Raw genomic sequence first — 59,216 nt, forward strand, 5'->3', positions numbered from 1 at the left:
AAGAGTTGTTGCAAGGGTCCATAACGTGCAGAGAGCGTGGTGCTCTCTCTTCAATGGGTCATGGAATTTAATGTCCTTGTTCTGACCGGAGGTAAACATTCGCTAATCTAAATCTTTGAATACCAAAGGAAACGCTTTTATTGCAAGAAGTTAACATACAAAGATATACCAATATAACCTACATGATAAATTAGCGTAAACAATCATTCCTCGAGGACTCTACAATGTAATTCACATGTTATACTGATTCATCATGGGAAAAGTGAAAATCGTTATTATCGTTAATGATCTTCACGGAACTGATAACATAGAAATAATTTGATCATATCAATAGATCTGTACACGCTAAAATCATCAGCAAAGGTAGAATGGAAAATACTAATGCCTTGATTACTGAATACATAGTATATTACTTTCATCCTGCAATAAACAGTCGACTCCTGAAACATCAGTTATTAAAATCAAAACCATTGTGTCTAATTTTTTCCGAGAAATCGATAAGTTTTTAAACCGTTAATAGAACTCTAAAATGAACTGTTACGTTAAAATATAATATATTATTAATATATAATATTACCGCTTGTTCACCATGGAAGCATGGAAATAAGATGCTTTATTTGTGTAGCTGTTACTTGTACAATAATTGCCTGATTGAAGGATAAAAAGAAAGTGATCGAAGTCACCTTTTTAATAACCCTCAGACGCACAATGTTCAGAAATGACCGACAAATCAACTTATTAAACTGAGTTTTACTCCATGCGTATTGCTGTGTTTGAGTTTATTCTAAATTGGCTAGATGTTTGGGGCAGGGTTGAGATCTCACAAAACATGTTTAACCCGCATGTTTTGCGCCTGTTCAAAGTCAGGAACCTCTTGCCTTAAATGTTTGTTTGTTTTATATGTTTTAAATTTTAGTTCATTATCAGGTTTCTAAGTATGAGACGTCCTTTTTCACAGAACTTATACATTTGTTTAAGCGCCAGTCGAAGCCCGCCTTCGGGTGAGGAATTTTGTCGCTGTGTTAAGAACAATTGGTGGCCTTTTGCTGTGTACTGTTTTTGGTCCGGCAGTTGACTGTTTGATGCACTCTTCATTTTCATTCTTATTGACACTTTTAAGCACTGCTTATGTGATATTTAGTGGCGGCCAGTTTTTAATTGGCGGAAGACGCCGGAGTGTCTGGAGGTTCATTGGCGGATTCAGGGGGGGGGGGTCCTGGGGTTGGAACCCCTTTTTTGGGCCAATCAATGCATTTGGATGGGAGCATATAGTTGGAACCCCCTTTTACTCTTGGTTGGGACCCCCCTTTATAAAATGGCTGGATCCGCCCCTGAGGTCATCGATAGGAAAACTGACTTACCTAGTCAACTAAGATTGAAGTCGAGTGCATCGGCACGAGCGGGGTACGAACTCACAACCTCAGTGTTGACTGTCTAGTGATAACAGCAGTAAATACAGAATAAACTACTTAGATCACTCGACCACCGAGGCCCTACTGTCATATATCAATGCTATAAATAAATGTCAATTTATATACTGGATTTTTGAGGAAAATGATCATGACATATGGCATCCGTAACATTATAAAATATAAAACGTACAATTATAAACTGCTCTTTATTACCTTTTCATAACTTTTTTTTTATTTTGATTAGTCCTTTAAATATTAATAACTGTATTCCATTGGTATTGTCTTTACGTATTTCATCGTGACTGATTTATAAAAGTGGCTCGATTGGTAAAAATGATAACACGAAAGGTATGTATGTTAATATGAATTAATAAGTTTGATTGGTTAACATCAATCGCGAGGCATGCTATAGTAATATTTCATTGGTCAATAAAAAGTAGCAAGCTTTAATTTCATGAAAAAAATCACAAGAATGCGTTGGAAAACGAACAGTTAAGCTAGATATATACATCAATATTTCATACATGACGTAGTTTTAGCATATCAATTGAATTATAAGAATTAAGTAAAAACTTAATTAAGGATTGTTTATATTTGTTGTTAATTTTTTTTTCTATAATCGAGATGTTTTTAATATGTAACTAGACCCTATGTATTGAAACGCAAAATCCTTTAAGTTAGTACTTCGTCACAATCGATTCGACCTACTTCACAGGCCCTGCCTATTGGTTTTATTGTGAATATTTTCCGCTTCTGAATATATATGAAATATTTCCCAAATGGACATTAAGCAGACTACAACTAATCGAAAATCCAAAGTGTTGGTGTATATAAAAAATAATAATAACAAACTAAGTGTCCAAAAATTCCTCAATAACAAAATTCAATATTCTTTTAGTGCGCTACTACTAGTGTTAGGTATTTAGGTTAACGAATAAAACAGTGCAGCACAAACTTTAATTCTAAACATAAAACACCTTTTCTAAGAACTGCTCTGATGGTATCATCAAACAAACATCTTCCCAACTTATCTTAAATAAATTATGGAAATAGATGTACTTTTAAAATTAAGAAAACAATGATTTGAGAAGATAATCACTTTGTGCGTGCAGTTTACGTGCTTTAAATGTTTTATATGATTAAGAACGTTGGCATTGAAAGAATAATGACTTATAAATGCTCACTGGTATTATCCTACCAATATATTGTATCCATGAAAAGTGTAATAGACAAATATCGCCTTCATTAATGCATCACATATGTCCCAGATATCCTAGTGGGTTAGTCAGTTATATAATTATAGGTCTTTGACATCATTCTAATATAGATCAGACGAGAAAGAAACCCCCAGATGTGAGCATTGACCTCAAATTCAATTATAGTTTGACCAAATATCGCAACCATCTGCTAACAAGAATATTGTAAATGTCACTCTGTACTAAACAATTATATTATGAGACAGAATTCTCATAACGTGCAAATGTATGTAAGTGGTTTAACAATGGCAAGTAAACTGATACAGAAATTGTACAGAAATTTTAGCAGTGCTATATCATCATCTTCGAGTAAATAAGCTATCAAAACAAATTTAAAAGCTCGATCATTAATTGAAAGTGTTTTAAACTGAAATAAAAAAAAATCACTTTACTCATGTGTAGTTTATCTGAGTAGTTTTATCTAATGACATATTTTTTTAAAATGCACTAGTATTTTCTAGGTAAACAAAGAGGATGCTGAACTATTACGTAGTTGCAGCAACGGATGATACAGTTTTTGACGTTTTGAATTAAGTTTCACGTAATTTTATCTTGTTTTGTTAATAATACAGTTGTAAAAACACAATCAAATAACACGGCTTATAATGAGAAAGGAAAAATAAGGACGATGCAGTTTGAGATGTGCTGAATAAAAGTGTCCTGTTTTCCCCTGCTTTGTTAATGAGACAGTTGTAAAAACGAAATCAAATAACACGGCTAATAAGTAGGGGGGAAAACGAATATTACCCTTAATCATTTACGTCTGCGCACACGATAGTAACTCTTGCGTACAATTTGTAATTTATTGTGCATAGCACTGCAGGAGTTTCGTACAATTAAGACATTTTTTTTAATTGTTGAAGATGGAAATCCTGTCATGAGATAATTTTAGCTTACAAATTGTGAATTTTCAATTTATATGTAGCGACATTCCAGCAAGACCTGCGTATAGCATATATATCTTCCAGTTGATACGACATTCCAGGTCTTGTATTTCTTATCATGGTTTCCTTGGTGGACAGTTGCTGTTCACATGCAAATTACTAAGCCAAGAGTTATGTAGTTGAAATCAAACGTACTTTTGTAAATTTTGCGGACGTCATCATGAGTTGGTTGACCTCATGGAATTTTTGTTTCCAAATGACAACGTATATGTTCAACACCATCTTTCATAGTAGCTGACTTGTGTGCATTAATGGGGTGACTCGTATGCCAATCACTAGCTCGTAGTAACGTTATTAGCAAGGTGATAGGAAAAATGACAGATAGTTTACGTAAGTTAAGTGTAAAGCAAAAACAGGAACAAAACAAGACGTTTAGATAATCCCGGTAAAAATCGTGAGTTCTCGTATGAAATATGTGAGGCTTTGTATTACAGTTTCGATAAACAAATTGACAAGAGAGGAAAAATAAGAAGTACACATAAAAGAAAGCAATCGAAAAATCAAAACATGGGGGGGGATGTCAAAACCACTTGAACTACAAATATACCGAGATGTATTTTTTTGTTTTTCTGTCAGACTAAATTATAAAGCAATACACCTGTAAAAGAATCAGTATAACGACAGCATAGGCAGCCAGGGGAAAACATGGTTAAGTATAATGCCTTAATAATGCATATTATATATATATGCCAACTACAATGTATTTCAAAGGAAACAAAGGAGTTAATGAATTACATGTACTAGTGGAATAAAACATGTGTTTTCACGGTCTTATAAAGATTTAAATATGGCATTGACAACCCGTAACAGTTATTCTAACACTCTGACAATGCCCTTAGTAGATATGAATTGTTTAAGGTTAACAAATCTGCATATCTCCCCCGTGAAACAGAAAACGAATGTTTTATGATGTACACCGATTTGTATTCAATAAATCCTAAGAAAGTCATTATGTGTTTCTTATTTTTTTGAATACGCTTCTGGTATTGTACTTGATCGTGCAGTTTCATATATATATATACAAGTTATTTCTTGTACACAAACAATTGTACAGGTAATTACCTGTACAATTTTTGTGGAGAAAAAGATAATTACTTGTACAACTCACTATCTTTTAGTTATATTGTTTCTTCTTATTTAAAACTCTTATCTTTGAGTTTGCTAGTCTGGATTTTTGTTCTCAATTGTTTATTAGTACATATTTTGATTTTGAAATGTTTGAGGTTTACAGACGAACGACGGACGCAAAGAAATAACATAAGCTAACATAGCTAAAAAGCTTCATGCAACCTAAATACGGACTTCTGGGGAAAGTGACAACGCCGTTAAATCAAAAATAAATTGTGACCCTTCTACAAATTATTTTCAAACATAAATCATTACAACCATGTTGTCTGTTCTATGGTCCGATTGTTGTCTCTTTGACACATTCCCCATTTCCATTCTCAATTTTATACATGGTCAGAATAATGTATGTGACCAACGGAAGGCCTTTTTTCAGAAGAAAATTAGAACAACACTGGAGTAACATCACATGGTATAAACCTTTCCATTTTCTAGAATTCTTAATAAACTCTTAATCTAAATAATTCTCTGTTTAAATATCTTATTTCTTTGCACACGACAAGGAAGCAAGATATCTGGCATTATACAGCAAGTTCAATCTTTTGTCTTTACATTTGCCTGTCTTAAAGCCACCAGACAGCTGCAGTAAACTTTGCCCTGGCCAGCACTTTACGAAAGCAATTGTACATCTTTCCTGACTTTAACCCCAGTATTTACTCTTTCGACGGACCACTGACTTTGAGGGTAACATGGTCTACCATGCACCAATTTGAGCTCTGGCAAAAGAAGTTTAAGTTCTGTAATACATTAGACGTACATTCACGTCAATTATCACTTTGCAGAATATGTGGAGCCCACAAAGGTAAACAAACAAAAATGTCAGTGAGTTGGTAATTCACTTCAGCTGCTCTTTTTGTCTTTAAAGTGTGCAGTACCCTGAAATTGGTGATCCTGGTAGTGCATGCTCAACTTGGTTTCAGCGCGACTTTTTTCAAAACACATTGTTCACACATCTGAATGAAAGTCTGATAATTTCTCTGCTGATATTGGATTTTTTTAACACTTTATATGTTTTGTGGATGCCTCGCTCCATGCTCAACTCCAGAATGTGCAGGTCTAATCAAAGGAAAAAAATCACCTACTGTACAATGATTAACTATTTCGTCTCCTTTGCGAGTCAGTTGACCAAGAAGTATCTTTGAAGTGCAGTCTTTTTGAAAATCAATTTTGCTTCTTTTACATTACTAAAAGTTTCTCTGATGGTTTAACGTGTAAATATTGAATTATTAGAAGATTTATTATCATCACACAATTTAAGTACTTCATCAGGAAATTTCTTTTTTTATATACTGTTTTCCATCTTTACACTTTAGTTTTGACTACTAAACTGAACAGTTTTGCTCATATACAGTGTACTCACACATTGAATGTTTGTACCTTTTGGCTAAGTAATTAGTTGTTTGTTAAAAGAGAAACGATTTGTTGTGAACTTCAAATAGACCGAGGTAAAATAATGATTTGTAAAAGTTATTATCTTTTTCTCAGTAAAAATTGTACCAGTAATTACTTGTACAATTGTATTTGTACAAGTAATAACCTGTATGAAGGCTTCATACAAGTAATTACTTGTATTAAATGTTTGTACAGGTAATAACCTGTACAAAATAATAACATTACACGACATATATATATACATGGTCAGTGGTAGTTAATGAAACTGGACTGATTCAATGAACCCGATGAACTTATCAAAAGGCTAATGCTTAAAATGCCATAATTCCCCAGTCAAAAAAAGATAGTTATGGCCAATATATCTGTGTCTTTATATGTGATTTAATTCCGATTTGTGTCTCAATAAATTTCATTTGAAATTGAAAGAGACGCTGAATTGCGACATAAAATCAATATATCTTCTGAATACATAGTCCGTTCTTCATCAATATATAGAATGACTTAATCTTTCCTGGCAAGTTGTATATTTCATTGTTTCCTCTGAGGAATTAAAAAGAAAGATAAGAAAAACACCACACACCAAAACAATACAACCCCCCCCCCCCCCCCCCCCTTAAAAAAATTAAAATAACCAGAAACACTGTAATTGAATTCTTATCAAGACTCCACGAATTTAACTTACCGAATGAGACGTACTATTACCGAGTTTGTACTAACATGAGCAACACGACGAGACTTTCAAAATGAAGACTCTACACATTATGAAGACAATTGCATCTTGTTGAAAAGGATACTTCAATCTTTAGCTGTATGCGCTGTACGTTAATGTACCTTGTGGTGGTGGCTCCTCGTTGTTCACTAAACACCTTGCACTCACAGATGTTAATAAATAATAAAATTGAGAATGGAAAAGGGAAATGTGTCAAAGAGACAACAACCCGATCATAGAGCAGAACACAGCCTCATTTATCAACACTACTGCCATCCATGATATTTCCTCTGACAATTTTTATATTTATTGGCAGTCGATGCATTTCTTCCGAACTATGTCATCATCCTAGCCATCATTACATCAACAAATATATAGATGTTTTTATTTTCTACTTTTTATCTTGATCTGATTCTAGTCATTACATTTTCCTTGGATAAAAGTAGTTTTTAATGATATTGACCTTATCTATATTATATTATATTGTTATATTCATGAAAATCTTTCGATTTTATGTATTGTCCCGTTGAATGGTAGATCTATATTTTATTCTCAGTAAGAATAATCAATAAATGTATTTCTTAACTTAATGACTCATAAAACGACTTGTTTCAACTAATTGGTAGATACAAATGAACATGTATAAATATATATTTACCAGTCAATCTATTCCGCGGACCACAAGTACGTACTGTCATACAAATATTAAGAAGTTTGGTAACAGAAGTCTCGGCATGCAAATATTTAGTGAACTAAAACCTCTCCCAAAGACACATCTGCAGTCTTCACTTGACTTATTTGGTTGTATCTGTAAATTACCGGGACACCATCCATCAATTCGTGAAGCATCGGTTTAATTGGATTTGAATTGATACAATTTATAAGGTTTGCCGGATATGATATATCATTATGATTTAGTGCAGGAAATCTGCAAAATTGACGTCGTCGATATCTCCGCTTTGTAATGTTTCCGATGCAGCACTTTGACTCTGACTTTATACAAACATTGTTGCTCTTAAAGTAAAATGGACATAATTCTAAACTTTATATAGAAAATGTGTTTTTATAATTCGTTTCAATGGATTGCTGCATTAACTTTTAAACGTTGTCGTTTTTATGTAGATTAGCATTTTATTGTTGTAAATGGTCGACTGTAGCATGATGATAATGATGCATGACATTTCGCATTTGTTTGGTGAATCTCATTTGCCAAATACTTTATGCAAACTTGTAATGATACGTGATAGATTATGACACTAGTTCAGTCGGTCTAGGCCTCTTTTTTCCGTCATGGTGTCGCTTATTTGCAGCTGCCTTATTTTTTTGAATGCTATGGTATTTTATCCAATTGATCTTGGGTGTACATGTATAAAGAAGTTGAAAAATTATAAAGGGAACACTGGTATACAGTTCCAATATAATTGTGAATTATATGGGTTTGTTGTCAAACTCAGTACAAAAGTATACTAACACATCCAAGATTGATTAGGCTTATATTTAGGTTATATTTATAATGAATTCAACAGTAGATTTTGAAATTGAAGATCATTAAATGCATCAAATTTACAATAAATGATATTCTACTCAATATAACGGATGCCACAAGTAGAGCAGGATATACTGTACTTAGCCGTCCGGAGCAGGATATACTTACCCGTCCGAAGCAGGATATACTGTACTTAGCCGTCCGGAGCAGGATATACTGTACTTACTCGTCCGGAGCAGGATATACTGTACTTACCCGTTCGGAGCAGGATATACTGTACTTAGCCGTCCGGAGCAGGATATACTGTACTTACTCGTCCGGAGCAGGATATACTGTACTTAGCCGTCCGGAGCAGGATATACTGTACTTACCCGTCCGGAGCAGGATATACTGTACTTAGCCGTTGGGAGCAGGATATACTTACCCGTCCGGAGCAGGATATACTGTACTTAGCCGTCCTGAGCAGGATATACTTACCCGTCCGGAGCAGGATATACTTACCCGTCCGAATGAGCTGATGTCAAACCGGTTTTGTGTTGCTCAGTCTTTGTTTTTCTATGGTGTGTTTTGTATACTACATTAGTTTTGATATATTTCGCCTGGAATAGTCAACTTGTTTTCGACTTGTGGGTTTGAAAATCACTTTGGTATATTTTATCTTTCTTGAAGAAGTCCAGAAAAGTATAATACGTTATCATGAACTAAGACCTAAATGTCATTCTATTAAACAATTTCCTGTCTGTTTGTATCTTAATTTTAAAAAAGGGAAATGGAAAAGGACACTTATATAATATTGATTGTTGACCTCAATAGAAATGTTCGCCGATACAGATAAGACTTTTGGTCAAAGGATGCTGGACTTTTATTTAGGTGTCATACCACCAATTACTCCCTCAAATTTAAAGTAGGCCTACTCGGACAAAAAATAGTGCATTTGATGTCATTTTTTACTTAAACTAACCGACAAATTGGCAAAAATAAAACTTTTGGTGAAAGAGAAATATATTAAGACCATTTTGAGCTAAAATTTACTTGTTTATGAGTTTGCATTCAAAATTGAGGATTAATGCACTCCATAGAATACTAATTTAAGATTTCCAGAAAACCAGGGGTTATTTTTAGTGGTACCTCTATTCGGAACACCTTTTCTTTTTTATATGATTTTAAACACCTGTTGAAAATTGGCATGTAGAAAGCTGATACATGTATGATTCAGGATATACCTGGTTTGTATGAAGTTAAACTTAAGATAAAATATTTAGAAAGCTGTGAAAATTGTAAAATTTGGTTGAACAGATAAGGACTTTTAATTGGTGGTATGACACCTTTACATGTACGAATTGATGCATAGATAACTATCCCGATAGTGATATTAAATAATGCGATATCATAAACAATTATTTACAGTTACTATGACTGTATACCTGGGGGGGGGGGGGGGGGGGAGAAAGATGGTTGATGTTGACAAAACATTAAAAATTACTAAGAGGCGATTCGAGATAAATAGCATATAATAGCCTTCATGAGACACTTCATCTAATGAACGAAAAATAGCCAAAAACCGTTTCGTGAAAATAATCATGCGATTTTTCGTAGGTGCGAATAGATTACATGTATATAATTTTGCCTTTCAAACAAAAATGTGATCGCGTAATGAAAGCACACGTTTTATGTTTTTGAGCAGTTAAACTATTTCCGTTTTTGGATTCTTTGATTAAAATTCAAAAGAAAGTTGCCAACATTTAACATCACAGTATTGATTTATCTGTTTCGGATGACAATTTGATGATCATCATATCAATCAAATAAAACAGTATTATTGATTTACAGCAGGTTTCAGTCAGTATGTACATTGTAGCTAATGGTAATATCTTTGGTTAGCTTGCTTGTTAGCTGAATCGTGAAGTCATTGTTAGGTTAGGTAAACTATCATCCTTTAATAGTAGACTATCCCAACTGATAACCAATATATCTCTCTGTAGGACTAAGCTACTTTAAAATGAGGGTAGTATACCTTACCTAACAATTACTTCACGGTTCAGCTAACAAGCAAAGTAACCAAAGATATTACCATTAGCTACATACTGACTGAAATTTGCTGTAATAATGAAACACAAGTTAAACGTTCAAGTCAGATACAACGAATTATCATATATTTTAAGAATATATATTTTTTTGTAATTAAACGTATTAATCTATCATATTACAATGTCCTTCTTGTCATTGATATAATACTTCTTTTTTATACTTTCCTTGTAAAATGACACATTATTTTCTTGTTTATTCAAAAATATAAATATTGGTTATGTGTGGTGTTGGTTATACCAGAACATTTTTTGTTTTATTCTAATGATAAAAGTCCTTTAATTGCTTGATTAAGCTTTACTTTTTGTCTCTCATAATTCTTTTCAGAATGGCATTAATATCTATTTGTGTTTTTATGATATTTGTAAATAATGTATTGTGTATATTATTTGTGAGACGTTAATAAACTATCTATCTACATGTATATATCTTCTTTTTTTTTTTTTTTTTTTTTTTTAAAGAAATGAGTTTATTGTCCTACATGTACTTTACCACTCCAACCAGACGCTATTATAAAGGCGCCTTCATGGTTTACATGTACATTACTTTTTTTGTCACTTCTAGAAGTATACCAATGATTGACAATTTGTCACAGTATAGAACTATTTCATCTTAAACCAACAGAAGATATTTTTTACTATGAAAACTTGCTTTTGATTGTATAGTTTTCTCTTAGTTAATCACCGCTTACATTATCGCTGTCGCCAGAAAGAAACTATTTCTGTATAATCCTCTTCAAACTATTAATGAATATTAAGAAAGGATTTTACAGTCAACTGTCAATAGTAATTCAATTTAAGTACAATCAAAAATACAAATTGAATTATCATGGTAGTGTCCTGCTTTCCATTGTATAAAGCACCTTATATTTTTAGATTTTAGTTGTGTACAGTAAATCTTAAAACAAAATATTGACAAGGCCTAGATGATTTAACCTTTTAATAGCGTAAATTATTTTATCAGTCCTTAAATATATTAGATTTTATCCGCTGTACAGTATATTTAAAAAAGAAAGTTATTTGTGGAAAACTTTTAGTGCATACTTTTTTTTAAAGTTTTAATTAACTCCTGCCTGGATATTAGGTGGCAGAAACCAGTTATTTTACAATAAATCTTTAGAATTTCATGGATTTATGATTTTGTTTTCTTGAAAATTCATTCAAGCCTATATACAAATAAAATGTATGGTTTCAAGGAACTAAGATGTGTGCGTGCTTATGTAAATATATAGAAAACCTTTAAATGTGGGTGTCTGTCCAGCATGGAGATTTTAAAATTTATAAATGCATTGCAAACAAGGCAAAAAATGTGATGCTCTGGTATCAATCTAAATATGCTCACCTGCAGAATCCTGCTAAAAGCCGACAAGAATTTTAGGCAAAATTCAAGAGATAAAGAATATTTAGTGAATTAGAGCCTTGTCCGAACCTATCCTTACCATCAAAATCTCAAGATTATTTTGTTTACAAAAAAAATAATATTTCCCCCACTTTGATTGGATGCCGTCAAGTGAGGAGACCACAATTTTGACATATGATTGGACCTATATATGAAGGAAATCCCCACTATGTGTATGCAACTACTTACTTGTGTAGTACACTAGCCTAGAATTTACATTCATTTATTTTTTCAGTCCACCCCGTCAGGTTTACAGCGAATGTTAGACACATGTACTGACTATGCTAATAGATGGCGATTTTGCTTCAATGCGAAGAAATCTTGTGTAATGCAATTCTCACTAAATCCACGAGAAGTTCGGTTACAACACGATTGGCATATTGCAAACAGTGTTCTCCCGTTAGCAGAGGATTATACTCACTTGGGTATTGAACTAAACTATAAATTTAGATCGGCAGAAAGGACCTCTAACTCATGTAGAAGAGGCAAAAACTCATTTTTCGCTCTTAACGGTGTATGTCTCAAGTCAGCAATTCCATGCGTTCTACTTAAACTGTATAAATCTATTGTGTTACCTACTGTACTGTATGGTTGTGAAATGTGGACTAATTTAAAGTCAAACGATATAACAACGTTGAATTGTTTTCAGCACTTTATAGTAAAGCGTATTTTAGACTTGAGAACTTCCACTGGGTCGGATATGTGTCAAAGTATACTTGGATTGCATCCCATTACTTCAACTATAGAGATAAAGAAGTTATATTTCTTACAAAAACTTTGTAGCCTTAATGGTAAATTCTTGACGAAAAAACTATTTCTTGTGCGCCTGTACTCTTATTTTATTGACACCGAACGTAAACATTATGGGTTCATTCAAGAAATTATGGATATCTTATATAAATATTATCTTCATGAATATGTGATTATCTTTATGCGAGATGGAGTTTTCCCCTCAAAACAATCTTGGAAAATTAAAGTAAATAATACGGTAGACAAAGTACAAACTGATGAATGGACTCGTCGAATACAGAGTGACAATAACTTTTCTCGTTTTAGAAACATTCACCTCTCGGTCAAAGTCCCTGATTTCTGGAAATGCGCTAGATCATCAAGAGAAATCATAAACGCATACTTCATAACAAAATTACTAGCTGACATCCCTAACAACACGGGAAGTACTTGCGAGCTATGCGACAGACCATTTCTAGATGTGTACGTACATGCGTGTTGTAGTTGTTGTGGTACTCAATCAATCAGAGATGCATGGTGGGATTTCATTATTGAAAGGTTTCCATTGGAATTATTTGTCGAACTGTATTCATATGATGATGAACAGTTATATTGCACTCTTTTGGGCAAGCACATATCAACAATAAATATCGACACTGACAGTTTTCTTAGTTTGTGTCACGTACACGTTGCACTCTGTGTTGCTGAGTATAGCAGAGTAACGAGAAGGATGATACAGTAGCGTGCTAAGTACATGAACTGTCGTTAGTGAGAGCAATTGTCTTAAAATGATCTTTTGGTAATTTGCTTTAGTTATTGTAAATAGTGTAATATTGTAATATTGTATTGTGTTGCCTGTTATGTAAACTTTTGTAATTTAATTTGTTAACATATATGTTGTTCATTGAATCTCTTGATAGAGGAAATAAAGAAATGAATGAATGAATGAATGATACCTGCCACCTTATCCGTTGAGGAGGTGTTCCATAATTAGAAGGACATACATATAGAAGAAGAAGGTAGTATATATGCTTTTTCACCACATTCTTTTCTAGTGTTTTAATTGTCAGTTGAACTTGTCTTATCTACTTTTCTTCGACTTTGAGTTTTTGATTACCATTTATTTTAATCATAACTGGATGGTGGTAGCCATATGAACAATTTTTAAGCAAGTCAAAACCTGGTCGTAAATGAAGAGTTATACCTAACTTAAAGAAAGAAATGTATATATACTATACCTACCGAGAATAATTATTGACTACACCTAGCGTTATCGACAATCTAATCGTGGAACCAAGAAAGCATCGATAACTCAGTAGGTTTATATTATTTTCCAGTAAAGTAGATAATACTTCAAAACAAAATATCAGGTCGTAACCAGGAATTTTCAAAAGGGGGGGGGGGATTTGGACTCACGAACTCGACTTTAACAGTCACAATTCGAACAGAACGTTGACTTCAACAGTGCTTATTTGTTTTCAAGGGGGGTCCGAGCTACTGGTATGAAATTTGAATACAAATTTGATAAAGAGAGGTTTCAAAATTGGTTATCTTAAACAGATACATATACTGTATAGTGTGTTGTTTATTAATTTGTTTATCACTGTAACGGTTCCCTTCATTTAGAGGAAATACACATAGCGTTTGCATAGTTGCTTTGATGTACATGGTATTAATTAAGCAACTGTAACGGTTCCCCTTAAATTAGGGGAAATATACGTATCGTTGTGTTTTTTCAATAATAACCACCATAGTTGATACCAGTTTATTGCTCCAAGTAATACATTAATAGAATAGTTAGCTCTATTGAAAGTCATTACACTATTTCAGCATCAGTTTAATCAATTGATTCCATACAAAAGTGTTCATTTACGACTTCTACCGTAATTATCTGGAATAACACAATGACAAGTTTATGGTTCTATTAAAAACATACTAAATTGATGTCTTAAATTCCGTTAATTATTTACATTTTCAAACTGGTTTAATCTCTAACATTGCTATCACGATCGATACTCAAAGTATCGCTGTGTTGGATTGTTTACCTCAATATACAATGCAATCTGCGAGTTATTCTTCTCCGAGAAATAAAATACATTGATTACTGAATTTGTTTATTTCCATATTAAACAGCTGATGTGGATTCTTGATACACGGTCCTGAATTTCCCAATGGATGTTATTGATGATATCGATCTGTGAAATATAAACTAGCTTAATATATGATTCCTTATTCAATTAGAGACGTCAACATTTTAACAGTGTATGCAATACGAGATGTACTTAGAGTTCATAGGAGATAGGTCAGTGTTGACTGTTGCATAATGATGGAATACTTCATCGTGTAATGTATTGCTGTTACTACGAATCGGACAGTGCATTGGAAGTATATTATACAGATTAACAACGAACTGGACAGTGCATTGGAAGTATACTATACATATTAATCTTAACTTTTATCGGTAAGTAAATCATTGTTGGTATATATCTTACTTCTCTCGTACACTATCCTTGTAATGCATAATATATGTACATTGTTCAGTATTTATTCTAGATCTATATTTATATATAGTTTGAAGTAGAGAAAAGGGAACGCTGTAACCTTCTATTTTTATCACTACACGTGACAACAACATTGTATTTGTAAAACGTGTTATATATTTACTAACATTGATAATTTAACAAACTGAATGTATATTTGGCAGCCGTTTCGTGTACTTCACACTAATTGACTAACAGCATCAATTCGCAGTTCAGTTCTTATTGTATTGGCTAAAAATATGATGATTGAATTCTTTATAACTACATAGAAATCAAATAGGAAGATGTAATATATTCTTAAGTAACTTCCTTCTTTTTACATCCCAAGTGATACAAAGAAATCAAATGGGAAGATTGTTATATATTCATAAGTAGCTTCCGCCTTTTTACATTCCAAGTTATGTGGACCGGAGATCAATTAGTGAATATATCAAAGAAAATCATTTGAGTCCACGATGGCTAACATGAATATGGGTTATGCAACGATTAGACAGCAACAACACAACAATACGAATAGACGGAAGACACGCGACACTTAAAGATTTGCTGTGATAGAGCTGTTTAAGGGTGTTATTCGGAATCCCGTTACGATGGAAATATATATTTTTGGGGGTGTTGTATTAAAGTGTGAGTTTTCAGTCTATTCCCCATAGAAACATAGAGATCATTGCTTTTCATCTTGCTGCTGAACGGTGCGAGTTTTTAATCTATTAGAGCTATTATAAATACTGAAAAAAGGCAAGAGAAGAATTATTTCTATGATATGTCTCTATCTGTGGGTTGCTGTCTCACGTACAGTATCTCTTCATCCTTCAATAGCGATAAAATCATGGAACAGCAATTGTGAGAGGTATATAATTTGTCCCGTAAATATTTTATCCGTGTGACAGTTTTGTTTAGAACGAATCGCGAGGGCATCACTCTTGCGTCTCAGTTAGAATTTTTTTTTAAATAGTGATTTGTATCCATCTGATAAGTTCATACTTTTTCTAACTGATATTTTTTATAGTTTGCTCTTATGTTGTGCTATTACACCACTGTCCCCGGTAAGGTGAGGGTTGTGCGCTCACAAACATGTTTAACACCGCAACATTCTTTATGTGTCTGTCGTGTCTGTCACAAGTCAGAAGCGTGTGGTTGAGTGATTGTCCTTGCTTCATGTTTGTCAGATTTGTTTTTCGTAAATTGATTTTTTATGAATTGTTCCGCTAGTTTTCTCAATTGGCATGAGTGAATAGTTTTTCATGTCAGGAGGGGGGATACGCTATCGTCTTTTTTCATTGATGAAGACTGTATGGTAGCATATTATTATTGCTTATATCCACTTTATTTGAAATTTGGTGGATAGTTGTCTCATTGGCAATCATACCACATCTCCTTATTTTTATTTTGTAAATAATTAGCACACTTCACGCATTGTTTACTAGTACTGTACAATCTAAGCTTCAATGACTATTTTTCCATTTCCTTTAAATCATAAATGATAGCAAAACTACCATAGATGGGGCTGATGATAAATGATCAATGCGGCTATTTATCTTTACCATTGTGTATTGTTACATTACAATTATCTTTTGACACATAGGTTACCATCGACAACTCCAATATATATTGTAAATGACTTAATCTATCATTTGTTATTATAAAACTGTCTTATTCTGGCGGCTCTTCGATTTACAGTGAGAATATTTCTACTCATTAAATGAAATTATCGTCATTGTTTATGGTAAATATCAAATCTAGATATCAGATCTATTACGTTGAATATAAATTACATATAATTTATTTCGAAAGAAAGGAAACATTGGCCGTTTGTTGATCTATAAAAAGATGTCAAGTAATAGTCTGTGCTGTTGGGTTGTTGTCCTCACTTCTTTCCTAAGGAGGTTTGCTACTGAAATTCAAAATAACAAGAAAGTTTTCCTGTTGTGTTTTTTTTAAATCTCCTTTCATATGGGAGTGGGAAAATGAAAAAAAAAAATATAGGTCAATGCGCTTTATTTTTCGTAAGGATGTCATTTATGGCCACTCATAATGTCAGTATTGCAAAATCCTGTATTTTCAAAGAATTGGAACATCTCCTTTACTAAATTATATACATTATTAAGAATAAGTCACACATGCGTCATTGGATTAAACTAAAATAGACGACACCCCAGCCAAGTGACAGTTCGTAGCTCGCTTTGTAACTATGATACCCTTTTGTCTTCGGAAGCTACTAATATATCATTGCCATTGTCATTAAAGCTTTGTAAACAGTTAATTTATAACTAATATGACCATACCAATGAAAGCACGACAAAAAAGCAACCATACTGTTCAATCAAGTACAACGAGTAATATGAATGTTCAGAGTTTTTATGTAATATAGTGTATAAATCTGCTCAGAACATCTCTCTGTTTAGTACTCTGAGGTTTAGTATACACATAATTATTTCACGTTTATTCAACCTTAGTCGTAATGTTACTCTGCTAGGTAACCTGGTTCATTGGATATTGTACTGACAGGTGTCTGTCATTAATGAACAGTTAGGAACACATGCATTCAATATAAATTTATATTATAGTCAGGTTGTTCAGATTTGTTTTTCTATGTTATAATTAATATGCGGACTGCTTTTTGTTTATTTGTCTTGTTGTTACAATGATCAAGAAGGTTATCTGAGATAATCTCATATATATTCTTTCTTTCTTAGACTTGTGATTCCGATTGTTCCATCATAATGTACTTTATACACGGTTTGTCTAGAGAAGTATAAACACACCTGTCCTAAGTCAGGAATCTGATGTACAGTAGTTGTCGTTTGTTTATGTAATATATACGTGTTTCTCGTTTCTCGTTTTGTTTATATAGATTAGACCGTTGGTTTTCCCGTTTGAATGGTTTTACACTAGTAATTTTGGGGCCTTTCATAGCTTGTTGTTCGGTGTGAGCCAAGGCTCCGTGTTGAAGGCCGTACTATAACCTATAATGGTTTAATTTTGAAATTGTTATTTGGATGGAGAGTTGTCTCATTGGCACTCACACCACATCTTCCTATATCTACTAAAGTTACAAACAGTGTGGATATTTACACTTTTAGATGAGATTACGCAGTAATCAATTAATTTCTCTCCAGATTTTGAATATCTATGACATAATATAGACATTGCTCACTAAGATTCGATAATTACATTTTGATGTTTTGAACGTGATGGTAATGGCAATGCACTGAATGATGATTATAAATGTTAACGATATCATAATATAGTAACTGTAGTATGTTTTACTCAGAAGTCATTTTAGTAAAACTGTACAGCCGTCCTCATACGTTATCTGTAGGATCACAGGTTGTTAGTGTTGTGTGTTGTTTCCAAACAAAAACATATCATACGTTTTGCTGTAATGCAATTAGATTTTTTTGAAAAAATCAATTGCGAGTTCATTCATTAATTGTCCCCAATGAATTATACACTCAGCTATAATAAATCTCCGTAAAATAAGAATTTTTATTTTTTATTATTAGAAAACCAGCATCACTCTAAAATCTATATCGTGATTGAAATTAATATATAAATTGCAAATGAGTTACTACTGGTATGACATTTATTACAGGATAAACCCACACAATTAGTTTTCCCATTTCAAGACTTTGCTCTGTTTTCAGACACAGATATTGTTATGGACGAAAGGAACAACACAGATGCCACTGTCAAGGACAATGACAATGCAGGAGATAAAACAGCTATAAACAATACAGAAAACAAACACCTCAAGAATGGCTTTTCTAAAATCGATGAAACAGAATTAGTTGATGTTGTTATAAACGATGGAAAGGATATTGAAGACGAAAGCGAACAAATATTTCAGGATGTGATTATAGACGATGAATTCCATGGGAAAGAAAAACAACCTGAATCAAGACTTGGGTAGGAACAATATTTCATCTGAATTCTATATTGTGCATTGAGATTTAAGATGACCATTGTAAGACGTTTGTATGTTGCCTAGTACTATACAAAAGATACCTAGAAATGTAGAAAGTGGTTTCAAAAAAGCATTATTTTATTTTCCATCATTTTTATGTCCATCTAGTAACCCATTACCCACATGTGTTCTCTTTGATACATGTAAATAGGGTACACACAGAATAAGCTTCATGTGAGCTCAATTAGATCGAATAAAAGCCATACGAGTTGAAACCCGTTCCCCTTTTATACATGAACTCCCAGTCATTTGAATTTAAAGAAAGATTTTTATAGTAAAGATAAGTAAATCAGACTCGGACTTCTCTTGTACTGAATTTTAATGCGCGTAATGTTATGCGTTTACTTTTCTACATTGGCTAGAGGTATAGCTGGAGGGTTGAGATCTCATAAACTTGTTTAACTCTGCCATATTTTTGCGCCTGTCCCAAGTCAGGAGCCTCTGGCCTTTGTTAGTCTTGTATGATTTTTACTTTTAGTTTCTTGTGTACAATTTGGAGTTTAGTATGGCGTTCATTATCACTAAACTAGTAAATATATTTGTTTGGGGACCAGCTGAAGGACGCCTCCGGTTGCGGGAGTTTCTCGATGCATTGAAGACATGTCGGTGACCTTCTGCTGTTGTCTGTTTTATGGTCGGGTTGTTGTATCTTTGACACATTTCCCATTTCCATTCTCATTTTTAAACTATATAAACTATTCGTTTAAAGGGGAAAGAGAATGACATTTTGTGAATTTTACACTTGTATTAAATGTTTCGTATATATATATTCTACTTTTCAGGATTTTAAGACAGTCTGCGAAAGGTGTAATTGAACATATTGCGTTCCGGATATTTACAGTTGTCCTGATTCTAACTGATATTACTTTAGTTATCGTTGAAGTGACTGTCTTCAGTGAAGATGATGAAACATCTTACAGAATAGAATTAGTTTCGAGGGCAATCATTGCTTACTTCGTCCTGGAAATATTCGTTAGAATATTTGTCAAAGGGTAAGTTGAATAAATTGCTCGTTTCAGCTGATCTTTTGTCATTTAACTGAAGTTCCTTTATTTTGTTAGTTTCAAATGTTGGTAATATATTCTAGACTATATTTGTTCATCGCGGAATAAAGGGTAAAACATATTGGTTTCAATAGGATCATAAATTAAAGCATTGTTGATATAACCGTTCCCAAAGAACTTATGTTAGAAGGTACACATACATGTACACATTAACGTTGATACCACGATTGTAAGTTTCCCGCATAATAGATATTATTCAATAAAATGGAAATGTTGGTAAAATGTCAAGGTTTGAACACATTGATTTTCGTAGATTCTGCTCAGAACACTAAACAAATACATTGTGTTGTTAATAAGAGCAGTATTTAATAACCATTCATAATTCAAGCTAATGAAATATTCATGACCATTTAGCAGGAAACTACAGATACTACAATGGGGTAAATGAAAAAATGAAACGTAAATATAGAAAAGTACAAAAATCAATTTTGCAATTTTGCATGCGAAAAATTACCTTATTATAGACTTTGTAGTAATTAGGGTAAATTGAAGGTGTAATACAATTAATGACAATCGTGCTTTATCATACATCCATGATGTTATCAATATCAGTCACGGTTGCTTAGCTTTAATCAAACCCCTAATATGTATGGTTAAGTTTAGTCTCGTGAAAAATTCCGAGATCTTGATGTCTCGGGTTGTTATAGTTGTGGCATTGAAAAGTCATATGCTATTCTCTATTTAGTGATAATATACAAGTCCAGACTAGCCATTAAATGTAATGCCGATTCACTCATTAATAATTCGCTGATGAGAACTATTTCTTCCGTATTCTCCAGTTGATAAAAAATAAAAATGGTGTAGCAGAAATTTTCAATATTTGTCTTGTTTACCCCTGTTATGTTGGATGTAAATTAATTAGCAGTCAACTGTGATTCATAGCATATTGGTTCAATTGTTTTAAAATATGTTTCATTTGACAGCTTTTAAAACTGAGATTGAACACATATGTGACAATAAATATGTGACCTATTTGACTCTTTGTAATCTGTTTGGCTTTTTATTTGAATTCACTTACGTGTGGTTACACTTTGGAAAAAACCCAAAACACAATCCGTGCAGTTGATATGTCAATAGATATAGGATGATGTAGTTAATGTATGAGTACCAATGAGACAACTCTCCAATGAGACAACTCTCCAATGAGACAACTCTCCAATGAGACAACTCTTCAACTTTCCAATGAGACAACTCTCCAATGAGCCAAAGAGACAACTCTCCAATGAGACAACTCCCCAACTTTCCAATGAGACAACTCTCCAACTTTCCAATGAGACAACTCTCCAACTTTCCAATGAGACAACTCTCCAATGAGACAACGCTCCATCCATGTCATAATTCGTCAATTTGGGGTCGTTACTCTAAAACACCCGACGTATTTTCATAGGTCACCTTGTTGCTATTGTCCCAGTCAAAACAAAAGTACATGAACCAGGCTCATAAGAATTTAATTTAAAACGTGTTTCGACTTTGAAAAATATCAACTGCATTTTATTTAAATTTCATGGTGCTACAATGTATAATAGTAAAAAATCGATTAAAAAGTTCTTCGCGGACATTTTTGAAGTTCTTTTAAACGATTGTTAGAAACAATTGTATGTAAGATAAATTAGCAGGAAATAACGTATGGATGCCCTTTCCTAATTTAATTTAGCTCTCTCCACTTTAATGTTCGTGAAATGGATTTTTGTAACGTACTTTTGTTTAACTGTTTAAATATTAACTTAGTATTATACGAAGAAAGTTAGTAATCTAGTTTTATTTCTTTGTAGAAAACGATTTTTTAAGAGTGTAATGGACGTCCTTGATATGATTATAGTATTTGCAACATTTATCTTTGATGTAGCAACTTTTGTAGTTGGTGTGTCTACGAATGACTACTCCAGGTAATTATTATAGTTATACATGTACAAATGTATCTTTACAAAAAATAATCAAAAATATTAGTTTGACCTTTAAGTCAAGAAAAAACAATTATTTTTATTATGAAACTGAAAGCATACAAGTAAAATTCGAATAAGTTGATTATGTGCTATTTTGACAATATATATTTTGTAAACTATCAAATGTTCGACGCCATGTGATGATTCTTTAATTCATATTAAAACTAAGTCGCTTTTCTTCTTGATCAAATGCTGAATAAAATTAATATAACAGTTGATAGTACACAATCAATGTATTTATATATTCAGATTACCTGATAAGCGGTATTTTAGGAAACGTCTTCTTTAACGGCATTCTATAATAGTAAATTTATTATGAATTTCATTTTGTCGCCAGGTTGCTGAAAAGAAGTTGATGAACATGCATGCTTTAATATAGTAAACCAACCTACTTTCCTGCTGAATCTTTCTTTACGACTTCGAGGCGATTTCGTGTTATTGTTCTACTAGCAAAGTCTTAAAATAAATATATTGATTCAAAGTAGCCAAGTATTTAGTCGCATCAACCTTTGAACTTAAATTCTTTAACTGTCTTTTCACACGATGATGCTGATCGATAATAAAATCCAATAAATTCTTAATTTATGGAATCGCACGGGTATATAAGATAATGCAAAATAAAATATTTACATTGTTCACCGAAATTAATTTTAATAGAAATTGGCATAAATATTAAATGAAAATTACAACAATCGTGCATGAAAATAGAATGTGATATTACATAAAAATCTGATCGATTTTCCTGCTTCCATTATTTCGATCAAACCTTAAACTAAATAGAATACATAAACTAAACATACAATGACATTTAGACGTGTTTATTGGTTAATTCAGTTGTCTTTTCGTAAACACAAACCACACTTCCTCTTTTATTTATATAACGTTTTGCACTTAGTAAGATTGAAAACAAAGTAAGATATTGTTTACACCAGCATAATTGATCATCCTTCAATTTCATTCTAGACTTCCAGTAATTGGACGAGGGTTGAGAATTGTTAGAATATTCCGGTCTATATACATCATGGTCCAACAGTATCGTCACTTTACGAAAGCTGCTAGACAAACTGTATCCCAAAATAAAAGGAGGTACCAGAAAGATGGATTCGATCTGGATCTCTGTTACGTTACAGGTACGAGAATATTTTGCGGGAAAATGAAAGTCAATTACTAATAAGTTGTAGATTCAACCTTCAGGAACGTTTCTCAAAGACACAGCTTTGCTTTATCGTGTTTGAAAACGAATGCGACACATCAAATGGACCAGTAAATGTAAATACAAAAAATAGTCTTATTTATGTAATGCATGTACATGTCGAAATACTGAAACAAACATGGAACATATTTCAATGCATGTATTACACTTGTTTGTGAATCAACCTTCATCGTGCCACTCGAGAACAAATAGAGACACTCCGTCAAGAACATAGTCGTTAATGACTAGGACGAGAACAAAGCATTCTAAACCGTGTTGGTGTCAATTTTGCCTTAGGAAGTTGTAGTATTAGCGTACGAATTCCGACGCATTTAGTTTCGGTTACTGGTAAGCATGTACATATACCATCAGGAAATGAACGTCCTATACGAAGTATCGATACAATTGTAGAACAACAGTTAAAGCTTTTCAAAATACCACTTCATAGTAAAACATGTTAAGAAGTTGTATATATAATAATTCAAAAATATCTCCTTATCTTATAGAAAGAGTAATAGCTATGTCCTATCCGTCATCTGGTGTTAGGAAACTATACAGAAATCCTATTGAGGTTGGTATATCTAATGGACGTAGTGCGTTATTTACCTTTTTATATTTGTTAAAAGAAAGAAAAAAAATAGTATTTCGACTGCTTTTAATATTATTGGAGTGTTATTTGCTTAAATGGCCGCATTGATAAATATTTCATGCAAGTGGCACGTTGGGGTTTGCTAATAGACTGATGATACTCTTAGTACATGTATGTATATACTAGCTTTTGTATCAACTAAGTGTTTGTTAAAATAATACAGGAGATATAACTTAATACGCCAGTCTTGTATTTCACGAGGGACTCATCAGTGTCGCTCGAATTAAAATAGTTGGTAAGGCCAACTAAACTTGGCAACTTCAAAGCATTAAACGCTAACAGTCCATGAATAATAAATGTACCATTTATATCAGCACAGGAATTGGATGTGTGAAAACTTCGGACAAAACACGTCAATCGGTAGTTTTATCGACCAAAAGTTTGTGAATAGTTATCATAAATACCAGGCTTATACTGTAGTACGCTAGATGCCGTCTGCACAAGACTCATCAGTGATTCTCCAATTAAATATGCAATGAAACCGTTAAGGCCAATAACTTTTTAAGTTTCATGTCTTACGTTAGTGTTATGATTGTGATAACGTTTAAGTTCAGATTAAAGAAAAATACGATACACAATATTCAATTCAGTAATTACATTAGGCAACATGACTATGTTATCAGTCGAGAGGAGAATACATTAGTGGATATAGAAATAAATCTTTATTGTAGTAACATATATATGTTTTTCCATTATAGGATGTAGCCCGATTCATTGTAGTAATGTATATGTTTTTCCATTATAGGATGTAGCCCGATTTATTGTAGTAGTATATATGTTTTTTCAATTTTAGGATGTAGCCCGATTTTTAGATACTAAACATAAAGATCACTACAGAGTTTATGATTTATGCAGTAAGTATGAACTACAATAGACAGAAGTAGGTAAAGATATCATCAGCGAGACAGAAACTAAACATAGTCATAGTGTACTTATTTTTCCTTATTGGAAAACAAAAACAAACGAACAGATTATTGACCTCTCAGCTGACATCAACACGCTCCAACTTTTCTTTCAGCTTTTTGTCATCTAAAAAGGGATAAAAGTGGCAAAGAAGTGGGCAAACATTTATGATATTTAAATTTGAAATGTAGAGCTACGTCATTTCTCTGGTATGCTTATTAATGTCACGTACAATAATTAAGCACTCATATGTAAAGTGTTTGTTATAGCTAGACAATTGTTGTTGTTTCGCAAATACAAAACAGCATCATCTATTTTTCAGGTGAACGTAATTACGACCCGAGTAAATTCCACGGGCGAGTAGAACGCTTGTTTATAGATGATCATAACGTTCCAATCCTTGAGTAAGTGAAATTCCTTACATAAATGGTACTGTTATGTTAAGTAATAATTACAGATTATAGTTGGTTATCTCAAGGAGACTGATTTTCTCGCTTGAGCCGGAACGGAGAGTTGAGATGACCAATGATACTAATCTGTTTATCGTTATTTTACCAATGAAGACGTTGTTAATTTCCTTGACAACGGCACGTTTTCCCTTGTTTCTATTGATAATCGACTCCGCTGGGGAAGGAAGTTTTCAGTCAGCAAGATGAAAGGAAAAAAATGTAAAATAGAAATAACAGCGTTTTTGTGCATTTTCCTTTGATCATTTTTTGTGATAATTTTCATATCATGCTACTCGCTTGAGATGGAAAATTATCGCTAGAAACTAAGAAGGCACGTGGCGTTGCTAATGAATTGACATAAAATTATCAAGATCGTCATAGGTAAAATAGCGATAAACAGATTATCATTGGTTATCTCAACTAGATTTCCTTGCTCGCTTTCGCAGTCCCGGCTCAAGCAAAAAATCAATCTCGTTGGGATGGCAAGCGATAATCTATAATTACATCAGTCTAAATTTCTGTTGTAACTAGTTACTAGTAAATAGTAATACAGTAAGTTTGTGTAATGCCAATTCCATCATGGGACACTTTCTCCGCACCAATGTTTCATTAAGGAATGAAAATAATTTTGACATTTATGTAACGATTTATAAAGCAATCATTGTGTTGATTTAAAATGCAGTATAAAAAGTAGCAATATATGGTCAATTTCGTAAAAATGAAAACTTATTTTGTATCCGGCACATCACTAGGAAAGAGCTCGGTAAAAATTCTCCCTTTCCAGGTTTCTCAGCCTCATACAAAAACGTTTATATTTTTCTGACATTGACCTTGTATTATATATTTTAAGGAATATTACGTTTGACACATTTTTGGGAGAATTTTGGGTCATCAGAGCGCTTCATTTTTGTTTGGCTTTCTTTGCTGGTTTGACCCGAGGCGCGAGTTTAGTCTGTTGGATTGTAGGCCTGTTAGCTTTAATAACTATAATTACCTTGTCGTAATGTTATATTGTTTTGTTCATTGTGTATTTCTGTCCTGAATGTTCTCCCATTTATTTGTATTGCCATGCCCTGTCCTGTCATGCCCTGTCCTGTCATGTAAAGTTGTTATTTCAGTGTAACAGTTATATTTAACATTACTATTAAAGTGGGAGGTTTGGCTAGCCAAAAAAACAGGTTCAACCCATCATTTTGTTGTTAAATATCCTGTACCATGTCAGAAAAAGTTATTGTTATCTTATAGTTCTGTGTGTGTTGTATTTTAGTGTTTCTGTTGTGTCGTTGTTCTCTTATATTTAATATGGTTCTATCAGTTTTAGTTTGTAAAACGGATTTGTTGTTTCTTAATATTTATGAATTGCGAAGAGCGCTATACTATTATTGCCTTTATTATGGTCATTAGTAAACAGCACCGGAGCTCATCCTTTAGTTGTTTTGATTTTCTGTAAAGTGCCTCGTGGACTTTTGTATCTTTTTTGTCCCTTTTTATACCCCATGGTTAGGCGAAAATTTGCATTACGTATTACCCGTGACCGTCTGTCCTTCCATCTTTCCGTCCGTCCGTCAGTCTATCTGTCCATTCCAGTTGCGTTTGGAAAAACAAGCTTGAGAGGGGTAATTCGTGTCCCTAGTCATATTCTTCTTTTATTTTTTTATTTTTTTTGGGGGGGGGGGGGGGATCGTAGGGACGGTTCATTTTTCTCGTACCTCAAATCAAACAACCCCTTATCCCCCTATGTGTATTTGCTCTATGTACCTAATTACGCTTCAATTTTCATTTTTGTTTTTTACAATTTTACCATTGCCCTAATATCTACTGAAAAGTTACGTCGGTCAATTTCCAGTGTTGCATATTTCAATTAGTCTAACACCACACCAAGGGAACTTACAAGAATTGAGAATGTTAACCCAAAAATACAGTGTAAAGGATTTGTTCAATTATTTAACTCAATATTAATGCTTTAATATCTTTATAATTATTTTCAGAGATTTGATAAAATTTTGTAAGAATGTACGTGAGTGGCTATCTAAGGATGACAGAAATGTTATAGCTGTCCATTGTAAAGGGGGAAAAGGTAGAACGGGGACCATGATATGTACTTGGTTGGTAGACTGTGATATGTTTAAAGAAGCAGAGGTTAGTATTGATGTTATAGCTGTCCATTGTAAAGAAGGGAAAGGAAGAACGGGGACCACAATATGTACTTGAGAGGACATTCTCCTTGCAGTTAGCTTTATATGGATTGCCAGGGGCTATGGACAGCAACTTGTTATCCTATAAGGCTGTTTGTTGTAATGTAAGGCCCGTACTGTAGGTACATGTAGACCCCCTACAAGTAATGTGCTTACTAACATTACACTAATTTCTTAGATCGTTATTTTCATATGTCATATTAAACTGATAATAATTATATATCAATATACTAAATAAATAAATGATTGGGAATACGTTAAAGTAATAAAAAGTCAAGAGAATTTCAGAACGCAATTTGGTTCCGAACAATATCTATCACGCTTTGTGCATGCAGACTCCACGCAGCCTTCACGTGATTTTACTATTTTTAGAATAATTGCATAGTAACCAAATGCACTTGATTCAACCTTTACTAATTATGCAACATTTTTGACCTGGTCGTGATTAATGTCCTATAATAAGAACCCATGCAGCTTTCACCTGATTCTCTATTTATAGAAAAATGTCAGAGTAACCTGTCCATATGAACTTGATTGATTCTTATCATGTTATTTATATGGAGCGCCTAAATAAATATCTTATTAACAGAATTTGTAGTGTCAGAAGTTATATTAATTTATTTATGGCATCTTAAACTGTTAATGCATACTATACCAATATAAAAAATAAAGGCTAATAGGGTGGTAAAGTATAAAGAAATTCAAACAAAATAATTAAACAAAAATAAAGAATACAGACCAATGACATGATAATGGGAAGAATACAGAAATTCGCGACTTCCATCGAAACACTCTTTAGGCAACAGTTGCTATTAGCTCATTGGTGAAGGTCGAAAATGCTTCATTTTACATATTTTTTAAAGCAACTTCTAAATATAATGCATTTGGTTTCGCTCATTGTTAAAGCCCGTAAATGCTTCACTTTTCATATTTTTTCAACAAATTCTAACTAAATATAATGCATTTGATTTTCTCATTGTTGAAGGCCGTAAATGGTTCACTTTTCAAATTTTGCTGTGTCCATATCAACGGTAGCCATTTTGACCTTTTTCAAAAGAGATGTCAAAAACATTTCACTTAAGTCTAATATTCTGTCAGAACATGCTACTTTTACGTTGTTCCCCCAAAGGTTTCACTTGTTTTGCTGCATGCAAACTCCAAGCAGCCTTCACTTGATTTTCAGAATTTAGAGATTGAAAAATCCCGATGTTTCCGAGTATTTAAGAACAATCCCGAAACAACAGAATGAACTTTCGTCAGGCCTTATTATATATCAATATACTAAATAAATAAATGATTGGGAATACGTTAAAGTAATAAAAAGTCAAGAGAATTTCAGAACGCAATTTGGTTCCGAACAATATCTATCACGCTTTGTGCATGCAGACTCCACGCGGCCCTCACGTGATTTTACTATTTTTAGAATAATTGCATAGTAACCAAATGCACTTGATTCAACCTTTACTAATTATGCAACATTTTCGAATAATTCACTAGAAAATATTTCAATAGGTTCTAAAATTTATTTTGTAAATATACACACTGCAGTTATTAATAGATAAATAAAAAAAAATAACTTGTACCCTTTAATACATCCAATCACAGCGTTCTTAATTAAAGTTGACTTCCTTCGCCCTGTCTTGGGTACACAAAAGGCCAACCTAATGCTGGGAAAATGTAATACTTCCGTGTTCCCTATACATCAAGCATCATGAAATTGAATATTATGTCCAGAACTATACGAAATTATAATAGATCCAAATTTTATTCAGATTGTACTATAAAAGAAACCGAAGTTTTTTTTCCGATTTATTTACATAAACTTATTAAATCGGCTGCAGCATTACTATTATATGTAGACCTTCATTGCATAAAACAATGATAATAACATTGTATATTGATATAAACGATCAAACTTGTAAAATATATATAAAAAAGGAGATATGGTATATTTGCCAAAGAGACACATATCCAGCAGAAACCAAAACCAATTGGCATAGACGCTAGCAACTATAATAGACTAGTTCACATGTATGGCCTTAAAAAATGAACAAAATTCATACCATATTGTACATTGGCCTCCTGATGCCTGTGAAGGCAACGAAAAAACGGGATAACTTTCGTTTAGGAAAACAAAATATTATTTTATATAATAAGCAATAGTCAATAATATTATAACTACAGAAATGTTTACTGACCGAGAAACGGTCTCATTAAACATTCAATATCTGCTTCTACGTATCTGCATTTTTATCGTTCATAACTCAATATATAATCGGAGAAATATTCCATGGCGTCGAATTAAATACGTATTTTATACATTGATATGCATTTTTTATGCAGTTATAAAACCGATAAACAGCAATTATAGGTTTATGAATAATGTTTCATGCTGGCACTTAATGAATGTTTTATTTCGATTGATTTGATTGCTGTTCGCTTAAATTAAGTAATGAATAATGCATATACATTGTCCATGTATCAGTGAAACATACAGGATACTGAACTTGCTGTGCATCAACCCATGATAGGTGCAAATTATTTCAGTTCCTGAAGCATCTGTGATCACATTCCATCTAATGTCACTTTATTTATATTGTTGTTTGAATCATTGTGTTATATACACTGAAAATCTAAATTAGTCACGATGACTATTCAGTTAGTCAAATATCAACCGAAAGGTAGTCAAAAGCATATATGACTACCCATCAAGTCATTATGACTACCTGCATGGTCAATTGACTATGTTAGTGGTCACAGCACCACGTGGTGTAGAGTATCGGGTTTCACGCGCACTCTTTCGCGTTCCCTTTGTTCCATAGATGGTGTAGATGTAAACAAACCAGAAGGCACGGGAACTGTTATTTTGTCAAATAAACCAATTGTTTTAAGTAAGTATGTTGTATATTTGTTTTAATTCTAACTTACAAAAATTGAATTTAAGAAAAAAAGAGTATAAATGAAAGTAATATCGGCACATGTTGAAAAAAGGGGGGATATGTATACGGGATATCAATTTTGATACACATACAACGTATTTAAGAATATTTAACGATATATTTTTTTAACCTGAGCAAAAACTGTTAAAAATAAACACTGCAATCGATATTAACAACAATAAATTAAAAACTCAGGGTGGTAAAATTGTCAAGATCTGGTGCTTATATTACAATGGTGTGTTGTAAGATGGGTGGTTGTCAAGATCCTGGTGCTTATATTACAATGTTGTGTTGTAAGATGGGTGGTTGTCAAGATCCTGGTGCTTATATTACAATGTTGTGTTGTAAGATGGGTGGCTGTCAAGATCCTGGTGCTTATATCACAATGTTGTGGTATAAGATGGGTGGCTGGCGAGATCCTGGTGCTTAAATTACAATGTTGTGGTATAAGATGGGTGGCTGGAAAGATCCCGGTGCTTACATTACAAAGATGTGGTATAAGATGGGTGGCTGTCAAGATCCTGGTGCTTACTTTAAAATGTTGTGGTATAAGATGGGTGGATCACTAGATCAAAGATTTTGAAATTTGTTTTTTTTTTTTAACATGACTGACATACTTGTTTATTGTTATATTTTAGCTTCTAAAATGATATTTATACTTTTCAGCAAATGAAGACATTACCATTTGTATGAACACAGCTAAGAGATGTTTGACCATAGAGAATACCACACTGACACATGCAGAGTTAATACCGACAACATATCTGAACTAACACTTCAAATGAACAATGAGTTTTAATATAATAAATTTATTATCTTCATTTGATTTTTAGACTTTTAATATGTATCACTAAGTAATGTTAACACATGGACACTTAAGATATAGGAAGGTTTTGACTATTGAGCACTTTCTGTTCCTATACTATTGTCATTGTTAGTTTTGCTGCTGTGGTATTTTTAATGATACTATATTCCAGATATATTTGTCAATCCCATGGAAGTGAAACAACAAAAAGTAGAATAACAGAAGAAATGATTGAACCATACAAGAACGAAACGGAATGAAACGCATACAAATTAAATGGTAGAACAAAAAACACAACACAAATTAAAATAACAATCTAACAGACGTGAATATTCACAGTAATCATGTTGACTAACCAACATGGTCAATTCCGACTATTTCAATAAGTCATATGGACTGCATTCAATTGTCAAACTGACAAATGCGCATAGTCAATTGAACAATCCAATTCGTCATAACGAGTATACCATATGGTCATTTTGACTTCCTAACATAGTCATAATGACCACCCTACCCAGTCAAATGTGACTTACCATCTAGTCAAACGACTAAGTGCATAGTCAAAATGATTAAAGTACATTGTCACCTAGAGGACAGTCAAAATGACTAATTAAATTGGTCAAATTGACTAATTTAGATTTTCAGTGTAGGGTTTCTGTTTGTGTAATATTAAATGCTTGGTAAATCTTGATGTTACAATTTTGACGTATTCGATACTTTAAAAAGTACAATGGTAACGGAAACTAACATTGAGAATGCATGTCATTAAGCCATTCAATTGATATTTTATAATGTGTATTTCTATGTTGTGATTTAACACTATTGTTTCAGATGAATATGCGGTATGGGCTTTGATCATTGTTGACGGCCGTACGGTGACCTATAGTTTTTAATGTCTGTGTCATTTTGGTCTCTTGTGGACAGTTGTCTCATTGGCAATCAAACCACATCTTCTTTTTTATATTGGTATCTATTAAAACGTTTAAATCTGTTGCATTTCGTTGCACCTATCTTAAGTCATGAATCTGATGTTCAGTAGTTGTCGTTTGTTTATGGGCCCTTTATAGATTGCAGTTCGGTGTGAGGCAATTGCAAGGCTCCGTGTTGAAAACCGTACTTTGACTTATAATCATGGTTTGCTTTTACAAATGTTGACTTGAACGGAGAGTTGTCATTGGCACTCATACCGCGTCTTCTTATATCTGTGTACATTGAATGTTACGCTTGATAAACTGTAAATGTTTTGGTTGCTTGTTCAAAAACAAATCGCTAACATCCTTTCTACTCATTTAAATTAAACTATTTTGTTCGCCTACCGTATATTACCAAATATTTAATGCAAATTATAAAAGGTCTGAATGATTTAGTATACATGTTTAGGGAGGATTCAGGCGGGAGCGTGGTAGGTGTGCGCCCCCTTAAATTTTCAAAGATGGGTTTACATGACAAGATATCTACATTGCACCATTATAGCAGGATAGTTCGATAATTTTACTGCAAAATCCCCCTCGTTTAAACCTTAAATCCTCGATCCGGCCCTTATATTTAAGTCTAATCACATGATGATATTCTGATTAATGATTTCAGAGTAGTCTGGATTATTTTGGAGGGAGAAGAACGGACCTCAGTGTTGGTACGACATTCCAAGGCGTGGAAACGCCAAGTCAGGTAAATTTAACTTTTCATAACTGTTTATAAAGACAAATGATTGCTTTTGTGTGTGCTGCATTGTATGTGTGTAATTTGAACAATTGTCGTATTGTTTTTTGTCCTTGAATCCATCGTTTGTCATGTGTAGAGACTGAGAGTTATTTAATTTATTGTTTCGTTGTACTAGATACACATTAATGAGGGCATACGTACGAATGAGAGTGTCGTTCTCACGCCAAAATATGATGGTTCGTGTAAAGGAAAGATATGTGTTAATATTTTAGGGATGGGGTTTGATGCACATTTAACAATGTATTTTATTGTATGATCAAGCATAATACATGCGAGATATCAAATTACTAAAACCTTTTAAGACAAATTTGTGTAAAACTTTAAATTTAACAAAAACTATGTTTTCCTTTTATTTAGAGTAGATATGTTGGTTATTATGAGAATGTAAAGAAAGACTACGATGGAGAAAGTCCACCAGTAATTAACCTGAAAATCACAAGTATCAAAATAACAGGCATAAATGGTAGGTATTCTGTCGGGGACGAACTTACAGCTTTGGGCATGCTCGCCATTTTTTTTAACCTGAACATCATGAGTATTAAAATAACAGGCAATAATGGAAGGTAGATATTTTGTCGTGGTAAAATGAAGGCATTGTGTTTTTACAAACCTCGGCAGTTTGTACAGAGGTAAATAACCTTACACATGTTACAGTGTATATTAGTATTTCAAAAAACGGTTACATATTTTGTTTCTAAATTACCTTGAAAGAATATGAAAAAGCTATATGGGTACGTAATTAACTTCATATACGATATATGTGTACTAATTAACTTTCTAGTTTTGGGTGAATGTTTGAATGGTAAATACTAATGATGTGTGTAACAATTATATTTAGCGACGCATGAAGTTTATCACATGTATAGTTCGTATTGATTATTGAACTCGTTGAACGTTTAAACGTTGTCGCTATCTAAATTTTAACAAAGACTTGCATTGACTTGTTTATTTTGATGCCTTAAAGTCATAAGAAACCTCAAATTATGTTTTTTTATAACTAAAAGGATAGTTTTTCTAAAAAAAATCTTTAATTTGTCCACATTTAGAAGAAGTTTACTTATTTTTCATTGCTTCCAGCAAGCAATTCGCCGACATATTATTCGTATGCATAGTGATCCGAACGTAACCCTCCTCGTAAAAATCCGGTGACCACAATACGCATGGATCTGTCATTGAAATAAACAAATACCTGATTATACATGTTAAACACGTGCTCAATACCCATGCTTTTTGTGATTTGTTTACTTTAAGGTGACAATCGGTAAAACTCGGCTTTAAAAAACGGCATTTAATGAGAAGTCATATTTGTTAAATCATAACAAACAGAGAGAAAAAAAAATTGACGATTATATGATATATTTGCGAAAATAATGATAACATCGTGCACAGAGGACTTAGTTTATGATGTATACATGCATTGGTTCAAGAATTGGACAAACATTATTTTTCACCGCTCACTCGTTTCATATGACTAACTTTATCATGAAAAAAACAGGGAATTCAACACCAAACTGCAATAAATCTGGCATACAAGAGAGAGGTTTTCTACATTTGAAAATGCTTGAACCAAGTCAGGATTATGACTGTTGTTGTTCATTCGTTTGATGTGTTTCATCCGTTTTAAGTTTTCCTCGAAGTTCATTATTTTTGTGATTTAATTTTATTTCTGTACTTGTTACTGTCCCATGTAGAGCATGTGATATTGTGGTTTTCGTTTGTTTTCTTTATGATAAACTATGTCGTTGGTTGTTTCACATTTTTTCCGTGTCTATTAGAGAGTTCTATAATATGGATATACACAGATACGTGGTATTATCAACCTTCGTTTTGTTGTAAAGTTGTTGTCTCTTTAGCATTTACACCTCCTCATAATCATAATGAGAAATATGATGCCATAACCTCCATATAAAGATAAGATATCTTTTTCCTAGATATTGGAAGAGGAGATGGATCAGATTTAGCAATGGAAATATACAAGAACAAAGAAAAGGTCCATACGGTACAATTTGGCAAACAGATAAATTGTCAGGTAATTGTAGAAGGAATGTTCAAAAACGTTGGCAACTTTTTCTTTTTTCTTTTGATGAGTATCATTTTATTTGGTACTGCATTTTGAAGTTATATTTTTGTTTTTGTTTTGTAGCAATGGTCAAGAAGTAGACATTGTTTTATAGATTAATGATATTTCTTAACGATAGCCTTCACAATCTGTAAAAAACAGGAAGATGATAGCAATGGGTAACCGAAAGGAAAACACAATTCTATAAAGAACAGACAGTGTCATGTCCAAAAATTAAAAAGACGAAGAGAAAAACAATTATCAATAAAATACTTCACAGAAAAAATCAATAGTGTATATTGAATTAATAAATATATATGGTATGCATTTCATTTGCAAATAGCAGCTATCATTGTTTTCTTTTGTTAGTTTCGACATAATAATTTGAAAAACCAGATAGACGTTCAGATATTGAATTGCCCAGACCTTAACAACGACACCAAAGTTCGATTCACATCAAAATCTGTAAGTATTCACACATTGTTTACTTTTGAAATAAATCTTTAAGCTTAAAATAAAATCGCAACTTATACAAGTTGTGCATTTATGTTCATATTGTGTAAAAGATTGTAAAATAAACATTGAAGGAATGAGTTCTATTTTTGCTTTTCTTCCTCGTCATTTAAATATTCGCTGCGTAATTGTATGGGATGTAGCTTTCACGCTTCAGGAAAAATATTCTCCCGTCAACGCTTTGACCCCAAAAATAGTAAAGGAGTATTACAATTTTCAATTTATCTGAAATGTTTTATGGAGACGAAACGCGCGTCTGGCGTAATAAATTATGATCCTGGTACCCTGGGATAACTTTTTTGCCTTATTGTAATTACAATGTTTAACATGCTACATTAAAAGTAGTCTCGGAAAATCTAATTTTTTGAATTGGCCTGTTTTTAATAGGAAGTAATAAAATTATATACGTTCTTTCTTTCATGTCTTATATATATATAGGAAGATGTGGTGTGAGTGGCAATGAGACAACTAACTCTCCATCCAAATAACAATTTAAAAAAAAGTAAAACATTACAGGTCAATGTACGGCCTTCAACACGGAGCCTTGGCTTACACCAAACATCAAGCTATAAAGGGCCCCAAAATTACTAGTGTAAAACCATTCAAACTAGAAAAACTAACGATCTAATCTATATAAAAAACGAGAAACGAGAAACACGTATAAATTTCATAAACAAACGACAACTACTGTACATAAGATTCCTGACTTAGGACAGGTGCAAACATTTGCAGCGTGATTACACGTTTAAATGGATCCAAACTTTCTCCCTTTTTCTGAAACAATAGCATACTTATTAGCATCACAACAAAGAAAAACATGTTTAAGCCACACTTTTTCAACATGCATATTCAGCTAGTCATGACTATAGTTTTTTGTTTCAGTCGAAAGTACCAAAGGTGTACGATAATTGTGCATTTTTCTTCTGGTTCCATACATCATTCATCGAAAATAACAGGTACGTTAATAAGAAATTGATGCATTATTTATATTGTATATACCTTGTTCACGGAATGACGATTAACTATATTTTTGTGTAGGTCATTTCGTCCATACATTTCATTAAGTGCGTTTTTTATTCAGACAGTAGTTGTATTGGAAACTTGCTATAGATATTTATTTTTATATTATATGTTGTGATTTGATTATATGAAGTTGATAATAGTGAAGAAGTCGTACAGTTTGGGGTTAGTATCTCGAAATAATTCAAGCTAGAAGCTTAAATCTATATCAGGAATAATCCAAACTTGAAGCTATTAAAATCTACTAATTTACTTTTGAAGTTTCAAGGACAAGTAAATAAATGTGTGACGTAAAGTTTGTATGTACGTAAATTGTATATACTCTGGTAAATCAATGTCATGACTTATTGTATGACTGTTTATTAAATTTGAGGATCAATAGTTCGGTACAAAAAATTAGTGGACAGGACACTGTCATCCTTATTTCTTTTTGAATAAAGAGATGTTAAAATAAGATCGACATAATAAACACTAATATCTGTGTTTTTCATCTAATAAAATGTTATCGTGCTTCCTCTTAACCAGATACATCCCTGTTTTTGATGTTATATTAAAGAACTACACACAAGCTTTTTAAAGCATCTTCCGAACATTTGAAAGTCCCTACCATGTACTGGTTACCGAAATTACACAAAAAAACATTTAAATTCCGTTTCATCTCCGCTTCGAGTAAGTGTTCTACTACTAATCTATCAGTGCTTCTAACCCCCTCCCTTACTACTATCAAAGAACTGGTTATTAACTTTTGTAATAAAGCTTATGAAAATAATGGTATTAATTATTTTTGGAGTGTTAAAAATTCTTTAGAGGTTTTAGATAAAATACATGCTTTCAATGGTCCTTACAATTCTGTTGACAGTTATGATTTTTCTACTCTGTACACTACACTTCCACACAATCTTATAAAGAAAAAGTTTTTGTATTTGATAAAATGGTCTTTCGAAAAATCTCATTGTAATTTTATTTGCTGTAACTCGTTTAATTTTCTGTTAACAAAACTTTGAATTTTTCGAAAAACTAAGGATTTTCTTACCCCAGGAGTAGATTACCTTTGCCGTATTTGGCACAACTTTTTTGGAATTTTGAATCCTCAATGCTCTTCAACTTTGTATTTATTTGGCTTTTTAACTATTTTGATCTGAGCGTCACTGATGAGTCTTATGTAGACGAAACGCGCGTCTGGCGTATAAAATTATAATCCTGGTACTTTTGATAACTATTAAGGCCTTTTTCTGTAACGAAAAAGGAAAGTATGCTAGATACACTTACTGGAAATGTGAGGATATGATTGAAGCTTTAAACTTTTTGCTTGATAACATTTATGTACGTTTCGGTGATAAAGTGTATCGTCAGGTAGTAGGTATTCCTATGGGCACCAACTGTGCCCCTTTAATAGCAGATTTATTTCTATATTGCTATGAATCTCAGTTTATGACCAAACTCAGTAAAGACCCATCATTGTTACATTTGGTTGATACATTCAAAAATACCTACCGTTATCTGGATGATATTTTTTCGTTGAATAATCCAGAGTTCTCTAAATATACTTTAGAAATTTACCCAAACGAACTTACTTTAACTAAATCTAACATAAACAGCAGCAGTTGTCCTTTTCTAGATTTAGACATTTCAATTTCAAACGGGAAACTTCACACTAAAATTTACGACAAAAGAGACGATTTTTCATTTCCTATTTTAGACGGCGATGTGCCTTTGGCTCCATCATACGGTGTTTATATATCGCAACTCGTTCGGTTTGCCCGTGTGTGTTCTGATGTCATAGATTTTAATGAATGTAATCAATGCATCACTGGTAAATTGTTGTGTCAGGGATTTCGATACCATAAATTACTTAAAACTTTTACTAAATTCTTTCATATATACAAAGATTTGATTAGTAAATTTGGCTATACTTGTAGAAAGCTTATTAAAAATGGTATTTCTCATCCTAAATTTTATGGTAATATTGTACTTAAAGCGAGGAAATCACTATGTGATCCTTGTAAACTCATCGAACCTTTAAACAAACTTATAAGTAAGGGTTATCGTACCAATATTGTAATTAGATCTCTGAATATAGTTCACATTGGCACTAATATTGATTTTTTCATAAGCAAATTAAAACATAACTAAATTTCATTATCTTTTGAGGCGAGATGTATAGGGGACACAGCCACGTTAACTTTTATTTCTATAGAAGTCGCTCTTCACTATACTACTACCTGTCGATACATTTATTTTTGGCATTGCACAAGTCATGTCTTCTTTGACTATTAATGAGGTTAAAATACTAAATCCCTGTGATGTGTTTTAGTCGATTTTAGTCTCTGATGCATGATTTTTTACTATTAATTGGTTTTGGCTTTTAACTAGCTGTCAGTAACTGCGAGTACTCTCAAATCGTATTTTCTTGTTAATTCGACCTGTTGATACTGTTTATAATGCTTTTTTGTCATTTTTTATTTATATGGATCTTGTCTGTATACCAGCTTTGATTATTTGTAATATCTTCAATTTTTCACTTATTCTTACAACATTTGTATAAACTTCAAGATTATAAAAATACGTTTTTTTTTTTGATTGGTTAAATATTTCTCAGTGTGTTTGAATTTGTTTGTTAGCCTTTTGGTCATGAATGTTTGTCTCTAATATTTAATTAACTGTGCATTTGTATTCAGATATCGCAGATCAAATTTATTCGTTCATTGTGTAATCATACGTTTTTTGATTGAGTTAAGTCTGCCAATTGATATTTTATCGTATGTTTTTCTATGTTGTGATGTTATGCTATTGTTTCAGAAAAAGGGAGAAGGTTTGGGCCCATTAAAACGTTTAATCCCGCTGCAAATGTTTGCACCTGTCCTAAGTCAGGAATCTTATGTACAGTAGTTGTCGTTTGTTTATGTAATATATACGTGTTTCTCGTTTCTCGTTTTGTTTATATAGATTAGACCGTTGGTTTTCCCGTTTGAATGGTTTTACACTAGTAATTTTGGGGCCCTTTATAGCTTGTTGTTCGGTGTGAGCCAAGGCTCCGTGTTGAAGGCCGTACTTTAACCTATAATGGTTTAATTTTTAAATTGTTATTTAGATGGAGAGTTGTCTCATTGGCTCTCACACCACATCTTCCTATATCTATTTTTAAAAATCATTTCTCATTTCTCTATTGTTGCTTTGAACGTACATCATACATCATATAATCATATTTTTTTTAACAAAATATTTCCTTAAACTTGTAAATAAATATTTCCTAGATACAAACATGGTGTGAAAGTTTAACTGTACTTCTTGAACATGTTGCAGAAATCGTTTTTTTAAGGAAATGTCATTTCTTAATGTGAGGAAGGTGTTGTTTATATATTTCGTCTATATAAAATAAGATCGATATTCTTTGATATAATGATTATCCATTCCTCTGGTAGGGTCGTACAATCAGGTTAATGAATAACACCTTTTGTGTTTCAATAAGTTGTCCACATCTTCAGACTCTGCTTAAATTGTTTTCTTGTATTACAGATTATTATTACCGAGGGATGAACTCGATAATCCACACAAAAAGAAGGTTCACAAGATATACAAAGATGATTTCTCTGTCGAAGTGGGATTTGAAAAGATAAGTTGAAGTGAAAGTTCTGATCAGTTATGAAAATGATAACGTATCGATGATGGTATTTTCAACATGTATTGGAAAGAAAGACGATATTTTGATTGAGAGAACAGAATGGGGAAGATGTTTTCTATCAAGAACACTACAGACAAAAAGATTCAACTTGTTTAGAATCTCATTATATCGATCTTGTAGAGACAACGAGAAAGAACAAGACTTCCCTAGAGGGAAGATAACGAAATACAATTTATCTGATTTCATTGTAAATACTTTCCATGTTTGACCTGATATGGACTAAACCGGTTGCTCAGAATTGTGTCATTTGTGCCCTATGACGTTTGCATCTTTTTTTTTTAAATTAATTATGGTTGTTTTTATATTGAAACTTATTTTGGAGACAGTACAGAAGTATTTAACATATTTTGCATTTATTTATTTTCAAATGTTATCGTTGATGTTGTGAAATAAAACCTGATATTTTAAAATGTATTCAACTTATACGTATTGAAAAGTATAGCTTCACGTCTTATATTTTATATTCACGTTCTTTATTGAATTGTAATGGTAGAACAAAAACGCCTTCAAGGCTTATACTTATGGAAGACACATGTGTAATTCGTCTATTTTCGTGATTAATAAAATTGAGAATGAAAATGGGGAATGTGTCAAAGAGACAAAATCGAGAATCATACCCCGTCGCCCTCCCTTTTACAAAAACTAGTTCAATTGGCTCTTCATTACATGAAATCATTTTATTCATCGCATTTTGTCCGTTGTGGTACTATTTCCATATAGTCTTTTATCTTAAATAAATTTTAGATTACTCCGCCATTGAGGTACTTTTTAAAGCTGCAGATTCAGATGACATATATCGTCAAGTTTAATTCAGTTTTTGTATCTGCATTTAAAGTTATTTGATAATTGCAATATCTTGGTCTGATAAGAATATCGTTTATCATATGTAATCACTGATTTTGTGTCTGTTTATTTAACGCATCAATATAAATATAACGGAATTTGACGAGACTGTCATTATAGTGAGCGGGTTAGCGCTATAGATCCAGGTTTAATCCACCATTTTCTACATTTGAAATTGCCTGTACCAAGTTAGAAATATGACAGTTCTTGTCCATTCGTTTTTGATGCGTTTTGTTATTTAATTTTGCCTTGTTATTATGGACTTTCCGAATTGATTTTACTCTAAGTTCAGTATTTTTGTGATTTTACTTTTTACTAGCGATTTTCTGCTTATAAAGTACGAGTTAGACCTTTGGGCTCATGATCATAGAAAACATATGGTACAAAACAAAAACATCATTGTCAATAATCTTCCTATACAACAACACTAACCTGACCTTGTTTAAATTCGAAGAAAAAGAGATATAATGTTTCAATTTCATTATAATAAATAAGGAAAAATTTAAAGTCTATACTTATTCCCGAAATAAAAAAATATACCATATTTCTTAAAAACTTATTTAAATATTCATGTAATGTTACAAATTCATGGAAATAGCAACTGAAACAGCTATTTGCTTCCGCATTATGAAATTTAACTTGAGACATTTTTAGTGGTTTTAAAGTTAGTTTATATTAACAATAATTCAAAATTAGGTAAGCTGTTTACTTAATTGCTTAATGTGCTTACAATAAGCTCTGTACTGTTGTTATCTTTATTGCTGAAATATGTTTTTCTGTACATCAGCACTTTATGTATGATACACAGCCACTGTGTTGCTTAAATGTTCAGCTGAAACGAAGAAAGGTTATGTGTTTCAATCATACATGTACACATCCCGTATCAATTGGAAATCTGTGTATCACAAATTCATCCAAGGTTTTTTTTTGCATTTGCATTTGCAGAGAAAATCCAAGAAGACTCAAAACTTATTACGCATGTATTATTCTTTCTCTGAGACACCCGTCCTCGTTGTTCACTACCAACTACAAAACATTTGATCTACAAAACACTAAATGATATAGAATTTAACAACTAAAACTCACAGTGCGGCTTTCAACAGTGAGCAAATTCAATATCACAAATTAAAAAAAAAGTCCCTGAAATAACAGAAGACAACAATTCAAAGCCATAATAACGGACTGATTTGAGTACAAAACAATAAATGGATTCAAATATGATCATTATTATATACAGACACAAACTGAAACCACTGAATTACAGCCAAATAACATAGGATAGGCACAACATAATATAGCGTGGTTAAACGTGTTTCCCAGCGACAAAACTTTTCAACGTTTTATTTTTCATTTGAACCAATACGGGATTAAACCACAATATCATTACATAAGGCATACACAGTACCATGTTGCCATTACCACCACCTAGAAAATACATACTCTGGCTTCCAGTAGTTCCATGGGACTTGACGACGTGTACAATCATAGCATATATACCACCATATGACCATACCTCCAGATAATAGAGTGTCATGCGAAAGTTACCTCACCCAGGGCAAACACTGTAATATGAGACCATTATCCGCACCAAGAGCTTACACTGTGCAATAAAAAGGAGAATAACTCAATACTGAATTTCAAGGAAAATTCAAAAACGGAAAGTCCTTAATCAATTTGCAAAACCAATTAATTAAACGAATGGACAACAACAGTCACATAACTTCCGGCCATTACCTCACCCAGAGCTTACGCATAAGCATGCAACTTACGCAATAGCATGCAACGTGCGGGAATTTCTCGTTACATTGAAGACCTGTTGGTGACCTTCTGCTGTTGTTTCTTCTATGGTCGGGTTGTTGTCTCTTTGATACATTCCCCATTTCCATTTTCAATTTGAACTATACATTAAAGGAAAAGCATGTGTTATAATTATTACTATTATAATGGAAACAGATACAAATACACAAGTGACATTATAAGTTATAAATGAATAGGATGTAATGTATACATAAGTGATTGACAGTTATACAATACGATCAATAAAAAGTGTTTTATATTTCCTTTTGTGTCTTTTTCAGAAATAAAGATGAAAGTGATATTTGGTTATACGACTCATTTTTCTATTTTAATGTGTATCGTTTTTCATACACTACTCAATGATTTGATTGCTAGTGACATAACATGTGACACACACTGTAAATGTTTAAAGCAGAAAGCCATGTGTACTGGAGTTTCCTTAAACTATGTTCCAAGATTTCCAGCAGGCATTGCAGTTGTGAACTTGACACACACAAATTTATCTTATATCGGAGAACATACATTTTATAATCTGTCTTTTAGTAAGTTTATTGGTAAACTGGTTCTACAGGAAAACTTTATTGAATTCATTCATCCTAAAGCTTTTTTGAATATTTCAGCTCTCAAAACATTGATTATTGCAAACCAACCACAATTGAATATAACACTGTTGACAAAAGCATTTGTCTTCCTCAATAAAAGGAATTTAAAAATGCTTTATCTTCTTGACAATCAATGGACAGAAATTCCAGTAGATTCTTTTATTGCATTCAAAAATAGTAAATTATGGAAGCTTGTTTTAACAGGAAATAAGTTTAAAATATTTAATTGTTCAATGTTTGAGGAAATAATTTCTTTGAGACACTTAATGTTATCCAATAATTCTATCACAGATATTTATATGAAGGGGTTGCAAAATGTATCTAGAATAGATTTAAGGAGTAACATGTTAACCAAAGTTCCAAAATGGTGTTCTAAAGCAGGTTTGTGTTTTGTTCCGAACTTACAAAACATCACACTTGGAAACAACAACATTGGTGCGTTCGGAAAAAATGCTTTTAGGTGTTTACCGAAATGTCAGTTTCTAAATTTAGAAGGCATTCATACGGGGCGTTTGAAAGATAATGTCTTTTCGCCTATGCCTGTTCTCAAAACTCTGTTGTTACCAAGAATAGGAAATCCTTTAAAGAAGATTGGTCAGTTTGCTTTCAATAGTTCGTCACTTACTACGCTTCAGATGAATTTGAACTCCATTCATTTTGACAGAGCATCTACCAAAATATTTGCATACTGCCCAGACCTAGAGAATCTGGATCTGAGTCATAATTTCATGCCAAAAAACATGTCAATGTTCAAAGAAATAATACAACCCTTATCGAAACTTCGGAAACTTACACTTATTCAAAGCGCAATAACCGATATTCCAGACATGTTATTTACACCATTCAAGAATATAAGGTCAATAAACCTTATGGGGAACAGAATTTATCGCTGGAATAATTTATTCATGAATATTACTTCTTTAACTATGCTAGATTTGAGCGTAAATTCGATTTCAGTTATCAACCAAACTTCTTTTCCACCTGAAGTTTTATTTTCGTTAAAGAAATTGGATTTAGCTTTTAACCCTTTCTCATGTACATGCGAACAGCGTTGGTTCCTTAATTATACGAAACATTTCATGAAAAAGGTTGTTGATTTCAAACGTTATAAATGCAAACATCCACCTAATATGGATGGGAAACTGTTGTCAAATTATCATCCAACAGAAGAAAACTGTAACCCATGGAAACCAATAAATACAATTATAATTGGTCTCGCCGGAAGTGGAACGATTATAGTGTTAATAATTGTGTTAATTGTGCGATGTCAATCACATATTAAGAACTATGTTTACCTTGTACGAGTGTCCTACAACAAAAGACGAGGATATTTGTCTATGGACAACGACGAAGATTTTGAATATAATGCATTTGTTGTATACTGTGAAGCAGACAGCGATTGGGTTCATACAAAATTCATACAAAGAATTGAAAAGGAGGAGGGATTAAAATTATGTATTCATCATCGTGATTTTGAAATCGGACAATCAGTTATCGGCAATATTAACAAGTTTGTGGAGAAATCCCGTAAAGTTGTGGTTATAATGTCAAATGATTTTGCCAAAAGTGAATGGTGTCAGTGGGAGGTTGATGTTGTACAAGAAAAACGTAGACGACTGGGGAGAGATGTGTTTCTTCTCGTCATGTTGAAGAGTATTGACTCCGGTCATATGACAAGTCATCTCCGAGCTCTACTGGCCAGTGGTCATCATATAAAGTATTCAAGTGGTGTAGGAGAGGATTTGTTTTGGAGAGCTGTTGTAGAAGGTCTTAAAAAACCTCTAGGATATCCACCGGTTGCGCTTTTGTAAAATTAAGTATACATGTCAATTCTTTATTAAACTGTTTTTTTTGGTAATGTTAAGAAACATTAAGACACTTTAACAAATTCAAGAGTGTAGAGAATTTAGCAATCGTATCTCCGTCAATATCGGAAAGACTACAAATTAAAAAAAACAACATAACAATCCAATCAGAAACTAAGAAAAACGCAGCAATACATTTAACCAACAGTGCATTTAACGCTGGTCTTATGCAAATTTTACTGTGAGTATAAAGGTTCTATAAATCATGTAGTTTGGCTATTTGTCTCCAAATTAAGTTGTCTGTGATCACTCTTTGGAATCAATCGGGTCTAGGACCAATCCAGTGTATCTTATTAAAATCCTTCGTAATCAAGTCCATTATATATGCGCATACTCAGTGTATCATAATTATTAATACATTTTTTTCATATTTTGTTAAGAAATTCGCTCTTTAATTATTGTGTGTGTTTTTAATTTGAATAGAAATCTAGATTTGGTTTGTGTTCAAAATAATAAAGGAGGTGTTTCAGTTATGATCATGAGATCAAGTCCTATCTTCATCAGGTATCCCTAGCCGATATTTTTTCTTTCTTGTAATATTTAAAATGGTTCCAATCTGATTTCACTTATATGGGGGATACTTTAATTATCATGTTTTAAAAAATTATGTTTGTATACTGTCCCTTGGAAATGTGTGATAATCTTATAATTAGAACAAGAAAAATCAAAAATATGTATTTGAATCATAAAAGAACGATAGACCAAAATGTGATACAAAACCATGGTATATACCAATCCAGTGATATACGATTAAACACATTTAATATTAAATTTTAAACAAACATAACATAACGGTGATTGTAACTCGTCTATTTATATCCAGTTATTCTTTGACCATGTTCTATTTATCAGCACTGTTCTATATCATTTACACGAAAAGGTACAATATGGTATGCAAAAGTGCACAGAAGAAAACGTACCCAATTCCCCTTTTGCTTAATAAAAACAGGAGCCTAAAAATTCAAAAAGAAGTGTTTCACTAAAATAAACACAAAGGTCCAAAAGGGTGACTTTCAAGTATGTTATATCACGTCGTTTGCTTTCAATAGCATTGCATGTTGATGTACAGGACGTTATTTTTTACCTTCCTAATTCTACATACGAGAAATAAATAGGAAGAAAAAGCAACAATAATTGTCTTATAACTGTTACGAGTATTTGGATTATGCAGACGACACTCAAATACTGGGAATATTTAACCTATCTAAGGTAGAAATAAGATATTAAAACCAAATATTTGCAATACAAATACAATTGCAATTAGGGAAGTATTTTTCGTATTGAAATCTCGTATACTAACACAAATGTATATGTGGCTATGATAGTGTTTTTTGCAAATTATAATTTTTTTAAATATAACATCAAAAGCAAATCAAATACCATGTACACCTTTTGCGTACTATGGTTTGCCATTGATATATTATATTAGATATAGAAAGATGTGGTGTGAGTGCCAATGAGACAACTCTCCATCCAAATAACAATTTAAAAAGTAAACCATTAGCACATATGTAGAAAATTGATGGACTCAACGTGGTTTTATACATTGTAGCATGGGGATCAGCTTCTTCATTTTCGTCTAGTTGATGTTTGACGTTTGAAGAAAAGTAGACTAATACGGAGTTTTTCTAACACATGCTTCTGTAAAAATATTTTTTTATTATGAATAACATTTTTGACCGTAAATGTCTCTTCTTAAATTAAATTTTTTATTTGAATGTTAAACAACTTTTAATAATGTGGTAAAGTTTTGATTCCTGGTGATATGATCTCAGAAACATTTTTGGAGATAATGTCTGTATTTCAATGATCCTCAATTGCAAGGGAAAGTCTATGTTTCGTTACTGTTAGGTATAAATGTAATATTCTAAATACATTCCAATCTAATAGGTATCGATAAATGAATGATTTAACTCCTTATGAATAAATATATAATATATTTTGACCTACAAGGGTTTACTTTTTACACATTGTGAGTTGGACGAAGAGTTGTCGCATTGGCACTCATACCAAATCTTCTTATAATAACTTTTTTATTGATATTTAATCAGTTATATCTATAGATTTTCTTGCCAAATGTTAGCATTTCAGCTTCTTAAATAGTAAAAAAAAAAAAGAAGACATATGGGAGAATGACACTTTTTCACAAAATATCTTATAAAACTATCGACAAATTTTGGTTGGGTCGTGTTGTTCAGTCTCAAGTTTTCTTTATCATGTTTTGTGTACTATTGTTTGTCGGCTTTTTTTCTTCTTTTGTTGTTTGTCATGACTATGTCAATTTATTTTCGACTAATTCGTTTAAATTTCCTTCTGGGATTTTTTTGCCTCTCTTTCATACTGACTTTTTGTGAATTTATATAACAATTATTTGTAAGGTTATTTTCTTGTGAAAAGATGGCAGGCACACTACAGTTTCAAATTTATACTACCAAACGCTGTTATGGTTCGAATGACATGAATTAAGTAGCTTAACTCTGAGCCAATAATTTATTTAATTCTGAATATTTATTCCTCAGAGAACAACTGAACTTATACTAGCTAAATTTTACGGTTTACGTCACGACTTTGTTGTACGCATCGATTTTGTTTTGACTAGACTCGTTTACGACATTTTTAGCTGTCTTTGAACTTCAGAGATCACATAACTAATCTTGAATTGACCTAGTGTGTAATATTCCCGATTGTGTCGATTTGAATGGAAGGTAATGCATGCCAAGCAGAATTGGCACATCCACTGTTGTTTCTATTGAAGTGCATGTCATTATTACAGATTTTTTTCAATAATTTTCTTCGTATTTTCTAAACGAGAAATAAAATTTGAAAACCAACCACTACTGTTGCCTACATTTATAGGAGGAGATTGCTACATTACTTTTATTCTGTTTTATACAAAAGGGAATTACTCAGTCTCTTTGAGGTACCCGTACAAAAAAATAAAATAAGGCTGAATGTCGTCTAGTTAAACGTTAAAAGAGGGACGAAAGATACCAAAGGGACAGTCAAACTCATAAATCTTAAACAAACTGACAATGCCATGGCTAAAAATGAAAAAGACAAACAGACAAACAATAGTACACATGACACAACATAGAAACCCAAAGAATAAACTACACGAACCCCAAAAGTTAAATCACATGAGAGTATTTTAAATCCAAAATTATTATGATATGCAATAACTCATTTGACGTAACCCTCGGACTTTTAAATTTGAATTAAAAAAAAGTACTGTACACATACGAAATTAGGATAGAAAATATGCCTAGATCTATGTAAGTTCATCATTATCATAGTAATGAGTTAAAGCATAATTTATAAACTATGATTTATTATCGACGATGGTATATTCGGGAAAAGCTGGAAATTTGAGTTTTTTTTCATGAAAACTTAGGAGAAATTCGGTTTCGTATACCAAGAACAGTCTAAGATATACTATTTGTCTAGAATTATATAATGTTAAACTTGTAGTGACAATGATAGAGATTAACATGTACATTTGACGTTTAATATTTTCACATATTTATTTGTTATTGTAAAACTGCTTTTGAATATCTAATTAGCTACATATATTTCTACGTTATTGGCCTTCAAATGTTTTGTTTTGAGTGTTCTTAGTGAAGGTTAATTCTTTCACTTGTCACATTCATATTTATTGGATCGTATACATATCAAATATAGCAGCAATCCTATTCGTCATATTTCACAAATTTTCATTAAACGACCTCAGATAAATTTATCTACTGGAGATGGACCAAACTTAGTATTTTCCTGGATTAAACTTTGTAAAGCCCCATTTATACTGTCACGTTTTATTCCGTTTTAAAATGCTACCTTTCAACTACGTTTTGAATGAACATGTCCCATTTCGAAAGATGGGTTTTACTAGGTTTGTTCTACGTTCTTATCACAGTTTACTACGTATTCGTACGTAAAGACCCACGTTTCCACCACCAATTGATACGTTTAGATACGTAGTAAGCACTCTTTGTTACGTTCAGCTAGGCTTTAATACGTATGAACAAGGTTTTTACTTCGATTCAATTTTCGCTACGTTTGTTGTTAAATTGTTGAAAACATATGGGACAGGTCCCATTTTGAACAAAGGATTACTACGTATCGATACGCTTCGTTGCGTATATGACCGTTTCGCCACGCTTTCAAAGCGTAGTAAAACGTATCTCTTGAAATGTGACAATGTGACTGGGGCTTAAATTAAGGAACATCGATAGGTACGTTATGGTGACATCCAAAGTCTTCCACATGTAATTTGTATACAACTTCATGATCTGAATACATTGAATTCAGAAAAGTAAAAAAGAAAAAGGTCAATATTCATTAATGACATAGTATGATATGCATGTCGTCTATATGGTAAGCCTGCTAGAAAGAGACGAATATTCCTATACATTGTCACTAGTAACAAGAATAAATAAAATAAAATGCAAACTTGAAAATTAGCGCTATAGAACCAGGTTTAATCCACCATTTTCTACATTTGAAAATGCCTGTACCAAGTCAGGAATATGACAGTTCTTGTCCATTCGTTTTTGATGCGTTTTGTTTTTTGATTTTGCCATGTGATTATGGACTTTCCAAATTGATTTTCCTCTGAGTTCAGTATTTTTGTGATTTTACTTTTTACATAGTTCACTTCTGTGCAGTAATGATTTGCGTTCATATATATGCGCATGTCGTCTTGTTTCTGGTTAGCATTTACATAATCTGTGATTGTAATAAAATAAAGTGAAGTCACTGATTATCATGTTGTAATCCCCAACAACCTATTTGGATCATATTTGCTCATTTTGCAAAGAACATCATGCCATTCATATCATGTTGCATTAGTTATCTGAAATGCAGATATACAAAAATCATGAAATCTCGCTTCAAGACCAAATATATTGCTAGCCTGTTATAAATATTTTAAAGCTGTATGGGTGAATGTTTCACATTTTCTTTATATTTGTTTTGAATTATAAGTAAAAGCAATGCCCAGAAAAAAATCTGTATTGAACCAACAGATTAACATCATGCGAATATTTAACTAATGAAAAAGTATGCAGTCAGATTTAAAACAGAATTATTAACGTGATATATCCTTACCGCCATATTTTTTTTATCTGTAAGAATTAATAACTGGTAAAAAACTACAACGGAAATTACTATTAACTTTCCTATACGGGGAAGTAAACTGACCTAAAATTATTTCCGCGTAAATGAACTCTACTATTGTGATATATTTATATTGGTTTATAAGGGGTGAAAGACATATCTATTGAATAAACTCGTTGTTGAAAACAGGAAACTATGTGTATTCAAAATCATATCGAAATTATAATTAAAAGTATATCAATAACTCATTGCAGAACCAACATAAAACAATTATTGATTACGAGGAGATATTTCCACATTTTAAATCGCAAATTGAAGAATTTAAAGAAATTTTGTAGTTATTTTTTATAAACGACAATTGTAGCGAAGGTAAGTGGTTCATATGTTGGCAATTTGTTGATAATTGATAATACTATAGTAACTGTAACCATAACCCATTTCCATGAACGAACTTCTGCTAAGGCGTTAAGCTGAGATTTTAATTTAACTAAACGGATATTTCACTTTTTCGTCTATATTTTCAATGATTATGTTATTGCTGAATTATGATAGTACAAAATCACTCTTAACGTCAAATAAACTATCAACAATGTTGAACATTAGGGTGGTAAATTAAAACCTATACTATGTCTCCTGGTCAATCCTTGACTCTGTCTGAATATGACTTTACTCTATGAGCATAAAAATAATGTTCGATTTCAATTTTTTGTATGTGTTTCTTAATCTATTTTCTTACATGATTGTTGAATTCTTCCGAACTCATTTTGGGATATTCATATTAATTATGTTTCATATTTTGTATGTGGCTTTGCCGGATTTTTGTTTTATTAGTTGATGGTATTTATATATAGAGACATATATATATAGGAACCTGGAAAGGGGGCACACTCCCGTCAATTTCAGCATTTGAAGCGGGCCATAACAAATCTTTATATTGCATCACATCAACACTAATAACCTTTGCTTTTTAAACAATGGGAACTTATGTGAATGAGGACATTACCAACTTCTAGTCTGTCAATCTATAGTAAAATAGAAAAGTTTTCTTTTTACTGGTCACTTTTACAAGACTCTCATTTTTTGGTCTAACCCTAACATACTAATGTTGCACAAAGTAATCGGTATTAATTTAACATGGACACTACAGATTCAAGAAGCGTTCGTTTTAAAGTATAATTTATTAAACTCGTAATGCGTCGTAGGTAAATGAACCAGTTTGAACATTTTGTGTTGACGTGCTTAATCTTGATAATTTTGCATTTGAAAATGTAAAATTAAAATCATCTTATATGTCAGATCCAAACAAGTGTAACAATTGAAACGGGCTGATGACAACCAACGGATAGCTTTTATGTACTCGAAGTCTGGTCACGGTCTTCTACTTTCGCCTCGGACTTTAAAGTTACTTCTCGTGAAGAAAATGTTATACGGCAACGCTTGTTACCATTAAGTATAGTGTTACTTTTGTTCTATATCTATATATATGTATAAAAAAAACCAGAGTATTCTCATTTAAAAATGAATTATGTTCCTGTTCTTTTATTTTGTGAACACCTATACTACCAGAAAAAGGAGGACAATAAAGTATAAAAACATTTCTGAAATTCAATCAATACATCTAAAAAGCCTTACAAACTCAATAAAAGTTTTATTATAACTATGTTTTGTCATACTCTCCTTGTTATGTTATCATACTAGTACATGTATTATAATCCATTTCACATCTTAAAAACTACGCATAGATAACATAATCAAAGTGTTGTACGCAAGTAACACGTTGTGTACATAAGACTTACCAATGAAGCTTGAAATAAAAAAAAGGCAAAATAAAGAGGGAAAATTAAAGAGCACTGAGGACCGAAGATTCTAAAAAGTTTACACAAGTACATCCAAAGTAAGGCTGTGCTGATGCTTTAATTCTTATATATTCCATTTGGTTCTTTTGTAGCATTCACAGAGAAGATGATTTTACTTTATACTGCACGCGTTTTTTCAAGCATTCTGTTTATCGTTATTTCAACTCATTTCAATCACGTAAATGGGAGTAACATCACATGTGACAAACACTGTATATGTCAAAGGACGAGAGCCTTGTGTAGTGGAGTTTCCTTAAACTATGTTCCGAAATTTCCACGTAGTATTACATTAGTGAATTTGACCCACACAAATTTATCTAATATTGGGGAACATACATTTTATAATCTTTCATTCGGTATGTCCATCGGAAAACTGATACTGTGTTATAATTACATAACGTTTATTCATCCAAAGGCGTTTTACAACATTTCAGCCCTCAGAACATTGGAAATATCAAACCAACCTCAACTGGATATCATTGTGTTAACTAAAGCCTTTTTTCATCTTCAGAAACGTTATTTAAAAGCACTTCATCTTCGTGACAATAAATGGACGAACCTGCCTGTTGATACTTTTATTTCATTTTCAACAAGTAAAATACAGAAGGTGGTTATTACCGGAAATGATTTCAAAGTTGTAAACTGTATTATGTTTGAGCAATTGACTTCTTTGACAAATCTAATATTATCCTATAATTCTATAAAAGATGTGTATGTGAAGGGATTAAAAACATTGGTAAAATTATCTTTAGATAGTAATAGGCTCACAAAGGTCCCGAAATGGTGTAATAATTTAGATTTAAGTCATGTTCCAAACTTAAAACACCTTAACCTTGGAAGCAACAATATTGGCGACCTTGGAAACAACACGTTTAGATGTTTGCCAAGCGTTCAACTGTTAAATTTAGAAGGCATTAATACTGGTCGAATACAAGATAATGTGTTTTCGTCTATGCCTCAAATAAAAACTCTGATGATTTCAAGAATAGGAAATCCTTTAAAAAAGATAAGTGAGTTTGCTTTCAATAGCTCATCTCTGTCCACACTTCAGATGAGTTTGAACAACTTTCATTTTGACAGAACAACTAACAAAATATTTGCATACTGTCCAAACATCGAGTACCTCGACCTGAGTCAAAATTTCATGCCGCGAAACCTTTCAATGTTCAAAGAAATACTTCTTCCATTGTCCAATCTTCAGAAAATTATACTTGCAGGATGTGGAATTACCGCCATTCCAGAAATGCTGTTTACACCATTCAAAAAGATATGGTCTATAAATCTTAGTCAGAACAAAATATTTCAGTGGAAAAACTTATTCCTTAATGTTACATCGTTAACTATGCTGGAATTGAGCGTGAATTCGATTGCAGTCATAAATCAGACTTCCTTTCCCCGGGAAGTATTGTATTCCTTAAAGATACTTAACTTAGGCTTTAACCCTTTCTCTTGTACATGTGATCAGCTTTGGTTTCTGAATTGGACGAAACATTTCATGAAGAAAGTTGTACACTTCAAGAATTATAAATGCAAACATCCACCAGATTTAGCTGGAAAGCTGTTGTATGATTATCACCCAACAGTGGAAATATGTTCTCCCTGGAATCCAATGAATACAATTATAATTGGTATTGCAGGAAGCGGAATGATAATTGTGTTAATAATTGTGTTAGTTGTACGATGCCAATCAAATATTAAGAATTATATGTACCTTTTCCGTGTGACGTACAACAAAAGACGAGGATATATAACCTTGGATGACGACGAAGATTTTGAATACAATGCATTTGTTGTGTACTGTGAAGCAGACAGCGATTGGGTTCATACAAAATTCATACAAAGAGTTGAAAATGAAGAGGGATTGAAACTATGTATTCATCATCGTGATTTTGAAATCGGACAACCAATTATCGGCAATATTAATAAGTTTGTGGAGAAATCCCGAAAAGTTGTCGTGATAATGTCAAATGATTTTGCCAAAAGTGAATGGTGTCAGTGGGAGGTTGATGTCGTACAGGAAAAACGTAGACGACTGGGAAGAGATGTGTTTCTTCTCATTATGTTGAAGAATATTGACTCCAGTCATATGACAAGTCATCTCCGAGCTCTACTGGCCAGTGGTCATCATGTTAAATATTCAAGTGGTGTAGGAGAGGATTTGTTTTGGAGAGCTGTTGTAGAAGGTCTTAAAAAACCTTTAGGATATCCACCTATTGCGCTGTTGTAATTCTTTACGTGATGTTGTTATCGCAGGCAATAACTATATGTTGCAACATATTCTTCAGAGTGTTCGATGATGTGTCCATCAGTTAATACCAATGAAAAGTAAAGCAATAACCTATTGATGAATAACAAACCCATGATTAATCAGATAGTAAGGAAACTGTTTGGTCAAATTAAATTATTAAACAAATATAACAAAAGAAGATGTGGTTTTATTGCAAAGAGACAACACTTCACAAGACATAAAAATTACACAGAAATTATTTAATAACTATAGGTCACCAAGCGGCTTTCAACATTGTGCAAGGCCCATATCGCATAGTTAGCTTTAAAAGGTCCCGAAATGACACTGGAAAACGAGATAATTAACAACCTAATGTATAAAGCAAATAATGAACGAAAAACAAATATTTAACACAGCAACAAACGACAAACTCTATTTCAGGTTCCTGACTTGGGACAGGGAAATAAAAAGTGTGGGCTGGCAGGGTGAAACTAGTTTAAAGGCACCAACCCTCCCCTCACCTGGGACAGTGGTGTAACAGTACAACACATAAGATCAAACTATTTAACAGTTAAAACGCTTTATTATTAAGTTCACTCATCAGATGAATGCACATAGAAATACATTTATCAAAAGTGAACGTGGCCGGGTATTGTTCTCATTATCATTATCATTAAAACGGTATTATATGCAAATGAAATATCAATGTCCAATTAGAATTGATTGACAAAAGATTGAAAAAATATGATTATTTATACTGACAGGAGAATGCTGTACGTTAATGATAACCATGCATATGTCTGATTATGTATCACAAGTTGAATAACGATTCAATTTCGAATTGCTTTATTCATTTTTTTTCATTTAGACATAGTTTCGGTAACGTAATTCAAAACACTAAATACGCAAAATGAACATAAAAAAATAGACAACTGAACCGACACACGTGATTGAGACCAAACCGGAAAACATAAAAAGATAAAATAATCAGATTATTTGCTTTATCAAGTTGAAAAATACACGCTAAGGAAATAAAAATTATTATATCGAAAGTTCATACACTTTTTTTCTTCCTATATAACAGAATGCACGTCACATACATGTAGTTAACAAATGAAAAATGACCGTGAATCTAGTTATAAAAGGAGAGTTTTCTGCATATGTAGTACTAGTCCAGAATACGCAAGACAAGTGGTCAGACCAATCTGAGACTTATTGATAATGATAAAAAATAACTTTAAACCGAAAGATCATAGACTTACATCAAGATAGATATTTTAAATACCCTTCACTACAAGTGTTAAAATGTAAGGAAATATGGTATGATTTTTAATGAGACAACTATCTACCAGAACTCAAATATAAACATGTATAAGTCACCGTACGGTCTTCAATTATAAATCGATTGAGAGAAAATATCTCCGGGTTAAAACTTAAACCGATGGAATCATATCAGATATAAGAGGAAAACAACAAAACATTAGAAACGCAGACGTGCAACAAAAACAAAAACCAATGCGACATACATTGAAACGAACGTTTTGATGACAACTGTTATATTTCGGACTTGGTACAAAACATTGTAAGATAGAATGGTGGGTTGAGCCTATTATTATTGTTGGCCAACCCTCCCGCTTCTATGACAATGTTAAAAAATATCGCTAAAATGACACCACTACGTGACAGAAATACAATACAATCAAACGCAAGAACACTCAGCACAGAGAAACGCACAAATAAATAATAAAGCAGAAAAAGACAATATGGTGTGGGGATGTTTATTGCCATACAACAGAAGTGATGAGATAACAAAGTGTTGACAAAAAAAAGATGCGATTAATGTTTTATTTCAAATTTGAAAATAGAAAAAATCACCTGAAAGTGTTCTTGCATCTGGAAAATTTGAGATGACAATTTTCCTGCTTTATCAAAACTTATTGCTCTTTTAAACAAACAAAAGAAAATCTTTTCTTTTAATACGTTTATATAATCATATGATAAATTCAACATATCATATTTTATATCATATGAAAAAATCGCTCGAATACGCATTCAATCTAATCCAATATTAGAAAGTATTGTGATCATGGGCGACAACTTACTCCTGGTCAATCGTAAAAATTTGATAATAGAATTAAGCTATTTTCGAGCCAACTTTGTATTGTACCTTCCGCGATCCACTGATAAATAATACTTAATATTTTCGATATTGTGACATCTCACGAAATGATAGGGAAAAATCAAAAGAAAATACTAGGTTCCATTGACAATGGTTGTCAATTTGAAGTTACTTTATCTGCATAAAAAGAAATGAATACAGTCATTTAAAACTTCCAGCATATCCTGTATTATAGAAATATTCGTAAACGGACACATTTTAGATTTGAATGCTTCTTTTTGTAAAAGCGTTGACCGAAATACATTGTGTGCGCTTCATTCTAAAAATGTGCGCACCGTCAACCCTATGAAGTTACAAAAAGAAGCATTCAATACTTATAATTACATTTTTCAGCTAGAATCGATTTTTATCAAGTTTTTATTTGATATACCTGTGCACTTTATTGTGGGACCTCGTGTCATCATGAATGATATTTTTTGTTGTGTAATGCAATTGATTAAGGAATAACGCAATATTGCCAGTTACCCAATCAGGATAATCAGAATAACGTATCTATAATGCTAAAATTACGAGGTCCAATTTGTCAGCCGTCATCACGTAAAAACGACCTTATGTATAACTAATATAGTACAAAGGTGTAGATTTAAAATTACACCACTCCAGGCCCTTTTGTTTTCCACGTAATATTAATATTGCCAATAATTAAGAAGTTCCGGGTCGAGTTCGATACCGATACCAATAGTATATTCACCTGTTACCTATTACCTTATCTGTACGTTCCGCATCTGACAGGCGCACCAACAAACAGTGTATTCATGATTAATATGCTATATACACGGGTCATAATCACAGGGTTGACACTACTAAATTGTCAAATTGTTACCTATTGTAGTATTTTAATCAGTAAGACTTTCTAAGATAACAATACGAATACTAAAAATCTGGACTAAAAATAAGGCGTATAGGTACAGTTTTCAATTTGTTAGCGGGCATGACGTAAAACAGCGAAGCAAAGAATTCAACTTTATTTATAACTAATATAGGACAATGCTATTGATTAAGAAATGCTCCATTCTAGGACCTTTTGTTTTCCAAATAATTAATATTACCAATAATTGATAAGTTCCAGTTCGACGGGTTCAAACAGAAAGATTTGAAAGCAGAGAAAACTGTGTATCTTATAATCGGCATGACTTTATCAGATGACAATACTCATACTAAAATAAGGCTTGCGCATAGTTATATACTTCAGTCACGGACCCTCGATATCATGCCGGGGTGTGTTACCTTATCTGTACGTTCCGCATCTGACAGGCACACCACCAAACGGTGTATTTTATAGGATTTTGCTATATACACGGGTCATAATCACAGGGTCAGATTGTTCCCTATTGTGTAGTATTTTAATCAGTAAGACTTTCTAAGATAAAAATAAGAATACTAAAAATTTGGACTTGAACTAAGGCGTATAGGTACAGTTTTTAATTATAGGACTTTGTTATATACACGGGTCATAATCACAGGGTCAAATTGTTCCCTATTGTGTAGTATTTTAATCAGTAAGACTTTCTAAGATAACAATAAGAATACTAAAAATTTGGACTTGAAATAAGGCGTATAGGTACACTGTCAGTTTTCAATTTGTTAGCGGACATGACGTAAAACAGCGAATATAAGAATTCAACTTTAATTATAAATAATGTAGGACAATGCTGTTGATTAAAAGATACTCCATTCCAGGACCTTTTGTTTTCCAAATAATTAATATTACCAATAATTGATAAGTTCCAGGTCGACGGGTTCAAACAGAAAAGCAGAGAAAACTGTATTTCTTATAATCGGTATGACTTTATCAGATGACAATACCAATACTAAAATAAGGCTTACGCATTGTTATATACTTTAATTCAGTATCACGGGTGTGTTCTAGGTATAATGAAATATACATCTACTGCAATTATTTGTACATAAAAGCTTAAATGTACAACACTTCTGAGTCTTGCATAGGTCAAACATTAAAAAGTTATAACACTGCCCCTCCCTCCCCGGAGTATACTTTAGCTCCTGTATTATTCTTACTGTTTATGAATGAAATTTTAGTGACACATCATTCGACATAAGAAATATCATGACTTAGTACAACCAACAATAACAACTACAAGCTCCTCACTTAATACATGAACAACAATAATGATTGCGGGAAAACTAAATCATCCCTATCATGGTACAGTGGTGTGTAGCACAAACTAAATCATCCCTAACATGGTACAGTGGTGTGTAGCACAAACTGAATCACCCCTAACATGGTACAGTGGTGTGTATCACAAACTAAATCATCCCTAACATGGAACAGTGGTGTGTAGCACAAACTAAATCATCCCTAACATGGTACAGTGGTGTGAAGCACAAACTAAATCATCCCTTACATGGTACAGTGGTGTGTAGCACAAACTGAATCATCCCTAACATGGTACAGTGGTGTGTAGCACAAACTAAATCATCCCTATCATGGTACAGTGGTGTGTAGCACAAACTAAATCATTCCTAACAAGGAACAGTGGGATGTAACACAAACTAAATCATTCCTAATAAGATACAGTGGGATGTAGCACAAACT

At 32.6% G+C, this 59,216-nt stretch overlaps 3 protein-coding genes across 3 annotated transcripts; all 3 read left to right on the top strand.

Moving 5' to 3' along the window:
• Nucleotides 1-14,428: 14,428 nt before the first annotated feature.
• LOC134695957 (phosphatidylinositol 3,4,5-trisphosphate 3-phosphatase TPTE2-like) lies at nucleotides 14,429-40,582 on the top strand. The gene is made up of 15 exons (XM_063557459.1): nucleotides 14,429-14,997; nucleotides 18,672-18,985; nucleotides 19,826-20,035; nucleotides 21,880-21,993; nucleotides 23,014-23,180; nucleotides 23,749-23,813; nucleotides 24,685-24,745; nucleotides 25,117-25,198; nucleotides 27,232-27,382; nucleotides 32,770-32,850; nucleotides 33,262-33,367; nucleotides 34,836-34,933; nucleotides 35,333-35,428; nucleotides 36,359-36,432; nucleotides 40,013-40,582. Exons 2-15 carry the CDS (start codon nucleotides 18,738-18,740, stop codon nucleotides 40,116-40,118), a joined length of 1,659 nt encoding a protein of 552 aa, XP_063413529.1. The 5' UTR covers nucleotides 14,429-14,997; nucleotides 18,672-18,737; the 3' UTR covers nucleotides 40,119-40,582.
• A 1,077-nt stretch (nucleotides 40,583-41,659) lies between these two features.
• On the top strand, nucleotides 41,660-45,537 carry LOC134696950 (toll-like receptor 13). Its single transcript, XM_063558919.1, has 2 exons — nucleotides 41,660-41,717; nucleotides 43,100-45,537. The coding sequence occupies exon 2, from the start codon at nucleotides 43,108-43,110 to the stop codon at nucleotides 45,229-45,231; it is 2,124 nt and encodes a 707-aa protein (XP_063414989.1). The 5' UTR covers nucleotides 41,660-41,717; nucleotides 43,100-43,107; the 3' UTR covers nucleotides 45,232-45,537.
• A 7,878-nt stretch (nucleotides 45,538-53,415) lies between these two features.
• LOC134697466 (toll-like receptor 4) lies at nucleotides 53,416-54,480 on the top strand. Its single transcript, XM_063559747.1, has one exon. The coding sequence runs from the start codon at nucleotides 53,416-53,418 to the stop codon at nucleotides 54,478-54,480; it is 1,065 nt and encodes a 354-aa protein (XP_063415817.1).
• The last annotated feature ends 4,736 nt before the right edge of the window (nucleotides 54,481-59,216 follow it).

This window comes from Mytilus trossulus, chromosome 14 (assembly GCF_036588685.1).
Source record: "Mytilus trossulus isolate FHL-02 chromosome 14, PNRI_Mtr1.1.1.hap1, whole genome shotgun sequence".
Classification (NCBI taxonomy): domain Eukaryota; kingdom Metazoa; phylum Mollusca; class Bivalvia; order Mytilida; family Mytilidae; genus Mytilus; species Mytilus trossulus.

Excerpts from the sequence above, each read along its gene's own strand:
- LOC134695957 (XM_063557459.1), top strand. The coding sequence starts at position 18,738 with ATGGACGAAAGGAACAACACAGATGCCACTGTCAAGGACAATGACAAT. Across the intron at positions 18,986-19,825 it reads CAACCTGAATCAAGACTTGG|GATTTTAAGACAGTCTGCGA; the intron begins GTAGGAACAATA and ends TCTACTTTTCAG. Across the intron at positions 27,383-32,769 it reads ATATGTTTAAAGAAGCAGAG|AGTAGTCTGGATTATTTTGG; the intron begins GTTAGTATTGAT and ends TAATGATTTCAG.
- LOC134696950 (XM_063558919.1), top strand. The coding sequence starts at position 43,108 with ATGAAAGTGATATTTGGTTATACGACTCATTTTTCTATTTTAATGTGT.
- LOC134697466 (XM_063559747.1), top strand. The coding sequence starts at position 53,416 with ATGTTCAAAGAAATACTTCTTCCATTGTCCAATCTTCAGAAAATTATA.